A 72089-nucleotide genomic window follows, 5' to 3' on the forward strand; every position below is an offset into this window, starting at 1 on the left:
TTCCTCAGTGTGTGTGAGTGTGTGTGTGTGTATATAAATATATATATATATAAATATATATATATATATATTACCTACTGGCGGTCGCCAGTAGGTAGCTATAGTTAGGATTTTTTTCAATGTTAAATCTCAAAATTCTATTTGGAATAACTTTGGCGCCGGTTCATGAATCTGACTGAAGATTTCCTCAAAATGGCCTTGCGGCGTTCCGGTCCTTCCCTGAAAGTTTGGGGGGGATTCGTCAAGTGGGGGCCGAGATAAAAGGGGGGTCCCAAAACGCGTTTTCCCCACGTTAATTTCCATAGGGCGGTCAATTTTACTTTTAGCCCGAACGGCTGAATGGATTTCAACCAAATTTGGCAAAATTGTAGGGACTGGTAGCCCGATGTGCCTTTGCTATGTCTCAAGATATATGCTTCAGTGGATTTTGAGTAATTTAGGTTAAAAAAATATATATATCTATAGACGTGCCCCGTTACGCGCTCCGGGGTGCGCCCCGGGCGCGACACGCGAGGTGCGCACGGAAATCTGATTGGCTCTTGGGTGTCTGTAAACATTCGAAACAGTCCGGAGCGGCCGCCATCTTGTGTCTCGGTAGTATCGAGACACAAGAGGTGGCCAAAACAAAGGGGGAAAAGACCATAAGGGGGCAGGGTAGATCCCCCCTGACCCCCTAGGTTTGATGTGGGGGCTTAAAAAGGGCCCCGCGGGGCAAAACATTTTTTTTTTTGTTTGGCGCGGGGGGCGTGCCCGGTACGCGCACCGGGGAGCAGACCGGGGAGCGTACCATGAGGAAAAATGAATGATAGCATTTTTAAAAAATGTTGCCTTTTTTTAGAAATTGGAGGTAGTTCTAAAAAGAACTGTTTTTTTTCTTCTTTTTGTTGTTTTATATTTTTTATATTGTTTTTTGAACATTTTGTACTTTTTTTGGATTTTCTGAACAGTTTTAGATTTTTTTTGTATTTTTCATGGGGAAAAACGAAAAAACAGGGAATTGAAAATGGCTCAACTGGAGCAAAAAACTAAAAGAAAAGAAAAAATTAGGGTTGATTGGGGCATTTATGGTTGTCCCCAGCAAGGACGATGAGCTTCACGCTCTGTTCTCCGTAGGAGATGGTCTTCCCACAAAATTTACAGATAATTCTGAAATCTGCAAATCGGGGCTGAATGCACAGCATCGTCTCACTTTCCTCTGGTGCAGACGCAGTGGGTTGTTTCCTTTTTGAGCTGGTTCTTGGTGATCGGGGAGGGTTACTGGCCAGTTCCCTCATTTCTGCAGCAGAATAGTTTATAGGATGTTTGTGCTGCATGTGGCGTATCATTGTGTAGTTCCCAAATGAATATTTTTTATTTGGGTTTCCCCTAGAAAGTTCCATGCCACAAATTTTGCAACTGACCTTGGGTGCATTTACTTTTTTTTCCCCTCTGGGAGAGTAAAAAACTCCCAAATAATGTGTGGTCTTGGCTGGTATGGGGTATTGTGTTCTTCCAGCCATCTTGAAGTCCCCTCCTCCTCCTCCTCCTCTTCCTCTTCTTGAAGACCACCAATGATATCTTGAGGAGGTCTTTTTGGTGGTTGTGGTGGTGGTGGTGGTGCAGATGCACCAGCTGCTGCTACTACTGAAGACATTATTGTGAGCAAAAAAGTAGAGATAGCTACAAACAGGTCTTCCTAAGTCAAAGGACAAAGTCAGAATAAGGAAAAAAGGTGGGGTCTTTCATCCTTTTGAAAAAAAAAATGTATTGAACCAATGAAAAGTGTTAGTTTCAGGTCACATAACCAGGGGCTTCATCATTATGAAACCAAAACTGTTATGAACCAATGAAAATTGTTATTTTCAGGTCACATGACTCGACGCGCTTACGCTACACGCCCCGGGGCGTCCCGGGTCGCGTCGCGTAAGCGCGTCGGATGTTTACGTTGCACGATCGTATTCGCTCGAGTGCTTCCGGGTGCTCTTACGCCGTGCGTATCACGCATACGCGGCTATGCGATACGTCACGATCATGTTTTCGTTCGCGATATTGGCCCTTACGGGACGCTCCCCGGAGCGCGCCCCGGAGCGTGCCCCATGGGCGCTTTACAAAAATACGCTTTTCGGGGCGCTCCCTGGGGCGCGCTCCGGGAGCGCTCCAAAGCAAAAAAAATAAAAAATAAAATTTTAAAATGGGAAAAATTGTAGGGACTGGTAGCCCTATTCTTAAGTGGTTTTTACGAAAATTAACTTTGAAAAAATATATATTGTGCTACATTGGGCTATATATATGTTAGAGCCAAAATGTAGCCCAAATGTAGCCCAATGTAGCCCAATGTAGCCCAAAGATGGCCACCAGAGACAAAAAAAAGAAAATATAGCCCAAATATCAGCCAGATGTAGCCCAACTGTAGCCCAATGACAGAATGTACCAGAGTGTTCTAAACAACTAGAGCGCTAACAGTCTTACTTATAAAGTGAGACTTATAGTTAGGTAATAGCATTAAAAAAAACTAGGAAATTCACTGAAAAAAACATAGGTTTCAGACCAGTAATAGTTAGGAATTAGCATTTAAGAAACCTATGAAATTCACTGAAAAAACCATAGGTTTCAGACCAGTTATAGTTAGGAATTAGCATTTAAAAAACCTATGAAATTCACTAAAAAAACCATAGGTTTCACACCAGTTATAGTTAGGAATTAGCATTTAAAAAACCTATTAAATTCACTAAAAAAACCATAGGTTTCACATCAGTTATAGTTCGCTGGAAATTTTACTGACATAAAACCATTGAAATTCCACGTTATAGTTAGTTGGACTCACTATAACTTGCGCGTGTAATGCACTGCTGATGACGTCACATATTACATCACTCATGACAATTTTCAGCTAACTATAACTGATGTGAAACCTAAGGTTTTTTTTAGTGAATTTAATAGGTTTTTTAAATGCTAATTCCAAACTATAACTGGTGTGAAACCTATGGTTTTTTCAGTGAATTTATATATATATATATAGAAAAGGCCATCAAACAGATTATTAAAATAAATTGGCCTATCATTCTTAATGATCCCACTATAGGCCATTTACTACCCAGAATTCCATCTAATACATATAGCAGGGCAAAGGCCATGCGAGATAGCCTAGTTAAAAACAATCTGGAATCTCAAATGGGTACATCATGGCTTGCACAACGAAAATGATTTTTCGTTGTAAACTGTGCAAAGCATGCCAATATGGCCTCAATAAAACATCATACAAAATTCCTTTCGGGGACCAAGAAAGAACCATCATGAAGTCACTCACATTCAAGGCCGATCATGTCATATATGTGCAGGAGTGTACATGTGGCCTATGCTATGTAGGGAGTACAATACTCCATGGCCACAAACGTATACTTCAGCACATAAGGGCTATTAAAAACAAAGATATAACATACTCTGTGGCGCGTCACTTTATAGAAAACCACAATTCAGATACTACTGACCTAAAATACTATTTGATTGACTCCATAATACCTAGCAAAAGAGGTACGAACAGGGAACGGATGTTAAGTAAATTAGAAACAAGGTACATCCTTGACCTGGATTCAAAACCCCCGGGAGGTCTTAACGCCACTGAAGATTTATATAATTGCTTATAAACATCAGGCAGAAGGGCGAGCAATGTAATGTGGAGAGGCAAAACAGCAGTTTAGGAAACAGGTATTCACATGAATAAATATGATATCGCTTACAGAACATTAGTTGAAAAAGATACCGATAATAGAACCGCTCATTCCCTAGTCTTTAGAAGTTCACAGTCTTTTAGTTTTCACAAGTTTCAATTTTGAGAAAACAATTTAAAAAACAAATTTACAACAAGAAACTACATTAGGCACTGGCATATTATAAGGGTTTACACTTTAAAGCACTTTTCAGGCAGTCACAAGGTTTACATACACTTTGTTTACAAGACAAAACGTGCATTCATTTATACATGATCTTAGAACGTAAACATACATTTTATCTGATTTTATGTATTTATACATGGATGTAAACAAGTCATGATATTTTTAAATGTATAGTGCAAAGATTCTAACACAAATTGTTATGTTTTAAATGAATGAAATTTATGAATTGCAACAAGGTAAAACATTAGCAGAGTCTGTTTACCATGTCTATGACTGTATGTATATAGCAGTGAGCACTTTAAGATACAATTACATAAAAAGTGGTAGCACAGCTGTGTGCGCGTCAAGTGATCAAGCCCCCGCAGGGCTGAAACGTGTTATGGCTGATAGCTGCTAATCGAAATAAAAGAAATTGTGCACTTTTGCACTTAATTCTGCACTTAATTTAGTGTTTGTGCTCCTGTCTCAGCATGGATAATTGCAAGAGACACCGGAGAAAACACTGCATATATATGTATGTATATATATATATTTATATATATAAATATATATATATGTATATATATATATCAATATATATATGTATGTATATATATATATATATATGTATATGTATATATATATATATATATATATTTATAAGTATGTGTGTGTGTATATATATATATATATATATATATATATATATATATATATATATATATGAATCAACAACAATTTCCCTCGCCAATAGGAAATAACGCGGGATACCTCTGGATGCTTGCAAAGATGTTTATTTCGGCAAAAGTGGCAACTGCCTAGCGACGCGTTTCACCAGTTACGGCTTGTTCACGGTAAAGCTGTGAATATGACTAGTGCTATTTACATGCTTGTGCTCAAACAGTGAGGTAGGACAACAAATCATTACATAGCAGCCATATTGGACTAGTCAATTGCGCGGAAACAAAGAGGTCAACTTGAAAAGTATACAAGTTAATATTTTTAAGCAGGTCAAGAGCAATAATTAATTGTTATCGTTTTTAAAATAACTCATAATTTCTGCACGATTGTCACAGACTTTCTCCTGTTATAGTAACACATCAATGTATGTTGCTGAAACGTCTTACGGTCCCGCCCAAGTGGGCATGTAACAGTTTTTGCCGCCATTACAAGCTAGTTAAAATAAAGCTTATACAAATTACGAATGGCTTAGGGCACAGTTTGTAGGCCAAATATGCATTTGTTATCACACTACGAAATATTCATAGTTCAACCAAAAGACGAAACATGCATATCTCATAACAGTGGTTCCGCTTGAATCAGCATCATTGAAGTATAAACAGATTCTAATTTACTGCCTGGTTAGATTTTGCAAAGTCCCGCCCAAGTGGGCAAATTCCACAAAAATGACAATACTGGCACTTAAATGACTTGCTGAATTCTGGATGACTCAGTTAGTTTATACAAGTGACATGTATTTTTCATTCAATTTTTAAGGACGAGATTTCATAGGTTCCCATGGCTTAAGAAATTAAGTTGTCCTACAAAAAACAAAAATGTGCATTTAGTGAAAATTATACTATACTGAAAAGTATAGTGAATCGTAGTAAAGGTTAAAAACCAATCTTGTGTCACTTAAAAACAGTTTACATCATTAAACGAAAACAGATAAGTTACAGATCCTACATCATAGTTATATTTCTATGTTATGTGTACTGCCAATTCCTCATTAGAGTTCATTCCTATCGGGTGTAAAGTCTCGAAGTCAATGATGTACTTTGACTCCATTACTCTTAGTTGGTGTAATCTGTCCCCACCCCTTATTGATAGTTTCACCGCATCCAATACAACAAAAGACAACAAATTGTCATTTTGGCCATGATAGATTTTAAAATGTCTGGCGACAGGATATTGTTCGTTGTAGTTGCGGATTGCCCTCTTGTGTTCAAGCACTCTCATTTTAGCTTAGGGGTGGGGACAGATTACACCAACTAAGAGTTGTGTGGCAAGGGAAATTGTTGTTGATTCAAATTGAGGGTGACCGGCACCCACGCGGGATCGCAACCAATTGTGCGCCAGGAACAACCGGACTTCTGTGGTTGGGATGTGTATATATATATATATATATATATATATATATATATATATATATATATATACATATATTTACGCTCCCTCCTCCTCCTGTAAGGGTGAATGAAGCACTCACAGGGGTCTTAGATTTTCCTCCAGAATTCTTTAATTCATCTCGCCAGCCATAACACGACGCGTTTCGGCTACTACCTTATTCTTATGTTACACTGTTTTGCGCCATTTTTTAAAAGAATGCACACAAAGTCACATGATGCGCAAATGTGTGAAAACAGAAAAGCGGACTGTAACACCTTCTCATGGGCACCATCTTGAAACAAGTCACATACAGTTCTATGCGCTCTTAGATCAAATGCCTAAAATTAACCTCATTTTCTCAACCTTTTTTTTTGTATTGAACTTGAAGGAACAATTATCTGATGATAACGAAAACATCATAGAACTGACTCAGTCACATATTTATACAGCCGTATATCGGCTTAACCAAACATGCATGTCAGAAGGCAATTCCACATATTAAAATCACGCTGTGTATCGGCTTTTTCAGTCCCCGTGTCTTAAATTTCTTAAGTGACCACAAAAATTCTCCAACCTTGCATGGCATGTCAAGAAATTCACATGACAGTAAATGCATTGCTGTACTATTGTCTCCACATCTCACGTTCAAATCAGTCTCCCAAGTGTATTCACAGTTCCTCTCCTATGTTCATCCCCTTGGGGGCCTTTGCCTCTAAATCAATTATGTACCTTGACTCCAATCTGCGAAGTTTACTAATCATATCACCACCCCTTATATTCGGTGGAACTGTATCGATCCCATAATATCTTAGAAGTTCCATATTACTGCCATGTCACTCAGCATAATGCCTCGCCACCGGATAGGTTGGATCATTGTTAGCGATTGCCCTCAAATGCTCGAGTACTCGCATCTTGATGGAATTAATAGTACTCCCTAAGTACTTTAGTCCACAGGGGCACTCCAGGTAGTAAACCACATAAGTGGTACTGCATGTAATGAACGTCTTTATGGTCCGTGGTTGTTTAAGTCCTGTAATTTCATAACTTAACATTCGTTTAATTCATGCGCAGGCCTTGCACTTACTGCAAGGATAAAAACCCCTAAGCTCCCTTAGAGTGTTACCTGTGCGCGGAGCATTATGAAAATGGCTCTGTACTAGACTGTCTCTGAGCGTTCTCGCTTTCCTGTATGTAATCAAAGGAACAGATGGTATATCTGGACGAATTATTTCATTGGATTTCAAAATATTCCAATGCTTTCTCATGATTTTACTTATCTCATTGGCCTCATTGGAAAAAGTTGTAATCATCCTGAATTTGTTGTCACCCTCAATAGTCTTAGTTTTCTTGTTGCTCTCTTTAAGGAAAGTTTCCCTAGAGATGTTTTCTACCCTATTAAGGGTTGTTCCAAGAAATCTCAACTATATCCTCGAGTCACAAACCTCTGTAGACTGGATAAAGCGGCTACCTTAAAGTCAGATTCATGTGTGCTATTCCGCTTTATCTTAAAAATTCCCCATAGGGGATACTTTTTACTAATTTAGGTGGATGGTTACTGGCCGCATGTAGTACCGAATTCCCTGCTTACGAGTTCATAAAAGATCTTAATAACAATGTCGTCAATTTGGAATTTAGCGGTGAGGTCAGCTCTAGCTCAGTGAACTGAAAGTGAGTGTGATTGAGAACAAACCTATTGTGTCTTTGTACCGCAAACCCACAGCTGGGAATTCGGCACTTGTGATCAAGGCTCTAGGGAGCCGAAACGTTATGGCGGCAAAACTGTGGAAAATAAAGTCATTTGCACAAAAACTCCACTGGTCCCTGTCCATATTTGTTGGGAAAGGAGGCGAGAAACAGCCACGGCTCACCTGCGGAATCATAGAAATATATACATATATATATGTATATATATATATATATCTCTATATATATATATATATATATATATATATATAGAGATATATATAGAGATATATATATATATAGATATATATATATATATCTATATCTATATATATATATACCCTTTAATAAATGTTTTGAACCTGCTACTCACTCGAGTTGGATTATTGGAGAGCTTCATTTGCCTGTCTGCTGTGGCGCTGCGAGGTCTGCACCCTGCTGCTGCCTGTCATCCATTGACAGGCGGGGATTTCTTCACATATATATATATATATATATATATATATATATATATATATATATATATATACTAGCAGCCCGTCCCGACGTTGTCCGGGTATGAATTGCTGCCGGCCAGTAGTATATTGTTTTGTAGGATTTCGTTTTGATAGTATTTCTTATCTGTGACAGGCCTGTGAAACGCTCCGATTCACAGTGCACTGCTGATGCACTTAAGAGTGTGTGTTCAGTAGTGAGTGAACTCGAGTTTCCCTACTTTATTTTTCCTTGCAATATTATATAGCGCGAACTCGACAACATGGCATGAGCACAATTTACATTACAGAAGAACACATTCATTTGTGGTAGGCACGGGGAGACAAAGCGATTTGCCTGGAATCACAGGATGTTGAGCTGATGCCGAGGTTCGAAAGTAGCTCCCCAGCTCTGAAGTTCGCAATTCTAGAACTTGTGGCGGGAGGTGTGTCTAAAAGTGTATGTCGGTGTTGGCCATCACTGAGAGAGACCTGTGCATTTTTCAAATGGGTGGTGAAAAAGTATGAGTATGTTGCTGGAGATGTGGGACGCCGTGCCACCAATGTACTTACCGGGGGAGGGTAGACACCCATTATTCCGCAACTTTCTTTCCGCATACCATCACTTCGCATACTTTCATTATGAAAGTACCATGACTCTGCAATGCCATTATAACGCATGGCATTATATTTTATATGCTTTTACCACGCATACATTTACAACAAAATTCGTTGTAAATGCATGGATGGTAAAAGCATGTTTTTTTAAATGTTTGGATAAGGTAAGTATGGGTATAGGGGTATATGTTTTGGGGTACTGAGGTATATGTTTTGGGGTGTTTGGGTATTTTAAGGGTTCAGATATAGTTTTGGGTTATGGGGTACAGGGGTAGTTTTAGGGTTTAGGGATAGGTATGGGTTTTGGGGTACAGGGGTATTTTTAGGGTTGAGGGTCAGGTCCCATGTTCTTTGTAGTCCTTTTTGAATGACCCAGGCTAATTTGAACCCCAATCCACCTGGGTGCCGTCGACATGTTTCAACCTCAATACTGTATTATGTAGAATTACTGGAGTCTTTATCAGGATAAACAAGATTTCGAAAAGCTCTTGCTGTACAGAATCGCGAGTCGGAGAGGAGCAATCTCCACTTCAGAAGCTCGCTTTTCAAACTGTCATTTCAATTATAGTTTCATTGAACTCACACCATGGGATCTAGCTGTTATCAGGACTCCTGAGGTCCCCATGCTACAATCCCTTCAAGCATGCGGGGAGTGGTTCGGGGCTCCTGTGTTAGCAAATTGCACCTCTTCATTTCAATGCACGCTTATGCCGAGCCAGAATATCAGTTGCCATCACTGCACACTCTGATCAATGATATGCCGCACCTCTTAAGATGTCGGGCGAACTTTCCTTAAACTGGTCCAGGGCCTCATTAAAGAATTGTCTCTCATCACTCGGCTGGGCTGCTTCCTAGATGCAAGCTGGCCGGTAATCAGGTATATAAAGTCACCCCAAGCTTATGCTCAAGGAATTTGAATTTACCTTCCTGGGTGAGCTAATTGACAAGGGCAGTGAAGGGGATCCTTCTGGGGACAGACTTGTTGTAAGCTCATGGTTGCAGTGCACCACGGTCTCATTTGTTTTGGTCCTTGGTAATTTCCTTTCAGTTTAATCTTTTTTGCCAATCCTGAGAGATTGGTGGATAAGATGCTGCAAGTACTTCAAAATGTCTATAGAACGAATATAATGCAAATGTAATCTATTCAACAATTAACTTTGCAAATGTAATATGAAAATGAGGGAAGTGGATAGACTAAAACTGCTCATGTTAGATGCTTTGTTCTATTAGAAATGTCGTTCACGATGAACAGAATGTAAATTGAGCAAATTAATTACAAAGTGATTTGCATAACATGAATACATGCAAATGAATATCAATTGTGAAAGTGTTTTGTTTTTAAAATATGACTTTGTGTAGGGGGTTGTATTCTTTGTTAGCTATTGTGGGACTGGATAACGCTGCTATTGGCTGAAAATCAACAAGCTATTTAACTTTGAGTTTCTGTGGGAGTACTGGCGGGAGTTTTATTTCACCTCTTGCCAATGGTTTTCTGAGAGTTGCTGTTCTCCCAATTCAGCCAACTCAGGGCACCTGGTGATATTTCACTGTGCTAACTTCAGTTTATTTATAGCTGAAGAAGGTAGTGCAGGAAAAAGAAACACGTTCATTTGATGGGAATGGGCTGTATGTACCAAAGGAATTTGCTCTTGATATGTGTATGAGTTTCGTGTTCTGTCTAATAGGTTGTTCCATTATTGTGAGCTGCTAGTTATACTGGAGGTTGATGACATGCATGTTGGGAAAGTGCATGGTCGTATTCCTGATGGGAAGTATGCTGTGATGCTCATTGTGTGAAACAAAGTTGGGGAAAAACAGTAATGCTTAACTGCAGCTCCGCTGTGGTGTAATCTATTCACGTGCTACACACCAGGAAGGCCTTGGAAACACTCTATTGGCTGCCGGTAGGGAAAAGAGCCAAATTCAAGGCAATGTGCTACTGCCACCACATATTCGCGCAAAAAAGCCCTAAATACCTGCAACCTTTGCTGACAAAATATGCCCCTGGACGCACTCTAAGATCTACTGACCAGGCACTGGTGAAAATACCCAGAATTTTCAAAGCACGCTCCGGAGCACGCTCCTTCAGGTTCCTGGCAGCAAAAACCTGGAATTCCCTGCCAAGAACCTTAAGAACGGAACCTAACGAAAAAATGTTCCGCAACCAGCTAAAGACCTGGCTATTCTCCAGCGTATAGGATAAACATGAGTACCCACCTCCTTAAAACCTCTTCTCTATCCATGCCTTAGCGCGGGGACACACCGTTGGTGTAACCATGCGCTCTACAAATGAATAAATATAAATATATACCGGGTCAGGAGAGAAGCTACAGTACAGTGAACATCGGTTTAATGCATGTCGGGAAACTGTATGGTCGTCTTTCTTTTGGAATTATTGATTTAGGTGAAATGCGTGTTGTGAAAGTGCATGGTCATGTTCCAGCTGGTATTGTTGATGTAGGTGAAATGTATGTTGGGAAAGGGCATGGTCGTATTCCTGCCGGTATTGTTGTCGTAGGTGAAATGCAGTTGGGGAAGTGCGTGTTCTCATTATAGTCAAGTCATTCAGGTGGACTACATTAGTAGTTTCACGTGACAGGCCCAGCTTTTGATGATCTATTTGCATGTGATTTTTAGATTATGGCCAGGCTGGTTGTTGTTTATTTAATGTCAAAGTATTGGCAAGAGCAGTGCAGATTGTGTAGTCACATGCGTCTCGCTTTGTGTGTGAAAAAGTCATATGGAGGCTACAGGTAGCAGGTGCCACTTTTTGGGTGTATGTAAACCATGGGCAGAATGAAGGTCTCATGCATTTCACCGTATCTGTAAATTGTGGGCATGCTTTAATTTGCATGCATCCCTACATTGCGTTTGTAAGTCATGGACAGACTTTGTAAGTGCATGTGCTATGTCTGGATTTGCATGCTGTGTATGTGGTCTTCTGTCTGTGAGTGTGGTGTGTGATGTAGTGTAGAATGTTGGTGTGCAACGCTTCCCATCATTCAGCTGGAGGACCTTAGGAGAACTAGGACTGAGTTGGTGTAAAAGTGCTCTTTTTAAGGTCTAATACATGTAACTTCCTACAATAATTTAACCAAAACCAACATTTAGATGTAGTGTAACGTACAGCTTCTTGACTGGGATTAGGCTTGAACTCATCAGTGTAATGCAAAATAACGGGCCCCCTTGCGAATGGGATTAGGGGCAACTACATTTCCTATATTTTACAGATATTCATTGACCTTTCATCAAACGGGGGCCCCCTGGAGGTACGAGGGATCCCTGGTAGCTTCATGATCCTGCTTACACTGAAAGTAGATGTCAGAATAGAGTTCTGCTGTTTACATTAAACTTATGTTGGGATTAAGTTTAGGCAGATATATGGCATTATGCTTAGGGCCTGATTGTGAGTTAAATAAGCTAGAATTACTGATTTTCATTACCTGAGAGTAGTGGTTGGTTTTTAGCAATGTTCCTTCCAATACAGTCAAGGCCATGTGCGACAAAGACATGTGACAACTCACTTACCAAGTGTGTGATCTTCCACAATCAGTGGTATTTGTCAGATGTGAAATCAATCACCCTTTAACCTAAGATGACACCTTCGGACTGACCATTTGTCTGACCTTTAGTCCTACAGCTGACATCTATTGATCAGTCAATAGGGGATGGAAAGGGAGGATCAGGAGCAATGTTCCCTCTAATTTTTTTCCTCTGTGTGCGGCAGTGTAGGGTCTCTGTGCGCTGCAGCCATGGCTATGTGCGCCAGGAGCCAGACCAGGCGTGTGTGCAGCGCCAAATATCCCTCCAAACTTTTGCCAAAAAATCTTAAAAGGTGGTGCATTTCCACACATACAGTGCCACGTTAAGGGTCTTAAGGCAGATTTGCAATTTGGATATACCTGCCATGACATGAATTGGTTACACAGGCAAGTACACTTCAGGTTTACAAAAGCACAAGATTCCAACGGTGGTGTCATCATAAGATTTTACTGACGATTCTTAACTGGAGCACTATTCATTGGGTGGGTAAATGTTGAGAGCCTACACAATATTACATATACACAATAGGTTGTGGAATGGAATATTTTTGCTGTTGCCTGAAGCGTTCATCTTTATTTGGCAATTTCAACTATTGACACATACTGCGGGATACAGTGCTTAATTTGTAAAACAATAAGTGTCGGGGATCAAAGCGTAGTTCAGAAGATGTGCATTGTTTTCTGTCTGTGGCCCTGGATGAAATTTTGTCGGGGAAAAATATGTAATCGTCCTCAGGGTGCAGTAATGATAGAATCCGCAAAGGTTGGACTCTGATGCCCCAGAGTTGTCTTTTAGAAGGTCTGGAAGGAGAGCTATCCTACCTGCTTACGTAGGGGAGTATTTAAGATAGATATACTCTTACAGGTGGGTGGTTGGCATTTTAAATACTTATGTTTGTTTAAATCTGCTGAGTGAAGGTACCCATGGATATGGAATGAGGCTATGCCATTTTGAATGCCTAGGGGGGTGTGACTCAACCAAGGGATACTGAACATATTATACCAATTCTGAACCCATCAGGTTTCACATGCATGTCTTCCTTGCAGAACTGATCAAGAAGAATACTGCCCAAAGTTATTACCCATCTGATTAAAGTCTTTTTACTATTTGGTTCCTCTTGCACCCTGTCACAGTCCATAGCTTTTAATAGGTCAAGTAACTTTATACATCTGCAGTAATGCCCCGATACACAGAAAGTAGGTATTGCATAACCATGAACCATCTGTCTTAATATCAGTAAGACCTAAACCGTATTTTCAGTCATGAAGCAAAGCAGTGTAAATGTTGTCCAGTTGAATTCAATGATACACCTCCGCCTTCTCAAACACTTAAACCGCTGGAAGTTTTAGGTGATGCATCCTTGTTAATTGACAAGAATATCTCCACCCTTTTTCAAAAGTAGTCCCCACGGTGAGGACATCTCATTTACTCTTATAAATGTATACCGTATTTTTTCTAGCTTACTGTATTACTCCGCTGTCTGTTTGCATGTCATGAAACTGAGTCTGAATAAGCCGCAAACTATTCAAATCAAGCTTTGAAAGGTGTGCGATGTCTTAAAAAATCTGACCATCTATCATTGCCCGATAGGTCATTTGGATGGTTTCCTCATTGACAGATTGTTTCCACTATCCAAAACGGAGGAGGGTACTTTCTTCCATTGCATGGCTGGGTTGGCGGTAGATCATGAAGTGGTGAAGTTGGGGGTCTGACGGCAGGCCGGGGTAGTGCCTTGAATCTTCACCACATCTTGCCTTTGTAAAGGTTGGGCATAGCCCGACGCCTTTCCCAGCCATGGATCGCATTATTAAAAAACCCAAAAGAAAGTGACCCTAAATTCTGGTAGCCTTTTAGGCTGCCGCAAGAGGCCATGTGGAACGTTTCTGGTCCCCTTCCTTAATTTTTGCTCTTGCCTTCAAATTAAACCTAGCATGGCAAAGCAAGGCTTTAGTTAGCGGCTTAGCCCATAGCGGCAGGTTTAAAGACTGTATCTTATCTGCTGTGAGCTTAACCAGGTGGCGGTAAGAATGCTACTGTGAAGTTCTCCTGTGCATTGGACAGATTGGCATAGCTTAATAAAAAGTTTCGTCTTGATATGTAATGAAAGAAGAAGTTGGAAATAGTGTTTGTAGGTGTCACAAAGTTGTTGCAGAAAATTCCTGATATGAACAGGAAGGGAACGGGCAGAGTTGCATTTGTGGAACAGCTAACTGCTGTAAATGGATGCTCATTCCTTCATTTGAGGAAGGGCTGGAAGACGGAAACAAACACTGAAAGTTTCCGTTCCTATTTGCACCGCCCGGCCGCACTTTAATTAACACAGTCTGATCCCGAGGAGAGACCGAGAGAACAGGGCAGTGGGATTGATAGCGAGGGGTTGGCTGCTAGTTACGTTACACTGGCCAAAACCAAGTGCCGAAAGCACCCATACATTGTTATTAGCTGTTAGAACTCCGCTTTCCATTTTGGTAAGCCATTAATATGCCTGCTTTATAATTTATTATTTCTTTAGCGCCAACACTATCAAGCAGCCCTGCAACAGTTTCGGGGAGCAGAGCTGGCCAGAGGAGCCGAGAGCTTTACTGTGTGAATCACCGCTCAGGTGCAAGGCCATCCCTGCTGCTGTAGTACACTTGTCACAAGCATTTTTAGTTCAATAGCAATTTTTTATTCATTTATCATTACAGGCCCTCGTGTGAAGTTAGTGCCCTTCCATTTCTGGTGCTGTGCAAAAGTTTTAAGATTTCCTTAGAGTGTTTTGTTGCTCAAATTGGTGTAATTTCTGATATTTATGTTTTCCTCATCTTCATTGCTTGATTTTGCACACAAGAAAGTGTCACTCATAGTCACTGTATGTCACTCATAATTACACAGAATTTATGAAAATGTCACATAGCAATCTGAAACCTTGGCGGCTATGTACAGTTTAATAATTAGTGCTTGTGTCAGCGGCGCCACGGAGGGGTACGCACAGTCTTATTTCTGATAAATTATTTTACTCACACACAATCAATTTAGTTTCAAATCTGCAGGCTGGGCTGCTCTGTCTCATCATCCTTCTGAATGAGCCTGGTTCATCTGCAGATCGATTTAATCACAGTAAATCTGCAGGCCCAGCCAAGGGCTGCTCTGTCTTCTAATCCTTATCATGGGCGCCCTGACTAACTGGTTTTATCTTCCTAGACTACGGGTCAGTGTGTGACTGTTTTACCAGCCAGGCTAGCTCTCGCTGCTCTCTCAGCACTGGGGCCCAGACGGGGATAGGGAGGGGGGAGGGGCACGGGGAAGTTTCTATTTGCTCAAATGTCTGTAATTTCTTATATTTAGAAGTTTCCCTAATCTTCATTGCATGATTTTTGCTCGAGAGAAAGTGTCACTCTTAGTCATTGGAATGTCATTCATAATTTCACAGACATTTTTAAAATGTCACACATGGCAATCTGAAACCTTGGCAGCTATACTGTCTGACTATGTATACACATCTTGAAACGGTAATAGTGCTCATTTAGTGCAGTGCAGAAAACTGTGGAAGTAACGCTAGATTGTCTTTGCTGTGAGTTTACCAACTGGTTTTCCTATTTTTTCAATAAGTAAAATTGTGTTTGTTGTTGTGAGCCAAAGCAGGAAACAAAACTATGGCTACGAACGGTTTACCTGTTTGAACTTGAGCTTTCACAATGTAGTCCTCTGTCTGTTTCGGGAGCAGAGAGCAGGGAATCCGTGTGTGTCAGGAAATGGCAGGCTGAATGTGATTGGTTGCAAGTTTCGACTATGCAGATTTTTAATGCAGTGAGTCACCCAGGATCGACTGAGAATGCTTAATTGCGAAGAATGCGTCTGCCTGTGCATCTTTATATTGTCATTTTGTGGTGTTATACAGCCATATGTTTTTGTTGGAGTTGATGATGACAAACCTTTTCTCACTGTATGTTAAAAAGATTTTTACTTTTCTAGTCCTTGTGAGCTGCATAGAACAGATATCATTTCCGTAGTTTTATACTGAAGGAATGAGTTCTAAAATGTTTAATCGCTTACTACGAGGAAGACTTATTCGGCATTACTCTTGTAACAGCGCACGCTCAGCTGCTGGTGTGCGCAGTGATGAACACGAAACCCGCAGATGTGCACTCCAATGCCCAGATGCATCAACGATATTCGCATTCGCAAACAGTGCGAATCGCAATATACGGCCGTTTGCGAATGCAAAGCATGTCATCGGAATGCATCATTATTTGGCAGTGTTTCGCATTTTTAGGATTCGCATTTTCAATTGCGATTCCCAAAAAAGTTCGCTAACATTGCGATTTCTTGTCATTTTGCGAAAAAATGCAATGCATCAAAATTAGCAATTTGCGATTGTGTCAAAAATCGCTATTAGGAAATGCAAAAATAAGAAGAACTCAAACTTGGTGCTAATTTCAGCAAGTGGCAGGAGTGGATCTGTCAATCACCTGTACTGCATATAAGGACCTCTCAGACCATGACCCAGCCTTTCAAGATGGCTGCACTTTACTTTTTGGCACGCAGACAGAGGCTGAGAGCAGCAGCAGGTTGGAGGAGAAGGCTCATCGAGGAGAGGATCTTCAGAGTGCGCATAACGTTATTGGGGCAGACAGAGGCTGAGATATTCAAGAAATATAGGCTGAATGCCACTTTAATATTAGATTTAATCCAGGAATTGGACCCAATCCTGCAGAGGCAAACACGCAGGACACAAGCCATACCTACCCATGTGCAGGTATTGTGTTTGTTGCACCTCCTTGCATCGGGGTCATTTCAGGGGGTAGTGGCCATTGCTGGTGGCGTGTCTCAGAGTTCCCTTTCCCGATTTTTTAATTCCTTTTTAAATGCCATGTTACAACGAATAAGGTTACATATCCAATTCCCATCCACACCCCAGGAGTTAATGAAGACCAAACTGGATTTCTACAATATGGCACAATTTCCTCATGTAATTGGTTGTGTAGATGGTACACATGTTCCCATTTGTCCTCCCTCTGAAAATGAATATATTTATCGGAACAGGAAATGCTTCCATTCCCTTAATATTCAAGCTATCTGCAATGCAAAAACCATAATCACAGACCTAGTTGCCAGTTACCCTGGAAGTGCCCATGACTCCTTCATCTTTAGACATAGTGCCATTCATGCGAGATTGCTCTCCGGTGAATTTGGAGATGGGTACCTACTAGGTAAATGATTCATTCAACTCTACAGACTTTGATTTGAACTGCACACATGTATGCTTACCTTACATTTACATTGCTTTCTATTGCAGGAGATAGTGCTTATGGAGTGAGGTCCTACATATTAACTCCATACCTGAACCCAACTACAAGGAAAGAGCAGCACTACAACCAGGCGCACATTTCAACACGGAATGTCATAGAGCGTACCTTTGGAGTCATGAAATCACGCTTCAGGATTCTACATAAAACTGGAGGAGCATTGCAGTACCAACCAGACATTTGCTGCAAAATTGTCGCTGCATGTGCAATGCTACATAATCTAGCAACGGAAAGGGGAATCGAACTTGATGAGGACGATGTCTTACCTCCGAACATAAATCAGCCTCCACAACCTCAACCAAGAGCACATGGACCAGAGGCAGCAGAGGGCAGGAGGAGAAGGGCAGAGATCACACAGCATTATTGTTGAAAGAGGTAAGAAACACTCCAAACAGTTCATGTTGAGATAAATGTGTGCATTTTAATGGTCAAATAAAATGAATGCCTACATGACTCGTACTCAACTTGAAATTTAAATTAAATTGTCGACCAAAAAAACAGGCAGGGTCCAATGAACAACTAGAATTGAACAAAAATGGCACTCATGCATACCCTGCAAGATGTTTCAAAATGTCATTTTTTGTGGCCACGCACTCCTAATGCCTTCCCAGGACTTTTCACAGTAAGCATTTTGCCATGAGTGGCATCACTCTGCTTTCTTATACTTCTCCGTGTGGCACACAAGGCATGCTGAGATGTGCCACTCTCAGCACTGGTGTCACCCTGTTCCTCATTTTCAATGACATTTCCAGTGGATGCCTTGGACTGTGTTTCGGCTGATGTCTCTAGGGAGGCCCCCACACCTTTTTGTATGTGTTTGAAAGTTTTCATCAAAAGTACCTGTGTGGATAGTGTTTGTTTGCAGAGGGCACGGGTACAATTAGTAAGGGATGTTATTTCCTTGTAATGTGTCTGCATGCTGTTCAAGAGTTTCTCCTGTTTTTTTGCAGAAATCTTTTGATGTTTGTTAAACAAATTGCACATCATTTCCAAAGAGTTAGCAATCCGGTCAAGCTTTGATGTTGTTGATTCATGGCCAGTTTTCATCACATTGATCATCGCATTCATAGTGCTTGCTAAAGTGCCCATTTGTTCGCTTATGTGACCCATTTTGCCTTTGATAATCCGAATGTCTTTTCCTTGCAGACGCTGCACCTTCAAAATTTTGTCCTCCACAAGATTGCCTGTGAAGGTTCCATCAGCATCCACTCCACTTTCACGCGCTGCACTTCGACTCAGTCTGAACTCTTGCTGTCTCCTACGCCTGCTCATCGATATATTTGACACTGCAGGAGTGGTTTGTGGCTGGCTTGGTGTCACATTTACATTCTGCTCTGGTTCTGAATCAGTCTGGAGCAGTTGACGCACTCGCTCTCTCTCACTTGGCACTGAATGAGCATTAGATGTACTGGGAGCATTTTCATTTTCATTATCAGGCCCTTCTGAGTGGTGCATATCCCTTAAGTCATGCTCGATGAGATCTTGTAATTGCTCTATGGATCAACAAAATGGGAAAACATTTGTTACTTTTTGTTTGCAATGACATTACTCTATATCTATATAAAGTTCAAGAATGAATTGACTCAAAATGATGTCGTGTCTTATTTCCAATTTGCATGTGGCTATGTTCATATGTGATGCTAATGTTCATCATTATGTAGTCCAACAAAAGACCTACAACTACCACAATGCACTGCTCCGAAGTCTTTCTAATCATGACTGGGAGAGACTTTGGGACTCAGGAAGATCAGTTTTAAATCAAAATGCAGCACACACATCATTACTTGTTAATTCATGGACTGAAGTCACACTTTTTAACCCACATAGCATTCACTTACCTTCAGTAGGAGTTGGAATCTCCGATGTGTCGATGTTCGTAACTCCGACTACAGTCTCCGGCAAAAGTGTGGCTTCCACCATTTCTTCTAGGGGAGTGTTTGCAGTATCCCTGGGTGTTCCGCCTCCGGTGAGATTTGAAGATTTCATTCTTTTGGCTAGCTTCTCTTTTGCACGGCTGCGCAGGTCATACCACCTTTTCTGGAGATTATTGATATCACGATGTGCCACTCCGACTGCATTTACTTTTGATTGTATTGCAATCCATAGGTTCCTTTTCACAGGTTCAGGAACCTTAAGAGACAGCTTTCCAAACAGCGGCTCATGTCTTGCAGTCACCTCCTCGATGAGTATTTCCAGTTCTTGATCAGAGAACTTGATTTTGCGTTTTCGAGCAGGCCCCTCGGCAACGGAATTCTCGTTTTCCATTTTCAAAGGCAAGTCCCAGACTCCAACAGCAACCGCCGCGAACAGCTCACACTGTGAACGCCCTTACCACACCTTCTAACTGAGGGGCAGCTGCGCCTAATTGCTGTACTGGCTTTTAGGCAGTTGGCAGTAAATGAGATGCATCATGTGTGTGAAATCGCATTATGCGATACCGCAAAAAGCGATTTCGCAGTTAAGGAATCGCATAAAAAATGCGAATTTGTGAAAAATGCGATTTTTACCGAAACGCAAATATTTTGCGAAAAAAATGATGCATAGCCATTTGCGATTCTTTATATGCGATTCCTTATTTTTCGCAGATTAGAAATCGCACTTTCAAACGTTGATGCATCTACCGGTAAGACTCGTCGTCTAACGCAAATAGGTAATGGTAATTCTTCACGCTGCTAGGGAGTGCGCGCTAAATATAGCACACTGCGCGCTAAGGATGACCTCTGTGCGCGCGCGCTCACGCGCGCGGGTTATTGGGAACAGTGATCAGGAGTGAACACTATGGAAAGTTAACATATCTTTTATTAAGTATTGTATTGCAGTTACATTTATTTAGCACTCATCAGTTCCTAACAAGGTGTTGAAGTGCTTTATGTCAATCAGTTCTTTGCTGGGGAGCCAAGGTAAGTCTTTAATCCAGTGAATATTTTTGTAAAGGGTTAAGTCTAATTCTCTCAAGGAGACCATTCCATGTCTCCATATCTACTCTAGTGTTTTTGAGGTGGATTAAAATTAGTATCAGTTAGGTATGCTTATTAGTGAGGTGGTATATGAGTTCATGCAGATGGTTGGTGCAAGTAGTAGATGAGCTGGAGCACATTAGGTGTTGCTAGGATGTATGGTTGGATTTAAAAGAAGGACCAGTATCAGGCTTTGGGATGATGTGTGGGCAATTTGCACAAATACAGTAACAGAGATTGAAGCAAAGGGAAGGCATGCAGAGGATAGACAGGAATGCCAGGGCCATTCAAAGAAAAAGCAGTAGATGTGACAGTAGGAGGTTTTAAGTTGTAAATCAAGGTCCAAATTTTCAGCGAGTGTTTAGGCACAGAGTAGAAGTTTGAGGCACTCTGAGGATACAAACCGGTAAAAAGAAACATCAGGATTTGCATGTGATATGGTTCTGTATTGGGCACCTTGGATAGGCCCTAGAATCAGATAACAGTAAGTCCACTTCTAGGCTATTGCTAGACCACTGTTTCAGCCTGCACAACTGATCAAGTGAGGAATTGGAAGCATAAAGTAATGGCTGGTAGCATATATAAAGATCTATTGATCACTTTAGGTTACACTAGAATGATGCAATATCCCATGATCAAAGCAACATGAGAAAATATACAGGGTACATAATGCAACCATAGAAAGGAGAATCTACAAATGTGGGAGCCATGCCTTCTGATGTTTACTCTTAGAATTAGCCTCATAAATGCTTTGCCTAAGTATGAACGGAAAGCATTTGGGTACCCCTGGTTTGGCATGCCATAGGATGGAGTTGAGAACAGCTTTCCAGACAGTGGAAGTGCATTGCCTGCAATCCTGTGGCAGGAGAGAGGAAACCACAACACTGAAGTGAGGAGGGAGAGCTACTTTAAAAAACGAAATGACACTTCATTTAACAAGGAGATGCAGATTAGTCCACTTGAGCACTGCCGTCCAGAGAATGGCAGGAAGAGATTCGGCTGTAGTTTGCTTTTCAAGGTACGTGTCTATGTCAGGTATATTCTTTGTCTGCCCCTTACTTCTTCAGGAAGGATAAAGACATCCAGGTGCTGAGATCTCATTGTTCCTTGTGCCCATGTTGTTGGTGCTCCAGTGTAGAGACAGCTCCAGTGTTTACTGCAGTGAGGAACACTGCTTTGAACTACAAATGTTTCTCGAGGGCAGCCCCAGTAAGCTATTAGAAGTCCCAATCTAGCACAAGGCTCATGTACCAAATCAAGCAATGCATGGAGAGAAGAAGGCATGTGATTTGGTGAGCAGATTTCATTTCAACTGCTAGGAGTGAAATAATTTGCCCAGGCCCATACAGGTGTAGTACCGGTGCACTGTGAGTGGACAAGCAAAGGTTACCAACCCTCCTGTGAAGAACTTTCTTAAGTTACTCCTGATCAGTCATCTGCAGAACAACACTAGGCAGCTTACACACAACTGACACCCACAATTGAGCTCTTTTGAGCATACTCTTTTAACTTGTGCACGGGGTGAGTATTGTCAGGGCTGCACTACACCACTTGCATGTGGAGAAACAAACGTCAACAGCTTTACAGATTACATTTTAAGAATGAAAAAAGTCAGATGTATTTTTTCAGCATGGAACGTATGCCTGCAAATCAGCCAGTAATTGTTTGAAAAAATACAACCAGCATCTGCTTGTTTTACAATTATGAATAATGTAACAGAGGAGCAGTTTTACAAAGGCATTTAGTCCCAAGAAGTTCATCACCCCTCAGTGCAATAAGGCAAAGTATAATTAGCCTTTATATCGGTAAAGAACAGATACAGATCTATTTGTAGAGAAGCGGCAATACAATTCCCTCTCACAACATGAAAATGGTGTGTCTTTATGCTCTTAGGAGTGAACAGGGTAAAATGATATTCAAATAATGAGAAGATAACTCGTATTTGCAAATTTTAATGCCAGAAACTCTAATGGTCGGCTACATGGGCACTCTCTCTGTCGCTCTATGCGAGTTAAAGGTGCGTGAACCAACATAATGACTGGTAGAACCAAACCAGTGCCAAGCCAAGGGCCTGGTTTGGCTCTTAAAGGCCGTGCAAGAGCCTAAGCCTGAAAATGTTTGCTATGTAAATTGTACAACAAACATCTTTAACATGTGGAAGCTTTGACATGAATACATCACATTATAGCAATGCACTGAGAAGTGTTTATTAAAATTGATAGGGGCTTATTAATACGCCCATTGTGCCATTAGTGCGTCACTTTTTCCGACGCACCAGTGGTGCAGTGTGCCTGGCCATATTTACAAGGCCACGTAAAGCAACCCTGCCTGGCTTTTCATGGCCTTTTAAATAACCTCCCCTTTCGCTCATTGCTCATCGTGAAAGGGGTGTTCCATGGGTATTACAGGGGATGTTTGCATGCAACATCCATGAAACCTGACGCATTCCCAGATTTACAAGGTTTCATGAACTTGGAAATGCATCAGATTCCTACGCTTCCCCAGGCAAGGCTTACTGGAAGCGTGTGCTGCACCTCTCTTGATTGATACCTGCACAAAAACAATCACCTCTACAACTATGGCACAAGGGTGTCTGCATTGGCGCATGGCCGCCCATTGTGCGGCAACACAAGGAAAAAAGAAAGGAATGTACCGTGTCTTGTAGACACAGCACATTCCTGCCCTTTTCTTTTGATGCATGGCAGCACTGCAAGAAAGCTTGCTGCGCTGGTGAGCGTCAACATATTGTAAATGAGGCCCATCGTTTTTAAACACGAACCACTAGTGAACTAATAGGCAAAACAGTTGTGATGTAAGCCCTGTAGGCAACATTATAGTCTATCAAATCACACACAATAGGTTTTTGTATAACTGGCATTCTGAACTCACAAATTTGAAAGTGCTTTCATATGCAACAATGAAGAAAAAGGTGCTTTGGTAAAATAAAGTATGTGCCTAAGATAGCACAAGTCAAGCAGGGAAGCTATGATTCTAGCAGGTTTTACTTTGTACATATCATCTGTAACATGTCCCATGCAGGCCCGTTGTCGTTTTCCCTATGTCAGCATGCGCACTTTGCAGGCGGCCCTCTGCTTTGCGCACATTACTCTACAGACACATTTTGTTTTTTATCACACTGTACTTTCGCACAGAACACACTGTTTTCTTTTCATTCTGTTCTTTTCTGGAATTTAGGCTGAACATGTAGACATGTTTGAAGAACAATACCACTTGTTATTTGGTTTCTTGTCAGGCCCTATACAAAACACGCAGATGCACCTGTTGTTTGTGAACATGTACTTTTGTCCAATAGGTATGCACCGATAGGTAAAACACACACTTGGAGAAGGACTTTTGCAGGGAAAAGATCGTGACAGCACCTGAGATGTACAAAATTCATCTTTGTATACTAAGGTACGGGTCTTTTGTTGACACCTAGAGATCTTCTGATATATAATAATTTTTCTTCCAATGGAAGGGAGGGAGGTTTGGGTACACACTGGCATAGAATGACAGCTTCATTTATGATTTACAGACTACTAGCTTTACTAACCATATTTGTGTTAGGCATTGTCCTACTTGTCATGGCACCTATACTGCATACTAGAGCACAATAGTTAAAGTAAACATTTTAAACTTTCCTCGTGTGTGTGTCAGAACTTATTGTGGGCTAGTACGAGTGTGAGAGCAGATGGGTGTGTCCTGTAACCCCGATTCCTAAGAGGGTCGGGAGTATTGTGATCTGGGGAGTCTAATCACTTGTTCCTCTGTGAGTGAGTAGGAGGGCAAGTGAGTGACTATAGCTAGTCGGTCCCTGGCTTATGGGTACTTTGGTGGTAGGATGACTCAGTCCCTGCCTACTAAGGTTCCATAATCCCAAGCATAGTTCTGTGACTCTACAGAATCCCTGTAACACAGCCACTAAATCTACATCTATTTGTCTTGACTTGTTTATGCTAATGCTTTGATTTTATAATGTTGTGCATTTTTCTGCTGTTTTTATTTAGGACCGGGCATTGGAACATTTTACATGATCACCAGTTAGATTGTCTTTGTAAACCCGTGAAGATAAAGGGATCTATCCGGAATCACAGATTGTTGAGCGCTGCCGAGATTCGAACTTGGTTCATCAGCTCCAAATTCAGCAGCAGCTCTGTCCAGAAGGCCACAGAAGCCACATGAAAGCTTGTTGACAAGGAATCGGGTTTGAAAGGGCTCGTAAAGCTCAAAGTGCATCTACATGAGAATGCACTTCACACCAGCAGGACAGCTAACTCCATTGGTAACAACTGCCTGCCTTCCAGAGGCCCCATCTGAAAAGCTAAGGAAGAGCAGGTGTACTGTTCCTCTAACTGCACGGACCAAGAGAAAGCTTCCTTCAGAATTAAAGATTTAGAAAGTCTACTTCTTGATGCTCGCTCCAGCAGAGGTCCTGCACGCCTGCAGACAGGAGGGTGCGCGTGCACGTATGTGTTACCTTACAGGGACTATAGGCTGTTGGGCTGACATCATTGGTGTGGTATTCCCCCAAAATGTCTGCCTTCACCCCTTCTGTTTGCTGAGTTAATTTGTGTTGGCTTTAGGACTCTGTGCACTTTACCACTGCTAACTAGTGCTGAAGTGCTTGTGCTTGTTCCTTGGAACATGATATGATTGTCCTACACCTTATAGACATATTTAATATACCTGTAAGCCCCTAGTAAATGGTACTACATCTACCCACGGCCTTTAAATTAAATGCTACTAGTGGCTCAGTAGCACTCATTATGCTGTCCATTGAAGTAGCACTTGAACAATCATATCAGGCCTGCCACTGCAGCCTGTAAGTGCAGTTTAAAACTGCCATTTTGACCTCGCAAAATAAACCATTGCCAGACCTAAATGTAGCAACCATCCAATACCATTCCTTTTTAAAACCTTGGCTGCTAGGGGTTTCCCCTCCTGTGCTGAAAAGGCTTGAATACTATAGTTTCATGACAAGGTCAGCTCGTCATAAGCACATCTCAACCATGCCTCATGACGAGCTGACCTTGTCATGAGCATGGAAGGAGTTAATACTTATAAGTCAGCCCAAAGGTAAGCCCTAAAGGCTCTTGGTACAGGTTGCAGTGTATTTGAAATGTAGGACATGTGCATTTACGTTTTACATGTCCAGCCAGTGAAAAAGTCCTGCAGTCATCATCATCATCGTTATCATCGAGAACATTCCTTTATTTCGGCTTTGTGCAAATCATACGAGGCATATTATGTACAGAAAATAGAGATATTTCAATATAACAGGAAATATAAAAGATACAAATATTATAATATAACAATAAGTGTAAAAAGGACAAGTACAATTTAAAAAAGAGAAAATAAGAGAAAACTCTACCAATAAAGGTAAAAGGAAAAATAAATAATGGCCCTAGTAAGAATAAAAGTTCATTCATTAACAATCCGCTTTGTTCTAACATGCCATATGGATAACAAGAATTTTGAAATTGAAAACACAATTGAGCTACAGGTATCAAATCTGCATATTCACATTAGTGAGTGGCGGTCCCTAATTCCCAACAATTTACAGATGGATTTGATCCAACTGACATGTTCAAGAGTCTCCTCAATTGCATATCCCATAGGGCAGGTCTTTGACATAATGGAACAAACACACAGGACCTGCTGCTTAAGGCTTATTCTTACTTAGTGTGGGCGTGAACCAGCTATCTCTTAGTATACACGTAGATTACTCCTCCAATTTCCCATAACGTAGTATCAACCCACTTTCCTCGCCTTTTTCTTCTAAAAATGTGTCTTTTGTCGAATGACAGTCAAAAACCCATCTAATAATCTTTAGAGGGATCACCTTGGTGTATTTACCAAAACAAACACATCCTTGTATGTGTTATATTAATCAAAAAAATGTGAAAGAAGCAAAATGGCAACTCACGTGCGCACCACCAGTGGAGCTTTGCTGATTGGTACTCACCAGCTGTTAAAATCTAGTTTGCAGTGTCAACACTATCGGCGCCATCTTGCTCCCTTTTTGGGCCCATTCGTGCGCGTAAGCGGCAGCCATTTTAAATGCCATGACCTCTCTGACAATAGCCGATAGCCAGCGCGTCTCTCTCTCTCTCTCCTGACCTTGCAGGCATCCCCCGCGCGCTGACAGCCCCCGCTCTCACATGCTTGGGCCATAAACCCCTCTTCAGCACAACCCTGCCTCGGAACCCCATCCTGATCCCAGCTCAACACCTCCCTTTCATGATCCCGGGTCCTTTGATAAAAACCCCTTTCCTCTGTGCCCGATTGTCCTGCTCGTTCCCAGGCCGCCACCTGGCCCTACGGATGCTGTTTATTGCCCCCCCCCCCCATACAGTAGGAAGCTTCTCCCATCAAAGGATCCACAAGTTGATCAAAGTCCCCACCCCATCAGATCCGATCGACCACATACATTCCGTGAATCGGCGGAATGTCCAGCTGCGCGACAATCGTCACCTGTTGTGACCGGGCTGGGGACTCCTACTGTAAATGTTTGTGGGAACGGGCTTGAAGCAGGGATTCCGAGAATGCCTTTCCGTACTTCAAAGTATTTGCAAGAATGTGCCACATGCAATAAACTGTAATAAAGATCATAAACCTGTGTATAAGAGGCCAGGCCTCAGAGATGCGATTAGAGCACCTCGTGAAGATACCCTGTTGTCTGAATTGATGTGTTCTGCTCCGTCGGAATAAAACTTCTGTTTCCTGCCTTCCAGTCTCCAGCGCCTGGCTCTTTGTTTGGTAACTTGAGTGGTATTAGAGGCGGTTAGCGCCGGGCAATTCTGAAAAAGGTCATCGTCCCGTACCTTTTTTCCACAATTGGTGCCCATTGTGGGGCCCATCAGCGACTCGTGGATCCAGTGGGAGAGGTCCTGACGATAGAGTGAACGACTGCAACGATCGGGAGAGCTCCTGTCCGATAGACCCTCGTCTGACAGCCGATCATCCGAACTTCACTGGTTCCGAACAGACCTCTCTCGAGTGATCTACGGTCCTGACTGGGAACCATCAGGAGTGCCGCGACGGTCACAAAGAATAGAGGATGATCGGGCGCTGGATTCGTAAGACAAGAAACTGTCCATGCGGTCCGGGTAAGGTCGTGTAGCACGACAAATTGTGAAATGATTGTTTGATTTGGAAAATACTAGTATTACTCTTTGAATTGTTGGTTCTTTTTGGAGATTCGCTGTCTGCAAACGGAGAAGAACAGGTTCTCTCTTTGCAGGTAGTGAAGGATAGGTAACGCAGACTTTTGTCTCCGTTGTAATCCGTCGTGCCTATCTTTCTCCCCCACTGATTGATTGTTTGACCCGAACATTATTGTTCGCGGATTGTTTTCTGGAGATTCTCTGTCTGCAAACAGGGAAGAACAGGTTCTCTCTTTGCAGGTAGTGAAAGGGTAGGTAACGCAGACTTTTGTCCCCGTTGTAACCCGTCGTGCCTACTTATTCTCCCCATTGATTGTTTGATTGACCGAACATTCACTGTTCGATATTGGTTTTTTTGAGGTATTCACTGCCTGCAAATAACGAAGAATAGAAATATTCTGTCTAGTCTTTGCACGCAGTGATAAGATAGGTAGTGCAGACTTTTGTCCCCGTTGTAATCCGTCATGCCTATTTCTCCCCACTGATTGGTTGCCTGTTTAGCCCGGACCGCTTATTAGAGATGAACCTTCCGGCTCCACTGGAAGGCACCCCTAATAAGGACATGTTTATGAAGCATGGATTGATCACCATAGCCTATAGCAAGCTGTGGCATAAATATACGAAGAAGGATCAGGAAAGTCAGTGGCCACTGATAGGATCCTTCGATGAGGATAAAATAAGCGCGCTAGAAACAGCCCTTGGGAAACACAAGACAACGCCCACTATGCTTGATAGTCTCGGCATGCGGCGCAAAGAAACTGAACAACGTAAAAAGAGAAATGAAAGTAGGATGGGAAAAGAGCTGCGAAAGGCAGCCCACCTAGCTGCTAAGAAATTAGAAGAAGAGATAAAGGATAGAGAAGAAGCCAAACAGAAACAAGAGGTAGGGACATCAAGCCAGTGTCCGGTTAGAACACCCTCTACGCTCTACCCTGAATTACCCTTGAAACAGCGAGTCAACGATGATCTTTTGTTAGGTCCTCCGATCATCTACATGCCCCCTCCATATGCCCCTTCCCAACCTTTAGCACAGCACTCGCTACCCCCGAGCACAGACGAGAGTAGTACCAGAGCTTCGGTCCTCATGGCCTCCACGCCGGCCGAACCCCTTCTACTAGATACAGCACAAGCGACAGTGTTAGATGACCCAGAGGCCCGAAAGACAGATTCCACAAGAACGAACAGGCTAAGCAAAGATGAGCGAGCAGGGATCGACAAGATAGTGAGGACACTGGTAGAAAGAAATGAGAGTGAGGAGCACATCACAGATATGTTCAACTCATATGCAGGGAGCCACAGACGGCACTTTGCCGTCCGATTGTGTTATCATGCCCTGAATGCGTATGAGGACCGATATCGAGACAAAGGTCCCGAAAGCCTAACGACTCTGTATAGAAAGGTCGATATCGGGGATGAGGGCGAGTGTGACGTGACGGACCTCCTTATGCGTACGCTTGAGGTTTTCCGCCACCTCACTGAACAAGAATCGGAAGCTAAACCTACGACACCCGTAGCGACTGAATCACGAACTGAGCAAGCTAGCACCATGATGCCAATAAGAGAGGCTGCCCCCTACTGGGTTCCCCCACGAGGTCTGGGAACACACAATGACGTTAACCACCAAGATGCAAGAGGGAGGGTAGTGTACAACTGGGACTACCAACCATGGAATCGGCAGGATATTCCGACGTTCCGGAAGTCTCTGCCCGATTTACGTAAAAAACCCCACTGCCTTCTACACTGAATTAGGTAAAGCCCTAGGTTCAACGATTATGACCCTGGCTGACATCAACTTATTTTTCGGGTTATGTCTGCCAGCTGATGTGTGGAAGCAAATCCGGAAAGTCGACCACCTTGAGCTGTTTGGACATACCTGGTCACAGCTCGATGGCATTGATAGGCAACGAGAACCTGGACAGAAGCCTTTGAAATCCATTTTAGAACTCCCAGACAAAATTGTACAGAAATTGAAAACCCTGATCCCAGAAAAGAAAGTGGACTGGTCGATAGTAACGGCCTGCCGTCAGAAACCCCAGGAAGACGTATCAGAATACTTCTCCCGATTTGAGACGTGTTCTCCGATTACAGCGGCCAGGACATGACCACTGCAACCGGACACCATCTGTTTGTCCAGAATTATGTAAAAGATTTGTCGCAGGAGGTCTCTCAGAAACTACAGGCCAGCGAGAGTAGTTGGGCAGCCTCCAAACCCGCGGCTATCCTCCAGATGGCCCAATACTACTGAGGTTCTGTGACAATTGTAAGTGGTGTTTTTCGACTCGCCCGAATATGGTCTAGTCTGGTATCTAAAAACCACAAATGACGAGTTTAGTGGGTGTACGCGTTTTCGCTGTACTAGCCTAAACCGTTCGTTTGTTTCGTGGGTTTCTTCGTCTGAACCCACGGGTTCCATTTTAGATATTACATCCATTTTGTTTCTTGCCCTCAAGTAGCCAGTGAACGGACGCTGTCCGCTTCGTGACCCTGGGATTCCCAAACTCTTGCGGAAGACACGTGTTCCTTTGAGGATGTCTTTATGATGAGGGGGATGACACTGTAAGGCAGATGGCCCCGCTCGAGGCTCATCTTGCCATGCCGGTCTATGGTCTTAGTTGTGCATTCATTAGGCACGTCTCCTTTGATCCCCGCAATCGTGTTTCCTGATACCACCCCCTTTACACTCTTTTCGATCTGTTCGCTATCCTTCGTCTTCCTCTGCACCTGTTTCTGACTCTTCTTTGATTTGTTTACACCCAAACGGAATGTACTAATGGTGGGAAGATGTACTTTTACAGTTGGGAACTGCCAAATACTACTGTAATTATGTTCCGGGCCCTGAATACATGAAAGCGACCCCCTATGAAATGTACTGTGGGAATCGGGTTGTAATCTTTTGTTACCCATGTTATCCTATGACGAAAAACTGTATAAAAAGAGTGATCCACAGATACAATTCGAATCAGACTCCGTGAACCTACATGTTATGTACTTCTCGTGACTTCTGTGTTCCCTGCAGTAAATAAACCTCGAATCTTTGACGCCGAAGGAAGTGCCCCGTGTCTCTGTTATTTGTACGCTGGAACAGGTAACCCACAAAGGTTTCAGGTGTTATCCCTGGCACCGCTGGGTCTTAGAATAACCCAGTCCTTCAGTCGGCGCCCAACGTGGGGCTGCATCAGTGGTACCGGTCCAAAGCCCGACGATCGTGAGGAACTTCGTGTGAAATCTCCGAGGGAAGGTGCACCCCGCTTCATCGATCCCGTTTTCGTAACAAGTGGCCCAACGACTTTTCCCGCGAAGATCCCCGCCTCCTGACGGCTGCGACGGACTGCTGCCCTGACTGTAGACCTGTTTTGGCGCCTGGCGTAGACCTTGGTACAGCGCGACGATTGACGGGCCTTCCTGGTGACGCCATTGACCTTTGAGTTAAGTATTTGTGGGTCGCTCCCAAAGTCCTTTGTTGTTGTGGGTGCTTAGTTGTTGCATGGTTCCATTGCATTTGTGGTTCTTGGTATTTTGTTCTTCGTTGTTCTATTTGACGTCTGCAGTCGCCAAAAACCGAGGGTTTTTGCACTTTTGCAGGGACACTGTAATCCTATAACCCTTGACGTTTGTGAAACTCGGTTAGTGTGCACGATGCCTGGCTGTAGTACTTTGTTCAGTTGTTTTAGAGGTTGTGGCTTGGATTCCCGGTTGGAGGACTCGTGTCCGATACCTCCGGTCGGAACTCCAACTTACGAATTATATAGTCGACATGGTTTGGGTCCTATCACATTCAATGATTGCTGGGTTCGCTATACCAAAGAACACGGTGTCCTTAGTTGGCCACCTCATGGTAGTTTTGAGACCCCGATTTTAGATAATCTTGAAGCTAAATTGTTCCAAAGAAAAGCAAGGCCGGCCATGTTTGATTCCTTTCGGTTATGGAGTAAGGAAGCCAAGCAGAAAGAAATCAGGCAGCTTAAACGTAATAAGAGAGAGGGTATCGTTACAACAATGAGAAATGCAGAGCAGTTTCAGCGAGACAAAGAAGAGAAGGAAAAGGAAATTTTTGATAGATCGCAACGCATGACAGTGGATAAATGTTACCCCGTTTTACCGACGGGTACGGATAAGAAGGGAGAGGAAGCAGTAGAGGACCCTTTGTTGTCTTATCTACTGAAGTTGCCACCTCCCTATGCACAGGATACCACAGTCCCCGTGGTTCCTCCGGTTCCTCTTGTTCCTGTTCTTCTACCTGCTCCTGTTCCTACTGCTCCACCGGCTATACCTTCTCAAATTACTGTTCCCGCTACTTCCACCCTAGTGGCTACTCCTGCTGCTCCTCCTGTTTTTGCCTCTTCTATTGTTTCCCCTTTGCTTCTTTCTTCTTCTCCGTCTGTTCGACGTCGTGTTCCTACTGTTGCTGCCAACTTCTACACTCCTCTTGGACCGATTCTTGGGTCTACTGATTCTGATGCTCCCCAACGACGAAGTTATGTTATGTTATGTTAGTGCTATTTGTATTGCGCACGGCTGCTCCAGCGAAGGAGCGTCCCGGCGCACAAGGAGCGTCCCAAGTCCCAAGTCAGCTTCCTGATGGTAGGGAGCGTGACACGTTAATTAGGATGGCGCGTAATTGGATTAGGTACCCCGTTAAAAATCCCCCGCGCATAATTTTAGAGACGTTCTCTCAATTCAATGAGCCAACACAGAGATTTGTGTTTGATGAAATGTGCAAATTTCTACGTGAAGCGATATCCAATGATTAAGTAAACGAAGTACCGATCGATGTAACTGAACTTCCACTTCAGTTTTCAAGTGGTATACTTGTGGGTAGCAATGTTCGACGTGCTGTCGAGTATCTACTGTCTTTTCGTCCCACTATCATACCTCGAGCATTGTTTAAGGATGATACTGAGGAATGGATGGCTACGCCTGGTCAGTTTCCCATGCGTGAAGTTCCACCAGTGTGGATGCCAGGTAACCCTGGTGCTGCCCCGCCGATCTTGCCGCACTTCCAGAGAGTATGGATACACCTTCCATGGAAACGATCGGAAGTTTTGCAGGTTAAGCAGACCTTGCCCGACCCTCGCAAAAATCCTGCAGGGTACTATAAAGAATTGTCTCAGTTAATGGATGCTACGATAATGAATCTTGCTGATCTCGATATGCTGTTCGGAAATGTCGTACCGCAACCGGTATGGGCGAAAATTCGTCAGGAAAACCATATAGCCGAGTTAGGCGGTGACTGGCCTGCTCTTGTGGCGGCTGATGCCCGACAAGTTGGTGGGGCTAAGCCTGAGCAGCTCATTACTGATCTCCCCCAGAGAATTATTACCCTTATGAAGACACTTATGCCAGCTATGAAAGTTAACTGGGACAAATTGTCCGCTTGTAAGCAAAAGAAGGACGAGAGTGTCTCCGGTTTCTTCACGAGATTTGAGGAGGCATTCATCGATCACAGTGGTCAAGATATGGGCACTGAAGGAGGTCAGAGATTGTTTGTGGACAAATTTGTGTCGAATTTGTTGCCGGACCTAAGCAACAAATTAAAGAATTCAGAGAGTGTGTGGGCTGTTTCCACTTCTGCTCAGATATTGGCTACGGCCCAATATTATGAGAATAGAGAGAAAGAGGAAAGTGATCGTGCGGACAAAAAGACGAAAGAGCTCAAAACTAAAGTGTTGTTGCAACAAGCGTATCCTCCGCGCTCGAATCAGAATGATTCCCAGCAGCGGAATAGATCGCAATCGCAGTCATCTAGGTCACAATCGCGAAATGACTCTTCTTCGCAGAGATCTATGCTTGGGTACAATCAGTGCGCCTATTGTAGGGGTGAGGGTCATTTGAAATTTGATTGCCCGGTTCTGCGTGATCGAAATAGTGGAAATTCATCTAGAGGAGGCCGTAGTGGTCCTCAACAGGCTTCGCGAGGTAGAGGTCGTGGTGTTACGCAAAATCTAAATGATCGTTCTAATACTTCCTCTGATTCTAATAATTGTTTTGATCAGCGTGGATCATCATCAGGTAGATCCGAACAATACAATGTGGATGATTATTACGTCGATCAGGGTGCTGACGACGGTAATTACTAGGACAGCCATAGACAAGGAGAGGGAGTAGTATCAGTTCCGGCTGATCAGAGAGGGCCTTACGTCGCAGTTGTCACCTCGGGCGTAGTTGAGCCTTTTCTGTTGGACACTGGTGCAGCGAAAAGTTCCATCATGCATTCGAAACTCCCTGGCGCACCTTTGTCCGGCTTAACAAATGTTTGCGTTGGATTCTCTGGCGCCCCTGTTAGCAATCCGGTTTCACGCCCTTTGCCCCTTACAATTGGGCCTCGTGAGCTGAAAGCTCCTTTGATTTTGACTACTGGTTGTGGTGAAAATCTTTTGGGCCTGGATTTGTTGAAACGTCTGTATGCGACTTTGTATTGTTCTCCTGCGGGAGTAAAGCTTACATTGGGCGAGAGAGTTATCTCTCCTATGTACTTGTCTATTGATAAGCTCCCACCGGAATTGAGTTCTCTTTCTGCATCTTTGTGGGCAACAGGTCCCAATGACGTGGGCCTGCTTGACATCTCCCCTTATGATGTTCAATTGAAATCAAATGTACGGTTACCACATATTCCCCAGTATCGTATCTCCCTTGATAGTGAACGGGCATTGTTAGCGATCATCTATGATTTGATCGAGAAAGATGTTATCGAGGAGACACGGGGAAACGTGTGTAATAGCCCTGTGTTACCCATCTTGAAACGCACTGATCCATCTAAGCCTCCTGTTTATCGTTTTGTCATTGATTTACGGGAGGTGAACAAAATTGTGGTTCCTCAGTTCCCTGTGGTGCCTGACATTACGGCTTTACTGACTCTGATTCCAGCATCTGCGTCCTCGTTCTCAGTGATCGATCTGAAGAATGCTTTCTTTAGCATCCCAATTGCTGAGGAGAGTAGGGACCTTTTCGGTTTCTCTCTAGGTGGCCGCAGCTTTAGGTTTAAACGCGCTCCTCAGGGCTACTGTGAGAGTCCATCGATATATAGCCAAGCCCTGAAAAGCCAACTTGATGCGTTTGTATTGCCGGCTGGTGCAGCCTTGATCCAATATGTCGATGACCTATTGGTGGCTGCGGACACACAGGACATTTGCAAAATTGCTACGGTATCGTTGTTGCAGCATCTTTGTGACTTACATCACAAGGTGTCACCTTCTAAACTACAATATTGTTGTCAAGAAGTAAACTATCTAGGTCACTTATTGTCAAAGGAGGGAAGAAGGTTGACCCCAGAACGAATTGCAGCGATCGCTCGAATGACTGTGCCAACTGTGCGTGCCTTTTTAGGTATCACGTCATACTGCAGGCAATGGATTCCAAATTTTTCATTGCTAGCGAAACCATTGGTGGCTCTTACGTGCAAGGATGTTCCAACTCCTTTGCCATGGACGGAAGAGTGTCAGAAAAGTTTTTCTGAGCTACGTGATGCGTTGTGTTCGGCCCCTGTGTTAGGTACTCCTGACTACAGTAAGCCGTTTACACTATACGTTCACGAAAGGGAAGGTTGTGCGTTGAGTGTCTTGACGCAACAATTCGGTGGTAAGCAGCGTCCATGTGCATATTTTTCCTTGACCTTGGACCCAGTAGCTAGAGCATTGCCGAGTTGTCTAAGAGCGACAGCGGCAGCTGCGGTGTCCATCCGACAATCTGCAGGATTGGTCATGGATAATATGCTTACGGTGATGGTTCCACATGCAGTTGACACTCTCTTGAATCGTACGAAAACTCAACATTTGACGAGCTCAAGGTTGTCTGGTTATGAGTTGACGCTTCTGGCAAGTCACATTCAAATAAAGCGCTGCAATGTCCTAAACTCGGCGACTTTGTTGCCAACCAATATGGAATCAGATGAGGTAGCTCCACACGATTGTTACTTACGAACTGAGGAGGAAACAAAGGGTCGTGTTGACCTAAAAAACACTCCATTGGAAGACCCCGATGGTACCTTGTATGTGGATGGTTCGTGTTTTAAGTTGCCGAATGGTGATGTGACGACTGCGTATGCTGTGGTGACGTTGAGTATGGTTGTGGAGACTGCGAGATTGAATCAGAACTCTGCACAGGCGGTGGAGCTAATTGCCTTAACCAGAGCGTGTGTTTTGTCAAAAGGGAAACGGGTGAATGTGTTTACGGATAGTCAGTATGCGTTCGGTGTTGCGCATAGCTTTGGACGACTGTGGAGAGAAAGAGGTTTTATGACATCGCATGGTACGAAGATTCAGCATGGACAACTTGTAAATGATCTTTTGGACGCACTTACATTGCCCAAGCAGGTGGCGATTATTAAATGTAGCGCACACCGTAAGGTGACGGATGATGTTGGTCGTGGCAATGCGTTCGCTGATGAGATTGCTAAGGAGACTGCAAGAAACCTTACAACTAGGATGTATGTGTCGAGTTCGGTAAGGTGGCCTGCAGAAGCTGGTATGTGTGTGAAGACACTATTGAGAGTGTGAAAGCGATTCAGAATGAGGCCACCGAGACTGAAAAGACAAAGTGGAAAGAGAGTACGGGAAAGCTGGATGCGAATGGCTGTTGGGTTGATTTGTCGGAGAATAAAAGGTGGATGTTGCCGGATGCGTATGTGCTAGCCGTTGTGACTATGGCACACGGTTTGTCACATATTAGTGCGAAAGGTATTTGTAAGTTGTTGTCTCCCGTATGGAAGAATGATGGTATCGCTAAGTGTGCTGAGAGATTGGTCAAGAGTTGCATGATATGTATGATGTACAACCCTGGAAAGGGAACTCCTACACCCCCTGGCCACTTTGCTCCTCCTTCATGTCCCTTTGAGGTGATTCAGTTGGACTTCATACATATGGAGCGATGCAATAACCTAAAATATGTTTTGGTTGTGGTTTGAGCATTCTCCCGATGGATCAAAACCTACCCACTTAAAGACAATACTGCCCTGTCCACAGCGAAAGTCCTACTGAAGGAATACTTTCCTCGGTATGGAATGCCACGGATTGTATGGTCTGATAACGGAAGTGAGTTTGTGGGGAGTGTGATGAAGAGTGTGTGTAAGGGCCTTGGAATTAAACAAAAATTCCACAGCGCCAACCATCCCCAGTCAGCAGGTTTGGTTGAGGGGTACAATGGAACTCTCAAACTACAACTCGCAAAGATTCAGGCTACTGTAGCAGGGTTTCCGTTCTCCCACAGAACTGTGCATAGAGATCTAGAACCTCAGTGAGTTAGGATGATCCAAAAACTCATCTCAGTGTCAGAAATCTCCTTACCTAGCTAGCTACAGTGTCTCATGGATCATTATGGAATGATCCATGTCTTAGACAAACCAGAACATGATCTTTAGAATACCTCAGGAGTCGTGGAACACATGAACACTCTTTCGTTATATAATCATTTCAAACCAAAACTGAGAGTCAAAGAACACAAGTGCAAGTTTGAAATATTTATTATTCAATGCAAAGTTCTCAAACGCAGTATCTTGTATAATACCAAAATGCAGATTATAAAAATCAGAGTCAGCAGCATAGTCACTAATCCATAGTAAGCAAAAGGTGCTAGCATGTTATAATGCAATTTCTATAGAAATCTATATCACCTATATTTCGCGCACCCTATCTAGCATATTATTTTATATCTAAGAAGGTCTCATTCGGGCTTTAGCAGGGCGGCCCCATACCTCTCAATGTCAGTAGGAGCAGATCACATCAACAGCTACCAGCTCTCTTCATGCGCAGCACCAAGTGTCTACGTTCATTCCGTGTAACTCTATCTTAAACCCGCGTAGAGCCCAAAATGTTGGCATCAACATTATTTGTGTTATGTCTAATGTGGTGCGAGGATCAAGCCTCCCAGCAACCTTGTGTTAGGTTAATTTTAGAGTGTGCAGCTCTCAGTGTGCAGACAGTTGTACCAAGTGTACCAGGCAAAGCGGATAGCATAGAAATAACATATTATTCTCAAATAAACCACCTCACCGCTTCTAGGGTGAAGGCGACAACAACAAGTATGTGTCGTGTGCAAAACTGAAGCCGAAGGAAAAAAGGCTGTTTAAACATGTAATGCACTCATGCTAACTTAACGCAATATATGTAACGAAGTATCCATATGACACCCCCCCATTGGTCCGAGCACCGTCAAACATAAGGGAAAAGGCAATACTAAATCAGATACAAAAATTGAAAGCAAAGTTCAATAATCTTGAGCTAAAATAAGCTAAAAATATGTATGAATGAATATGTATGAATGCCTACAGTGGCCTCAAGTCTAAAAATAAAAACAAAACTTTCGAACCAAAAGTTCTTCGCCAGGTCTCATCAATCCAAATGTCTGTAAGAGAAAAAACAAGGCACTTATCCGATATCCAAAGTCATGTGACACAATGACGTTATCCTCAGCGACATCACGTCATTGAATTCTCCATCAGCTGAACACACTCCATCTCTCCAAGTCAGCGAGGGGAAAATCATATTTCACAACAAAGCACTCCTCCCAGGCATGTCATGAATGGAAAGTATATGCAAAGAAAGTTGCAACAGCCTCCAGTATGAAATCACTGCCATCATCCGAAAATAGTTCAGCAATCCAATTCAGCAATGGGAAAGAACATACGTGCTCCTCCAGCATCGGATCCTCCTGTAACGCCAGAGGACAACTCGGTGGGTTCACCAGATCGCTGTGTGTCAGAAAGGCATCCGCCGCTGCAGAGATCTCCCATTGGCCCAAAACTCCATTTATCGCTGCCAAGGCCATAACTCTTTCGCCAGAACAGATCAGCTCATGAGCCACCACGGAACGCATTAGTTGATCAAAATCGACGTCAGGAGCAGTCCTCAAGCATAGGCACAAATCAATGGCCCAATCGAACTCGCAGCTCAGGCAGTGAAACACAGGTTGGACACACGTGAAGTCGGTGAACCGAAATGACAATCTATAGGCCGTGCTTAATGCTGCAAGCGGCAATGTTCCATAGTAATTGAGCATCCGATTACGGCACAGTGTCAGGAGGCGTTGAACGGCGTCTTGCGCAGGATGGGCATCCATGTTTTATGAAGAAAAACACCAACAGAATGCCTGCGGCTACAGCCAGCAACACAGGTAGTCCACCAAACAAACTCGAAAAAATAGTGTGGAAAAACGTGGGAATGATACCAAAAACTTTTTCAAACGTAGTCACGAGGCCACTGCTTACTAACTTGAAAAAATGTGCAAGCCCAGTCGTTGAAGAAGCATTAAAAATCTGGTGTACCAGCTCGCAGAAATGAAACGGCAAATCAGTATTTAAAAGCGCCTGCACCTCCGTGCGGGTGTTAGCTATGTGAAGGACATAAGTTTCCCGGGCCGAACTCAGGGTCACTTGTTTTTGAGACAAAAGGGCTCTTATTCTGCTTAAACCATTGAATTTTGCTTCCAAGGTTGGAATCCGTGGCCAGATGGAGACATCTAAAGACCCATGCGTGGGTGGGTATAGAACATTCTTGCAGCACACCACACGCTCTGATACAGTTACCACATAAGCCACACCAATTAATAAACCACAACATAATTCGTTGTTTAAAAGCAAATAACTACCATTAGCTAATAATGTGAATGTGGGAACCACTGCTGGAACTGGAGTGCCTTTTAAAACACATGCTAAATTTGGGCGGTCCTGATTACAAGAACCGTGTAACTGAATGTGTCTGCATATTAATGAATGGTCAGGTGACTGTGTGCATTCCTCACCATTAAGATTCACTTCTTTCCCATCCTTCAGACATCTGTATGTGTATGGTAATGACCATGCCTCATGTAGGAATGCATTGCCTAGTGGTTCATATCGTCCTATAGCAATATACCGCATACAGTTAGTAAATTTATATAAAGGAAATGGTAATGTAATTAAACCATGAATAAGCCACGTGGCAGTAGTGGTTTCAGCAACAGAAAAAGGCAAGGATTCTAGCTTCTCAATATGTAACATAGAAAATGATGCGTCCCGCATTGAAAGCATGCGCTGTTTTTCAGTAAGATTAAAAGGGGCGAAAAGGGATGAAACGTTCAATGAGGTCCAGGGAACTCGACCAGCCTTAATTGTCTGTAGAGTCCATGCAAACTGCATTACAGAACGCAATTGATTTTGACCATGGTATAACGTGGACACTTCATCATGTACAATATCAACAACAGAAGAAACAATATTATCCAATGTGTAAATTCTGGAAGAAAGCATGTTAATACTGTTATCGACCACTGCAAGCACTTTTTCCAAATTTGCTTGATCAATAGCCCTCAGGCGTTTAGCTGCTTCAACTTGTGAAAATTTCCAAATTTCATTGTAAACAGCATAAATAAAGCGTTTAGACCTACCCCTAGTCGGGCCTTTTATAAAATCATTTAGCTCTATATTCTCATTCAACTGGGACAGATGCAGTTTAACTGCAGGTAAAGTGGAATGTTGTAACCAGTTCTGACACAATTTGCCTACTGAATAAGTTGTAACAGTGTGATCTGTTTCAAACCTGGGATCTGGCCTGATGTGTGTAAAACCTTCAGACAAACCCAAAAAACGACTTTGGCAAGAATCAGAGCTTCTTTGCCACAAAAGCCACCCATCTGGATCAAAACTGGAAATATTAAAGGAGGAATTCTGCAAAAGTGCTTGTATCTCACTGATGGATAATGTAGTGAAATTACTCCAACCTGAATATTCTTCCAAATCAGGGATAGTAGGGGTATTTAATTTTTTTGATGTAGCCAATCCAAAACATGTTGTTTGGGAAATAGTAGAATTTAAAAACAACATGTGATTCGGGATGAGACATGCACGATGCAAAGCCTCAGTGCCTTGTACCTGCCAATCTTTGGTACCCCAAACCGATTTAAGGTCAATAGCATCCTTCCATAACTCATAGCCATCCACAGATAACCTTTCTAGAAAGGACTTTGAATACAGCAATTTTGTATCAGTTAGTCTAACTTTGGGCATGAATTTCTGGTTCACTTTAAAATAAAACGACTCAGGATTTGATTGATTAAAATCTGTAAAGTAAGAGTATTTTCCCAGAAATGTACTTGAGCTCCCCTGTAAAGGAGTAGGGCAATGTTCCCACTGAGTGTAATTCACAGGAACCCTCCTGGAACTTGTCTTGTGCAAGAAACGATTTCCATAATGTTGGTAACAAAACAAATCACCATAATTGACAGAATCTAAATACAAATCCTCATCATCAAAGGCCGCATAATATTTCAGATCAGAGAACAATGCTTCTACAGCCTGAAGATCCCAATCATCAGAACGAATATTTTGCTTAATCACATCTCCCATGTTTACTCTAAGCACATTAGGAACATTAATAACTTCTGTGGGGCCATGTATCTGAAACCTAACCGCATCCCACACAATCCCGTCAAGGACAGGCCAAGCAGTAATCTCTACTGAATGTAAGTCTCTCTTTAGTCTGTGTGCTGAATGTGAGGAGGAAAGAGGGGCCAATGTTCCATTAAGGTACCGAATTCCTGTTCTTTCTTTCACATAATGGCCATCGATCAGGCGGAAAAAATAAAACACAAAACCAATTGACATAAAAAGATAAAATGAAAATAGTATCAGCCAAATGTATGTCCAAGGTGGAATTAAAAAATGTTTTTTAAACAACGTGGCATATTTTGCAATAGTCGATGGTTTCTTTGAAAGTTCCGAATCAGAGTCAAAAGAGAATCTGGACTGGTTAGCCAAACGAGCATGTAAATCGGACATAGACAAATCAGCCGGATCTGCATATGTCACTTCATCAATGTTAGTAACAGGAATAGTATTTAATAAAGGACTGGATATGGCAGGCATCTCGAGGGACACCTCCTGATCTGCACCAGATGTAATAGCCAGCACAGAGTGCCTCACCATGGAAGGACAGGATACAGCCGGTGTCATGCTATGAAGAATCGGCCACCCTGTGTGTCTTGACATTGTCAATAGAAATAAATCTGTTTTCCTTACGACCTGGAAGAGGTGGTAAAATGACTGTTCTTGTGCCCTTCACTCCAAGGACCCGAACTGGTGCACGATATGAGGGACCAAACTCTTTCTTGTTATCGATCTTCTCTCGAACCAGTTCTCCAACTTGGGGTAGCCAGCCAACTACCGGGATCTGCAACGCATCATCCGACGTGGAGGGCAAGTGTTCCTTTGCAAGACTGTCTCTGGTCTTTTGTAGATCCTGTAAAACATTGCAATGTTCATCTACGTCAAAGGCCGCGGCCTGGGCCTGGCAGTCTGCACCATCAAGGTCAGGGACGTACATCTTGATACCAAAGAGCATTTCGTATGGGGTCCGCCCACCCAGAGACCTTCTAGGGAGATTATTAAGCGCACGCTGCACGCCATAGAGGTGGGTCAGCCAGTTTCTACCAGTGCCTATAACACGGGCTGTCAAAGATTGCTTTAAGTCGCGGTTCATTCTTTCTACTACAGAATTGCCCTCAGGCCTGTAGGGACTTGAAAACTTCACCTGTACTCCCAACGAAACCATAGCATCCTTATACGCCTTAGAGGCGAAAGCCGGACCCTGGTCCGAATGGAAAGCACCACAAGCAAAGATTCCCACAAAGACACGCAAATCCTTAATGACAGTTCGCGAATCAGCGCTTCGATGCGGCCATACCCATACAAAGCGTGTGCATGAGTCAACTGCTACTAAGATGTATTTATACGCAGTATCAGAAGAAAAAGGACCGCAGTGATCCAAATAAACACAACCAAGTGGTTTATTAGAGATGTACAACTGTGTCTGAGGCGGACGCGCAGCAGTAGAAGGCTTAATCTGCTGACAAATGTCACACATAAGGACATAATCGCGCGTCTGTTTGTACAGTCCCCGCCACCAGAACCTCTGTTGTAGCTGAGATACAGTGGCTGAGACGCCCGCATGCGCAGACGCCACACCTTCATGAGCCGCTGTAATCAGAGACGCTCTGCGATCCGAGTTGGGAACTAGACGCTCTCCAACTTCAGGAATTTTCACATAAGGAACCTTATCGGGACTTAAGTGGTATGTGTACTTCGAAGGGAACCCCGCAGGATATTTACCTCCCTTCTCCGTAGCAGCAACAGCTGCCAAGATGTCATCATCTATTTTGCTTTTGGACCTCGTGACTGCTGCAACTAAGTATTTTGATACCGCTGACTTCGCTGCTTCATCAGCAAGCGAGTTGCCAACAGCGTGGACCCCCACGCGCTGGTGGCCGAGAGTATGAATCACAAACACGAGCGGCAGTTTCTCTTTAAGTTCTGCCACTCGGACCCAGATCATTTTATGTTTTATTGTGCTACTCTTGGAATCATGAAAATCATTCTGAATCCAAAAGAACAAGTTCTCATTGTAAGACTGGACACAATAGTAAGAATCACTTACGATTAAAGTCGTCACACAAGGATCAGCGTACTCCAATGCGAGCATCAGAGCACGCAGCTCCGCTAATTGTGCGGTGCAGTCCCCAAGCGTCTGCGTGTGCACGACACTGGACTTGAACTCATCGTTCACCATGGCACCGACCACAATGGCGCAAGCGGAAACGTAGGCATGTTTAGAGCCATGCGCAACCTGCGCCGAACCATCTGTGTAAATGATACAATGGAAATCCTCCAACGGCCGCATTGCTAAAGGAGCAGGATGAACAAATTCATACTGTAAATACTCCTGCGACCGTAAAGCGGCGTCAAAAATAAACGTGACATCCTGAGATGTCAAGGATGTAGTCCACTGAATCCATCGAGGGTGCAAAGCTTTAGAATTCGGTACACTGGCTTTCGTGACCGCCTCCAAGGCAGGACACGGGGTAACAACCAACATGCGCTTTCCCTGCGACAGGGCACGTTCTTTAAGAATTGCCATCTGCACAGCCGTTAAAACTTTCTCCACAGTGGAAAAACGCAGTTCAGCCGAAGTGTACAAGTGTGACTTGTAAGCAATAGGTACAGTATCCCCCTCATTAAAAGTAAGGTACGTGAAACCCACCGTCCCAGGGATAATTCTTATCACCAGGTTGGTCTGGTTATCACGGGTCTGTAAGTAGTCAGAAGCGAGCAAATCAGCCTGCAAAGACTGCAGAATGGCTGAATGCTCAGGCAGCCAGCATGATTTGGAAAAAGATGGTTGTACCAAGGCATATAAAGGCTTGATACGCTGGGCACATTCCGGAATGTATGTCCTCCCGAAATTTAAAAACCCCAGTAAAGACTGTAATTTTTTCAGCGTTGTCGGAGAGCGCAACTGCGCGCACTTCTCCAGGAAGTGAGGAGCCAATCCCTTTCCTTCATGGTTAAGTTCATAACCTAGAAACAACACTGTGTACTCCGCAATGTGTGATTTTGCAAAGTTAAACTTGTAACCCATGTCTGCAAAGTTACAAATTATGCTGTTTACTCGACACAGATGCACCCAAAGTTCGTCGTCTGTGAGATAAATGTCATCCACATACGAACATGCAACTGGATCGAAACTCTCCAAAAGAGAGACTATGCGGGCGGAAAACACTCCAGGACTATTTTTATATCCCATTGGGAGTCGTTTAAACATTTTTTGTACGCCGCCGCACGTAAAACTGGTCCATTGGGAACTTAGACCATCTAATCTATGTGCATAAAAACCATTGGAAATGTCAAGCGTGGTTTTGAACCGTTTACGCTCAAGACTATTCACTAGGGCAGAGCCGTGAGTATTCTGTACTGCACAGTTACGGCAATGCGAGTTCAAATGCCGGTAATCCAAAACCAGACGATATGAGCCGTCCGGCTTGTTAACAGTAAAAAGGGGATTATTCATTGGTGACACACACGTTTCAATTACACCTTGATATTCCAATTGTTCAAGGATAGCCGCGACCGAAGCTTTAGCTTCACGCTGTATGGGATACTGGGGTTGTGGCTGCGGCTGTGACCGTAAAGGAATCTCATGGCTAGGGGACAATTTATCCCAGCCACACTGATTTCGGTACACAGCCGGCGCAAGCGCCAGAGCCCACTCTTCTGCAAAATGCAGCGCTTCCACTCTTGGTACAGTGTGCGCGAAACTGGGGAGGATTACCTCCTCCCCTCGCGGAGCTGCGAGAACAAAAGGTGGGGGCCAGTCAGCCTCCGAAAGCAAAATGTCATACGTATCCGAAAGATTCTCCCAAAATACCCCTTTTACAGTTCGCTGCATGTCACCTTCAATTAACAGGACAATTTCAAAAAGTCTTTCAGGGGGAGCAACATGCGTATCTGCTGTTTCAATCACAATAAAAGTCTCAGTCGCTGTCACCTTCAACAGTGGACGGAGGGCCTCTCTCACTATGGTAATCTCCGCCGCGCTGTCCAGCAAGGTCAGAGCCCACGTCAGATTCCGAAGCCGCGTTCTCACTATCTGGGGCATATCGATGCGCCGTTAAGGCTGCGACTTTCTTCTTGGCAAACTGGGGTCTCTTTGGCGTAGAGTCGTCCCGCTGATCCCCTTCACTTCGCGTGCGGGGCTGGCCACGTCCTTGCTGGCCACCCCTGCCCCTGCCGCCCCCTCCAACACCGGTTGACGGAGCCGATGAGTCCTGAAAGGAACGAGGAGAGCGTTGGTCAGAAGCCTGATATCTCTCTGGCGTTTTAATCATCGCGCGATCGCGCAAATCATAAACTCGATCTGACTGCGCAGGCTGCGAAGGTGCAGGACCAGAAACCTGTGTCTGCTATTGTTGTTGCTTACCCTGCTTCTGCTTTTTAGGCCAATTTTGTTTTTTGGACTTGGGTTGTCCACCCGTTTCCGAAGACTGTCCCTGGGGCTGCTTCCTCTCTTTTTCAGAAAAAGCTTTCAAACCCTTAGAAGTGCGGCCAACCATTTTATAAGCCGCCAAAATAATTCTTGCCAGCTGACGGGGTTTCTCGGCCTCGGGAATTAACGCCAGAGCATTGGCCACCTGAAAGTTCACTGCATCCCCCTTGACATTTGCAAGGATAAGACCGCAAACCGTCTCAAACGAGCCGCTCAGGCGCATACCCAATTCAACCGCCGACTCCGGTCCGTGATCATCCTGAACACGTTTAAGGACCTCAGAAAGGTTTGACACAGACGGGGTGCCATAGCACCTCGAGTAAACCGCTGCAAAAGTCTTACCCCATGTTTCACAGTCAGCAAGTTCAGGGGCTAAATCTTTCGGTAAACTAAGCGTAAGAATCCGGTGTTTTTCACCCGGAGTCGTATTAGGAAACACAGCCTCCAGCTGGTCGAATTTCTCGGCAAGCCAGTAAGGAAAATCATCCTTATTCTCTGGCTTTCTGCCCATAACGGAATTCACCAAGACAGGACTGATTTTCAAACCAGCCTGTTCTGCCCGAAGCTGCGCACCTGCGGGGGCTGCGCCATGAATATTACGACCAATGTAATGAACAAGCGCTCTAATCACTCCAACCGCGACCTCATGAAGACGCCGCAGGTCACCCACGTTACAAGTGGCGCGATTAGGATGAGGAGTAAATCCACCCAAAGCGGGCCAATTTGTGCCCGGAATGGACAAAGGACCTAACCTCGGAGCCGTTAAAGAATGGGGTAGGGCGCCACCAAACCAAACTCCGTGCTGCCAAGCGTCGATAGGTACTTCCAGTGCTCTGTACGGAGCATAAGCCGCCGGTACATCCGTGGCAGTGTATGAATGGAAGACACCCGAATTAGCGTCCAAAGCCGGAAATGTTACCCAGGAATAAAACAATTCGTACGGGTACGCATGTTCCGCACTCACCACTAGAACCACAGCCAAGCCTTCCGCAGGTACATTATAACCCCGCAAGTGGTCGCGAACCGCGACGCGGCTATGCTGCGCTATGTCCACGGCCATGTTAGCACAGGAAGTGAAAAGAGACAAAGAACAGTTTGTAGCACAACTGGGTAGTAATTCAAAGAAACCGTTTTCAGAAGAATTCAAGCTTGAAAAGACCTATTTCAAAAATAGGTAGGTTTTTCCGACACCACCGTTTACCGGAAACGGGAATGAAGGTGTTAAGGTTTGAATGATATACTACTCGAGTGTCATGAAATAAGGCCAACCAAACCGTTGGGCGCCATGTAGCAGGGTTTCCGTTCTCCCACAGAACTGTGCATAGAGATCTAGAACCTCAGTGAGTTAGGATGATCCAAAAACTCATCTCAGTGTCAGAAATCTCCTTACCTAGCTAGCTACAGTGTCTCATGGATCATTATGGAATGATCCATGTCTTAGACAAACCAGAACATGATCTTTAGAATACCTCAGGAGTCGTGGAACACATGAACACTCTTTCGTTATATAATCATTTCAAACCAAAACTGAGAGTCAAAGAACACAAGTGCAAGTTTGAAATATTTATTATTCAATGCAAAGTTCTCAAACGCAGTATCTTGTATAATACCAAAATGCAGATTATAAAAATCAGAGTCAGCAGCATAGTCACTAATCCATAGTAAGCAAAAGGTGCTAGCATGTTATAATGCAATTTCTATAGAAATCTATATCACCTATATTTCGCGCACCCTATCTAGCATATTATTTTATATCTAAGAAGGTCTCATTCGGGCTTTAGCAGGGCGGCCCCATACCTCTCAATGTCAGTAGGAGCAGATCACATCAACAGCTACCAGCTCTCTTCATGCGCAGCACCAAGTGTCTACGTTCATTCCGTGTAACTCTATCTTAAACCCGCGTAGAGCCCAAAATGTTGGCATCAACATTATTTGTGTTATGTCTAGTGTGGTGCGAGGATCAAGCCTCCCAGCAACCTTGTGTTAGGTTAATTTTAGAGTGTGCAGCTCTCAGTGTGCAGACAGTTGTACCAAGTGTACCAGGCAAAGCTGATAGCATAGAAATAACATATTATTCTCAAATAAACCACCTCACCGCTTCTAGGGTGAAGGCGACAACAACAAGTATGTGTCGTGTGCAAAACTGAAGCCGAAGGAAAAAAGGCTGTTTAAACATGTAATGCACTCATGCTAACTTAACGCAATATATGTAACGAAGTATCCATATGACACTACGACTGGTCTCTCGTGGCCTGACGCTTTGTCCTTAGCTCTTCTGTCAACTAGGGCGACTGTACACTCTCGAGTAGGGGTCAGCCCATATGAGATTGTGTTCGGCCGTCCTGCCAATGTTTGGGGGGTCCCTAGACCCAGTTTGTTCGCTGATCTTGAGTACCCAATGTTGATCGATTATCTTCATGATCTGACTGCTAAACTGAGGTTACTTCACCAACAGGTTTTTGAAGCATTGCCGACGCAGACGGAGGGTCCAGGCCACCAGCTCCAGCCCGGAGACTGGGTGGTTACGAGGAACTTTGGCCGAAAACGAAATCTTGAGCCGAGGTTCATCGGGCCCTACCAGGTGCTCCTTGCCACGAGAACTGCTGTTCGTTTGGAGGGCCGCAAGCACTGGGTGCATGCCACCCATACCAAGAAGGTACCGATCCCTTTGCCAGTGGACTCGTGGGTGAGAAAGGGCATCGCCTCGTCTAAAACTGAGGTTCTGCCGAACTTTGTTCCATTCAGTGACTCTCAGCCTGTGGGAGATACCTCAGTGCAGCCGGACGATACTGTTGAGCATTTGTCATCAGAGAACTCAAGATCTATTGTCTGGTCGACAGGATTCTGTTTCACCGACAGGATTCTGTTTCACCATCTAACCAACTGTTTGAAGATCAGACTCGTCCTGGGAGGAGCAGATATTTTCTCCGTTCTAACACTAGAGACTAATAAAAAATATTTTTGCTTTATCCCCTGACATTCACGTTACCCCATTATCATTATGAACATTTTTTGAATAATTGCAATCTTCGTAAATTCCGAGTCCTTTTTCTACATATGTGTGTTTTTTTCCACAGCTAGGAGATTTTGTATATATTGTTAAATTAAAAAGTACCTTACATCCGGGTGGACCGTAGGGCCGTGCGGGTACTTCCTTCTGCTTAGTAGGTCCTGACACTAGGTTGGAGACCGTCGATTCCTAGGAACTCCTGGGAATTGACTATTGCTACACAGAACGAAGTGCGTCAAGAACGTTGCGGACGGTTTTTAGAGGATGGCTTTCTCAAAGCTGTCGGAATTGGAAGAGACTCAATCTCAAAGATTCGAACTGCATAGGATTGTACGTACTAAATGCTTCATGTTTCAGGTGTTCCTTCTATTCCTAACTGTTTCTCTGTTATTGGTGGGTGGAGTTTATTATGTGATACAGTCATTATTGCCTTCTGCTTCACCTACCCCTTCTTCTGAACCTAACCTTCCGTACCACAAGCCTTTGGCAAGAGCGATTGCTGATTTAGATAGGGATATCTTCGACGCATCGCTTATCCCAGAGGAATAGTTGCGAACATACCGAGATCTGAGTGAGGCTGAGTATAGCATGTCAGTGGGTGATCGGCAGCTTAAAAGCTCGTCTCCGATCTGGATCGTACCCCATCTCGGAAATTTCTGTCTGAAAGGCCTAGGCCGAAGCCCGCGAGCTCAGCTCGGGAGGAGTGCCTCTACCGAAACTTATGTTTTGCCGACGACCTCTTCCCCTGTTCTTCTGACTGCCAAGGGTACTTACTTTGTTTGTTACGACCTCGCATATACATGGTTGCCTCGTGACTTTTCAGGCACATGTTATATTGCGAATTTGTTGCCGCCGACCTTTACTGTTGGGTCGGATTATCACAAGACTAGAGTTGTGAGAGGCGTGATTAGCGAAGAGGACACTGCCGGTCAAGAAGCAGGAGACTTCTTTAAGGGTTTCTTGCCGTTTTGGGGACCTATGATCAATAGTAGGACCCTGAGACAGTTGGCTCGAGTGGTAGAATCGACCGCTAATATCACTGCGAGCGCCCTTGGCAACATCACAGCAGAGCTACAGGCGGACAGGTTTATGACGTTACAAAATTGTATGGTTTTAGACGTTGTCTTAGCAGATAGAGGTGGAGTATGTAAGGTGATCCATTCGAGTTGCTGCATTTTCATTCCTGACAACGCTCCAACTGTCTATCAAGCCATCTCGAAGTTGCATGAGATCTCCGAGTCCATACGCGTGGACGTAGGGGATTGGACGCTACTCGGATGGTTTTGGGGCCTGATGTCGACGTGGGGTTGGAAAATTCTGATGATCATTGGGGTTGTTGTAGCATTCCTGTTCACGTGTTGTCTTTGTGTGCAGTGTGGTCCTGCCTTATGTGGCCTCTGTGCTACGACGTGTATAAGGCGGCCGCCTGTTACCAAGGAAGCGCTGATGGATAGAATAATGGTGCAACAACATCTGGATGGTCTGATGAATATTGAAATCGATTCTGATTCTGACTAGTGCTTGCCTACATGAGGGCAAAAGGAGCGTCTAAGGTTCCGTGACAATTGTAAGTGGTGTTTTTCGACTCGCCCGAATATGGTCGAGTCTGGTATCTAAAAACCGCAAATGACGAGTTTAGTGGGTGTACGCGTTTTCGCTGTACTAGCCTAAACCGTTTGTTTGTTTCGTGGGTTTCTTCGTCTGAACCCACGGGTTCCATTTTAGATATGACATCCATTTTGTTTCTTACCCTCAAGTAGCCAGTAAACGGACGCTGTCCGCTTCGTGACCCTGGGATTCCCAAACTCTTGCGGAAGACAGGTGTTCCTTTGAGGATGTCTTTATGATGAGGGGGATGACACTGTAAGGCAGATAGCCCCGCTCGAGGCTCATCTTGCCATGCCGGTCTATTGTCTTAGTTGTGCATTCATTAGGCACGTCTCCTTTGATCCCCGCAATCGTGTTTCCTGATACCACCCCCTTTACACTCTTTTCGATCTGTTCGCTATCCTTCGTCTTCCTCTGCACCTGTTTCTGACTCTTCTTTGATTCGTTTACAGCCAAACGGAATGTACTAATGGTGGGACGATGTACTTTTACAGTTGGGAACTGCCAAATGCTACTGTAATTATGTTCTGGGCCCTGAATACATGAAAGCGACCCCCTATGAAATGTACTGTGGGAATCGGGTTGTAATCTTTTGTTACCCATGTTATCCTATGACGAAAAACTGTATAAAAAGAGCGATCCACAGATACAATTCGAATCAGACTCCGTGAACCTACATGTTATGTACTTCTCGTGACTTCTGTGCTCCCTGCAGTAAATAAACCTCGAATCTTTGACGCCGAAGGAAGTGCCCCGTGTCTCTATTATTTGTACGCCGGAACAGGTAACCCATGAAGGTTTCAGGTGTTATCCCTGGCACCGCTGGGTCTTAGAATAACCCAGTCCTTCACTACGAGCACCAGAAAAATGAAAACGATAGAGTGACAGAGAAAAAGAAGAAAGACTTAAAGGAAAGGGTGATGATTGCTCAGTTGCAAGGGGCGACTATAGGATGAGAGCAATACAAAGGGAACTTCCAGACAAATGCCCCTAGGAACGCACCCCCTAAAGACTGTACCCCAACACCCCATGTTGGACGTAGAGACATTAGCGAGGACCAGTGTGCATTCTGCAAGGGATTTGGCCACTGGAAATCCAAGTGTCCGGTCCTGTTGGAGATGACTAGAAATAGGGACCCCAAAGACGTAGCGGGTGGACCGAGAAATAGAGGACAGCAACGGGGGTCCACGAACGACACGAATAACGATAGATCAAACAGACCGAATACATTTGACCGTCCCCGACAAAACCAGTACCAGCAGTCTGACTGCGACGATGCCCGCGATTTCGCATAGGACTGCCTAGGGCAAGGGAGGGATCCAGTCGAGCTCTATGTTGACCAACAAGGTCCTTATGTCACCGCTAAGGTCCTAGGTACGAAGTCGCCATTTCTGGTAGACACTGGCGCGACACGTAGTGCGTTATCTAAACGACTGATTCAAAGGGCACCCTTGTCTGGCTCGCTTGTAACATCGATAGGTTTCGATGGAACGCCCTCCACTAACCCTTTGTCCACACCGATCTCCTTCGACTTAGAGAACAACACCACTGACACAACGTTTTTGCTTTCCTCTAATACTCCTGACGCCCTTATGGGACTTGACTTACTGAAACATTTCCGGGCTACTATTAGATGTTCACAAGACGGAGTTAGAGTTTTTCTGTACGACAACCCAACTCTGCTCAGACATTGCCCTTCCCGACGCATGTTTTCCATCACTGATACTGACTCGTCCCTACTTGATGCTCTGCCTCCGTATCTGTGGGCCAAGACAGATTCGGACGTAGGACGCATGATGATCGACCCAGTGCACATCACTGTTCGACCGGACGCAATACTCCCGAAACTTCCACAATATCGGATATCGCCCGAGGGCGAGAAGGCAATGGTAAAAATTATTCAGTCACTGATAGACGCAGGAGTGGTAGAGGAAGTGGTTAGCAATGTTTGCAACAGCCCTATCTTACCCATCATAAAGAAACAAGGAGAGGGAGATGAGAAAGCGTATCGCTTCATCATCGACCTTCGAGAGATCAACAAAGTAGTTGTACCCCAGTACCCCGTGGTCTCAGACATCACCACTATCCTGACTTTGATTCCTTCTACTGCCACCACTTTCACTGTCATTGACCTCAAGAATGCTTTCTTTTCTATCCCCATCCATCCAGACAGCCGATACCTCTTTGGCTTCACCCTAAAAGCCCGCTCATATAGATTCTGTCGAGCACCCCAAGGCTACACAGAAAGCCCCAGCATCTACAGTCAGGCCCTCAAGAGACAACTGGACGAAGTCCAGTTACCCGATGGAGTGGTGTTGATACAATACGTCGATGATATCCTTTTGGCGGCCAATACCACTCCACTTGCAGTCACAGCCACCATCCAACTCCTGCACTTCCTTGCGGAAAATGGCCACAAGGTCTCCAAAAAGAAGCTGCAATTCTGCCAACCCCAGGTCACTTACTTAGGCCACCTTTTGTCTAAAGACGGAATAAAACTTACTCCCGACCGAATCCAAACCATCCTAGAGACCCCTGTCCCAAAAACTCAGAAACAAGTCCGCTCCCTACTAGGCCTCACCTCATTCTGTCGGCAGTGGTTGCCAAACTTCAGTCTCATTGTGAAACCGCTGCTTTCTCTGCTGGCTAAAGATGTTCCCTTCCCACTCCCTTGGACCCCTGAATGCCAATCCTCCTTCATAGAACTACGAGATGCCCTCTGCTCGGCCCCTGTCCTAGGAACCCCCGATTACACGAAACCCTTCTCCCTCTACACCCACGAAAGGGAGTGATGTGCTTTGTCTGTCTTGACCCAGTCCATTGGCCCAAAGCAACGCCCATGCGCTTACTTCTCGGCCACTCTTGACCCCGTAGCCAGAGCCTTGCCTGCCTGCCTTCGAGCTGTAGCTGCCGCTGCTATCTCTATCCGACAAAGTGAGGGGATCGTGCTCTCGAATTCCCTCACGGTGTTAGTACCCCATGCAGTTGACACCCTCCTGAACCAAACTAAGACACAACACCTGACGAGTGCACGACTGACTGGATACGAACTGACTCTGCTTGCACCCCACATCACCCTGAAAAGATGCACCACACTGAACCCGGCAACCTTGTTGCCCCTACCAGAAAACAATCCCAATGTGTCCCCTGTACATGACTGTGTGACCCTCACAGACGAACAGACTAGGAGTAGGGTTGACCTCAGAGACACATCTTTTCTTGACCCTGATGGAGAGCTATGGGTGGACGGCTCTTGCATCAAACTCCCTGATGGCACCACCTCAGCCGCTTATGCGGTCACCACAGCCCGAACTGTAGTAGAGACAGCCCGCATCACACAAAGATCTGCCCAGGCAGCAGAACTAATTGCCCTGACTCGAGCATGCATCCTAGCAGCAGGAACCACAGCAAACATTTACACCGACAGCCAGTATGCCTTCGGGGTGGTTCACCATTTTGGACTCCTTTGGAAGGAAAGGGGATTCTTGACCTCACACGGCACTCCCATCTTACACGGAGATCTAGTCTCCGCCCTGAGCGAAGCGGTCCTCCTCCCCAAACGACTTGCAGTCATCAAATGCCAGGCACACAAGAAAGTGACAGACATTATTGGACAGGGAAAGGCAGTAGTCGACATCACTGCTCTGACCACAGCAGAGAATAGGACGACGACACGCATGTACGTGACCAGGTCACAAGCAGAGAAATGGACAGACGCCAGGGACACTATTAGGGACATTCAAATGTCTAGCTCGCAACACGAATTGACTGAATGGGCACGGGTGGGACTGAAAGACGATGAAGGCTGCTGGCGAACAAAAGACACGAACAAATGGTTGCTACCTGACTCATACCTGATTCCCATATTGACTATGGCACACTCCCCTGCACACATAGGATCAGCCCCCATGATCGAACTCATCTCCAGAGTTTGGCACAACAACAAAATCACAGACTCCGCCAAACGTCTGGTCCAACAATGCTTGATATGTTTGCAACATAACCCTGGGAAAGGAACTGTAGTACCCCGGGGAGGGTTTGGGGTTCCCAATCACTCATTTGAAGTCCTGCAGATGGACTACATCCAACTAGAAAGATGCCAAGGCCTGAAATACGTACTTGTTGTGGTGTGTGCATTTAGCAAATGGGTGGAAGCCTATCCAACCCGAGACAACACTGCTATGGCCACTGCAAAGGTACTATTAAAGGAATTTTTCCCTCGCTACGGCCTTTGCCGAATTTTATGGAGCGACAATGGCCCCCACTTCGTAGACGAAGTTATCCAGCTCATCTTGAAGGGGCTGGGAGTTAAACAGAAGTTCCACGCAGTCTTCCACCCCCAATCTGCTGGACTTGTTGAGCGACACAATGCCACCCTAAAACTAAAACTAGCTAAAATAGTGGCTACCACAGGACTGAAATGGCCAGACGCTCTCCCACTGGCATTGCTATTGATGCGTTCCACCCCCACCAAACACCACTTGGCACCTTAAGAGGTCGTTTTCGGCCGGCCCATGAGCGTCTGGTCTGCACCAAAACCAACTTCCATTCATGATGTCCCGGACGTCCTAATGTCTGATTACTTGTATAAATTGACTGAAACCCTGTCTGTTATTCACCAACAGGTGCTGCATGCCATCCCTGACGCTTCTAGGGGTCCCGGACACAACCTGCAACCCGGGGACTATGTGTTAATAAAAAACTTCCAGCTTGCCAAGAGTCTGGAACCCCGGTGGACGGGCCCCTGGCAAGTCCTCCTCACCACCCGAACAGCTCTTCGGGTGGAGGGAAAACGCAACTGGGTGCATGCACACCACTGTAAACGGATCTCCTCGACTCTGACGACGACCGAAGGCGTGACCATCCAGGAAGAGCTCCTGAACAAAGACCGACCATCACTGAACTGCTATCCGGACACAGAGACACTCGAACTGGCAAAGATTCCTGACCCCACTGTGCCATCCAGAGAAGGGTATAACCTGTGACGAAAGGAGGGAGTTTCGGCTAAGCAGACCATCGACTAAGTCATAATTCTCAGATCGGTGGCCTAACACTACAAAGGCTGTCAGGAGAGAAAGCCAGATGAGGTTTTTGGTTCTGCCCGCTACCGAGCTCCCTTGAAGGTGATGGAAGCGCCCGATAAGAAGAAGATGGAAGCGCCCTATAAGAAGATGATGGAAGCAACCAGACATCCGAAGATTCACTACAAAAACCCAAAGACTGACAAAATCCACAGTTCAAAGACAATTGCACTCTTTATTGCGATCCTCTTTTGCCTCCTCCTCATGACCACCCTCTGGATTGTGGAAGAAAGCACACCCACTCATGAGACATTCCTGACCACTGCACAGCCTACCACCATGAAGGAACATTATCTGATTTCTCTTTCACCCCAACTCAGAGAAAGGCGAAAGGAGTTTTGGAACAACTCCTTCGTGCAACTGCTGCACCAGCACAATCTTGCTACCGATGCCACCAACTGCTGGATCTGTGGGTTTCTACCCCAAGCCACTGGACATTCAATACCCTTCATCCCTTCCCCCTTCTCAGTTCACGGCTCCTGCCTTGCCTGGCTGATCCTCTTGCAAGAGAGCTATAGGGATAATGCCACCTCCAGCAAAACTATGACGCATTTCTTTCATGAGGTCTGGCGAAACAAAACGAAGACACACTTCTGCCCGCAGACCTCCAACGACTCCATCCACATGGACATCCCTGTCAAAGAACGAATCGAAATGCAGGTGTTTAACAATCCGACCAGACCCACCTTCTCCTACCTCCGGAAACAAACAGCTGCCACCCTGACTGTGGCCCTATCCGTCATCAACGTCACAGGCCTTATGTGCATAAAAGGGCTTGGGACACAGCTGGTGGGCCGCAGTGCCTGCCGCATCACCAGAACTTTGGACTCCACCGATCCACCTTCTTTTGTACGCTCTCCAAATATGTACTTTGTTTGCGGCACAAAAGCCTACACCTGGCTCCCCAAAGGCTGGGGGGGCACCTGTTTCATCTCTTTCATCCTCCCTCCGACCTATGTGGCTCCAGTGAATCACCATAGACAAAAACGAGCCAAGGACATTGAACAAGCCGACTCCACAGGAGCACAGTTCCTCGATGCAATGAAGGGACTTGTTCCACTCTGGGGCCCGATGGCGAACAGCCGTGCCATCCGACATTTGACTCAGGCAGTCGAGACAACAATGAACATCACAGCTGGCATCCTTGCAAACAATACAGCCGAGCTTCAAGCGGTCCGCCTGGTGGCTCTCCAGAACCGCCTTGTTCTAGATGTGGTTCTAGCGGATCGTGGTGGAGCATGCCGCATTATTGGATCCAGCTGCTGTACATATATACCGGACAATTCACCCTCAGTGTACAAAGCCATCGAACATCTCCACAGACTCTCCTCAGAAGTTCACCAGGAGAAAGAAGAATAGTCGCTTGGTGGATGGTTTTGGAGTACTGTTAAGAACTGGGGCTGGAGACTGTTTACTATTATCCTAATTCCTGTGGTTGTAATATGTGGGTTCTGCTTGGGAATTCAATGCCTGCCGCCTCTGTGTTCACTATGTAAGAATTGTATCTGCCCTAAGACTGTGGACTTTGAAAAAGAATGCATGAGAGCACTGTATGATGTCGAGGTTAGGAATCTGATGCAGATTGACATTGAGTAGACAAGCTGGATAGATATGTTGAAAAGGGAGGACTGTTAAAATCGTTTGCAGTGTCAACATTATCAGCGCCATCTTACTCCCTTTTTGGGCCCATTCGTGCGCGTAAGAGGCAGCCATTTTAAATGCCATGACCTCTCTGCCCATCACCGATAGCCAGCGCGTCTCTCTCTCTCTCTCTCCTGACCTCGCAGGCATCCCCCGCGCGCTGACAGCCCCCGCTCTCACATGCTTGGGCCATAAACCCCTCTTCAGCGCAACCCTGCCTCAGAACCCCATCCTGTTCCCAGCTCAACACCTCCCTCCATTCCTTTCATGATCCCGGGTCCTTTGATAAAACCCCCTTTCTTCTGTGCCCGATTGTCCTGCTCGTTCCCATGCCGCCACCTGGCCCTACGGATGCTGTTTATTGCCCCCCCCCATACAGTAGGAAGCTTCTCCCATCAAAGAATCCACGAGTTGATCAAAGTCCCCACCCCATGAGATCCGATCGACCACATACATTCCGTGAATCGGCGGAATGTCCAGCTGCGCGACAATCGCCACCTGTTGTGACCGGGCTGGGGACTCCTACTGTAAATGTTTGTGGGAACGGGCTTGAAGCGGGGATTCCGAGAATGCCTTTCCGTACTTCAAAGTATTTGCAAGAATGTGCCACATGCAATAAACTGTAATAAAGATCATACACCTGTGTATAAGAGGCCAGGCCTCAGAGATGCGATTAGAGCACCTCGTGAAGATATCCTGTTGTCTGAATTGATGTGTTCTGCTCCGTCGGAATACAACTTCTGTTTCCTGCCTTCCAGTCTCCAGCGCCTGCCTCTTTGTTTGGTAACTTGAGTGGTATTAGAGGCGGTTAGCGCCGGGCAACTCTGAAAAAGGTCATCGGCCCGTACCTTTTTTCCACACAGCTATGCTCACTCTTATCATCATCAGCCACCATTTTGCTAAAAATTATAAGAGTGCCCCAAAAAACAGTGATCAAATTGATTAAAAAACAACACACCCTTTGTGTTTTTGCGACTACCACCACAAAATAAGACCAAAAATAGTATAAAATCTGCAGTAAACCACACAGATTCGCCAACTATATTCTCTCCTTGTGTGTTTACTCAGAAATTTAAAATCGGTTCCATACATGCAAAACCAAATCTTCATTGCCAACATGTTTCATCGCCATAAAATCTTCTGGCGATTTCGTCAGGGCTGGGTCAAACGTCGCTAGGACACTGGAGCATTTTTCTCAAAATAACTGTCAAATGACAAAATGACACAATAGCCTGGTTACTACCACCCATCCTATCCTCACTACCCCTTCATCAAGGGAAGAAGAAAATGGAGAAGGGGATGGACATATACATCAATTGGGACACATCATTACCATAAGGATGCCCGGGTCAGTCGTACCAGCTCTCCTTTATGTGAGGGGGATCCTATCGTGAACACCTCCCTTCATGGGCAAATCTTGCATATGGTTTCTAGATGTGGAAAATATTATTAAAAAGACTGTCCCTGTCCTTCATTTTGTGACCACTACTTTCAACTCCTTTCCGCCAACCTCTATCATGACCCCTTTACTCTTTTAACGGGTATCTGTACTCATTGAATGAACATCATAACTCTATTTTCCTCAATTTTTACTTTATCCATACTGGTTTCATTTCATCAAAGCACGCTTTTTGTAGCCTTCTGGGGGATCCCAAAACAACTCTGATTTGAACCTGCCTTCCAGATCATAATCACTTGATTTAAAAAATCTCACAATTCACTTACTTCAGGAGACGCTAACTCCAGTGTGCCAATCGCTCACATTGAGTCCCCTACTTATAGCACAGATCCTTACCTGTGCTCTTTTATGTGGACTAGCATTGTAAACACCCTCATATAGGGCGTATCTCAAAATAGCCCATTGCTCACTGCCTGTCTCCGAAATGAGTGCCTCTTCTCGTCCCTCGCTACCAGTAATCTCAAGACGCCGGCTTTATGATCAGTACTCAGCGTTCGGCGTCCCACGTGACCTACTTCCAATCACGTGATATCCTTTGGAATCTTGTCGGCCATCTTGAAATATCATTGAGCCTATGCTGGAAAGGCTTTTGGTCTATTATACTGCATTCATCTAGTTTGGTCTCCATTATTTACATCTCGATTCCACTCCATTTTCTAAAACTACACTGATATAGAGATGAAATGGTGAAAATAAATTATTTTTTAAAATGAAACAGCGAAAAACATTTTGACAACTATTTGTGGAAGAAATTAAATATAAGTGGTAATATTACTACCACTAATATAGAGTTTCATTCAACTGAGTGCATATTCCAACCTTCGACCTTCTGAATCAATTTATGTGTAGTCATGTATTCTTTCACCAAACTTTATTCGTTTACGAGAAGGTTATTCGCACATTCTAATCCCTCCCATAATACCTAAAGGGTATTTATTCACTTATATACGGACTGTGATAATACACCATTCTGGCCACTCAAGGTGCGGTCATATGTACTTTCAACAAACTTTATTGTACCACTCCATTCTCTGTGTCCCACAGAGTATAACGGTCGTTAGCATCAATGACCTTATGTACCACCCACGATTCTTATAACTAGGGCCATGATGAATGTCTACCTGTCCATATCAAAGGCCTATTTCTCAATAATATTATAAATATAATTTTTAGCAAAATGGTGGCCGATGATGATAAGAGTGAGCATAGCTGGTGAGTACCAATCAGCAAAGCTCCACTGGTGGTGCGCACGTGAGATGCCATTTTGCTTCTTTCACATTTTTTTGATTATTATAACACATTTAAGGATGTTTTTGTTTTGGTAAATACACCAAGGTGATCCCTCTAAAGATTATTAGATGGGTTTTTGACTGTCATTCGACAAAAGACACATTGTTAGAAGAAAAAGGCGAAAAAGGCGAGGAAAGTGGATTGATACTACCTTATGAGAAATTGGAGGAGCAATCTATGTGTATACTAAGAGATAGCTAGTCGACACCCACCCTTGAGACGAGGGCGACCTAGTTCCATATTGATTGGGAGGAAATTTGACATAATGACCCATTTTTTCAAACACTGGAAAAAGCTAATACAGGTAAAATCCCAAACCTAAATTGTGTATTAAATGCACATGCATAAGGATTGAGAACCATATCTTAGTAAGAATCATATTCAAAAGTGCATTTATGGGAGAAAAAGAAAGTCATACTTTGGAGTCCCATCCCCCCAAGAACAAAATTGCAATAGGCCACATTTAATGCTCCTTTAGCACCACATGCCAGCTCTAGGGGGTGGGACCAAAAGTCTCCTAAACCAAGCTTAAAAAAAACATCTCTTTAGATGGCCCCCAAATGATTTTATGAGCACATGGACCCACCAGAAGGCATTGGAGCCAATCTCTATATGCTTTTAATTCTTCTGTTGCCCAAACCCTGAGACAGCACAGTATAGCTCTCAGGGTTGCAATAGCTGAAATAAATCTCATATTTAGATCCATAGGAATGGCCAATGTTGGAGTACTGTGGGGGTAATCCTATAACAATTTGAGGAAAGTATTCTCTACAACTTCAAGCGAGTTTAATTTGCATTGCCCCCAAATTTCTGCCCTATAAAATGCGGCTCCACATTCTTGACTTCTGTGGATTTCAATTGGAGGGGCTATCGGGAAAATAGCAACTACATTCATGAACCTGATAATGGCCCCTGCACCACGCTTTAACTAAAAGGTATTTTTTTGTTGTTGAGTGTTTTATATAGCGCAAACAAGACTCTTACGAGTATCAGAGCGCTTTACCAGTCAAATGTAAGAAGAAAACAAGAAGTAGCAAAACAAAAAAAAAGAATAGGTGAAACAGCTATACATAGCTTACATACAAATCAGCATACTTGTACAAATCAGCTATCTTGAAAGGCACAATGACAGTTAATGAGCACATAGACATAGATAGGTATAATATACAGAAAAATTAGCAAACGGGCAGAGTTCAGGTGAATTGAGCCATGTGGATCGCTTTCACTTCTTTTTTAAGGAGGCAGAGGACGGGTTCGTTCTTGTGTCAGTGGGCAAAGCGTTTCAGATCCTCAGAGCCATACAAGAGAATGAACGAATATAGATTGTTTTCTTGGCAAATTGTTGTGGTTTTAGAAGAAGTGTATTGGCACTCCTGAAGGCTCTGCTGCCAGCAGAGAGCTCCAGTTTCTGAGGTAGGTAGTGCGAAGCATTGTGGTGTAGGGCCTTGTGAGTCAAACACACGATTTTAAGATGAATTCTAGCTTCAAATGGTAGCCAGTTGAGGGCTCAGAGGTCAGGGGATATGTGAGAGTTTCTCTTTGAACCCATGATGAGTATCGCAGCTGAGTTGATTGTGACTCTTAGTGGGGCTGTCGATGACCTTGGGAGGCCACATAAGGCTACCGCCCCATATTCCTCTCTAGGTATTACTAGGGCTTAAACTGCTTGTTTGAAATCAAAGGCTGGCAGAAAGGGTTTCAGTTTTCGCAGGGTCTTCAGGTGGAAGTTGGCTCCTTTTGTTGAAGCGCGGATATGCTTCTGCATCTTTAAAGTTGCTGGCGGATATGCTTCTGCATCTTTAAAGTTGCTGTCAAGCGTTATCCGTGGCGATTTTGCTGAGTTGCCGATGAGAGGTTGTCCTTTGAGAGCTGTTAAGTGCTTCAGCCAATCAAGGATAGTCGAAGTTTTGTTAGGGGGCGATTAGGAGGAATTCCATTTTGAGTGAGTTTAGTTTCAAATGGTTTTCGGCCATGTTTGGGTCTTTGTAGAGTGGAGTTGAGTGATTTGATGTCATCAAGTGAGTGGATCTTGATGTAGATGTGGGTGTTGTCTGCATACATATGGAAGCCGATCGTGGCGCGGCTGAGAAGATCGGTAAGAGGTTCCATAAATAGGTTGAAAAGGGTCAGAGTGAGGGAGGAGCCTTGTGGAACTCCTAGTGTGACTGGCATGGGATTGGACAGGGATTGGTTGACCTTGAATCTTTGGGATCTGTTTTGAAGGAAGGAGGCAAACCAGTTAAATACTGTATCAGACATTCCCATTCTGTGTTTCTGAGTTCAAACAGGTTTTCATGTTTGATGGTGTCAAATGGTGACAATAGGTCGAGAAGGATAAGTAAGTAAGCTTAATTTTGGTCCAGAATTCTTAGAGCGTCGTAAATTACATTGATGGCTGTCATGGCTGATTCGGTACTATGACCTGCTCGGAAGCCTGATTGAAATTGCTTAAGCAGGTTGAATTGATCAATATAACTGTTCAGCTGCATGTTAACACATTTTTCCAAAAGTTTGGCTAGCCTGGGTGTGTTAGAAATCGGACAATAGTTATTTGGGTCTGAGGGGGCAACTGTTGTTTTCTTTAGGATCGGCAACACCTGACCTGTTTTCAGGATGTCTGGAATGATTCCTTGCAGGAGGGACGTGTTTATGATCCTGGTCCATAGAGATAGTAACAGGGGAATGAAGTCTTTTAAGTAATTAGCCGGGAGTGGGTCTGTGAAATGTTTGGAGGGTTTCAGAGAGGCTAGAGTCTTTAGTATGGAGTCTTCACTGTAAGTGTTGAAGTTGGACCAGGTTTTTTTTTTGTTTGAATTTAGGGAGGATGATAGTTTGGGCACCATCCAGGGCCACAAATGAATTCTTATCCATGTCTGTGATGGATAAGAGGTCCTTGAGTAGATCTGATTTTATGGATTCTGTTTTAAAAGCAAAAAAGGAGGCAAGTTCTTCACAATTGGGTAGATTAAGAGGGATGGCGTTCGGGAGACTGGGTATGATCTTGGTTTGGGGTTTGATAAGATCAAAAAGCTTTTTGGGTCGGTTCTTGGCTTGGTCAAGCTGTGTCCTGACGAAGTCGGTTTTAGATTTTTAGATTTTTCTAAAATAGGAGTTTCTGGAGAGTCTTGGAAGCTTAAGGTGGTCAACTGAGGGTGCGGCTCTCCAACGCCGTTCAATTAACCTGAGAGAGAGTCTGTCTTCATTTAGCCTCCCATCATACCATGGTTTTGAGTTTTTTGTGGAAGCTCTTTTCAGTTGAAGCGGGGCTATGTTATCAAGAAGGTTGTTCATGGAGTGAAAGTAGTGATGTTCAATCCATTGACATCGTTTAGGTCTTCTGGGGCACATAGTGGGTTTGAGTTAGTTAATGTTGTAGGTTTAGAGCCAACGTTTTTCAGGTTTCTCTTGCAGATCTTAGATCTCAGGGGTTGTGTTGGGAGACGTTTAACATCTTCCAAGACTTGGAATGTAATAATGTGATGGTCAGACCAGTCGCATGGGATGATCGAGTCAAGCAGTGTGGAGTCCAGATAAGAAATTACTAGGTCGAGAATTGCACCTTTGTCGTGTGTATTTGTGGGAGTCCTCCAGGCTCACTCTCAAATAATCAAACTCAGAACCCTTTTCAAGGGACTCTCCATCCAGCATTATATATCTTCTGCTCCTTTTCTTTTTTTTTCCAGGGACCATAAACTTTGTTTTATTTTCATTAATTTCCAGGCCATAATCCCTACAAAAGAGTGTAAATTTCTCCAAGAGGTTTGACAGTCCTGTGGATGTTTTAGATATCAACAAAGTATTATAAGCAAATTATAAGCATGTGCCTTACTATATTTAATCTTTGGATAAACATTCCCACAATCAAACAGGTAGCAGAGGCCCTCATTAATATACAAGATGAAGAGCGTAATGTCCAATACACAACCTTGGCGTACTCCTCTCATCTGAGGAATTTCATCAGACAGTTCACCCCCATTCCCCACCTTACTTTTGCAAACCTGTCCACATGGAGTTCCCTTATAATCTTTAGAAGCCCTAAAGGTACCCCAAGCCCGGCCAGAATTTCCCTTAGTTTAGGCCTGCAGACAAAGTCGAATGCAGATCTAAGATCTACTAAGGCTACAAATAATCTCCCTTCTTCTAAATCTACAGTCTTCTATAGATAGGAAGTGCATAATTTGGTCTACTATACTTATGTTGTTACAAATTCCCGCTTGTAAGTTAGAGAGAATCTCTGCATGTTGTAGCAAATCCCATGGCCTATTCAATATTATAGTGAAAAATGTTTTTGCATGTTATCAATCAAGTTTATGGGATTAGAACTGCCTTATATTCCTCTGTGCCTCTTTTTATAAATGTGTATAATAATAGCACCTTTCCAAGAGTTTGGGGTCTGTCCTCTTACCAAAATGGTGTTAAATAGGTGCCCCATATCTGACGTTCACTCCTACGGAAATCAATAGGTATAATACCTAAGCCAGGGGCCTTCCCCGATCTATGTGCTAAAATGGCATTAATGGTTTCCTTGAGGGAAAATTCCAAAAGACCTACCTCCTCCACAATAAAAACTTGGACTCAAAAATAGACATATTTTTCCTTTTGGGGGTTTTTACCCTCATACAGGCTTCCACAGTGGGAGACCAATTCATCAGGAGGAATACGAGATTCTGGCCTAGATGTATACGTATGCCCGTGCTGGGTGACCAGATATGCCTGCTATCTCTGGCTCTCACCACCACTAAAAGGTTGTCCTAAACTGCTTCCTCCAACTCTGCTTTAAAAGCTTTCATAGAAGATGCATGCCCTCACCGTATCAAAATAATTAGACCCTCATCCTTTCTCTTTACACCATTGAGGAGGGCAGTTTTAGCACTTTTACAACCATCATTGAACCATTAATTCGACCTTAAAGTTTGGCAGCTTTTCCATGCTTTGCAGTGCTTTAAAAATAGGGCACCAAGTCTATTTTAAAAATTATTGTGGGCCTCCACTATCTGATCTGGACTTTGATCATAATCTTGAAGTACAATAAGTACAATAAGTTCTGCAATCAATAAAGTATATAGTTTAGCTACCAGACCCTCAGATTTTTGGAAGGCCTCCAATTTGACAATATGTTTATTGCCATATACCTCCACCAGATTAGTCACAAGGTGATTTACAGAAGAACCATTTTCTCTATCATTCACCTTGTCCTAAAATGACAAAACAGGCCAGCGATTGCTATCTAGGCGATTACTCTCAATCAAGTCAGCTATGTCATGCCATATTTTCAGGTCCATTAATATATATTCTAAATGGCAATATTTGGACCCTCTTGTGAAGGTAGGTTTACCATCAGAGTCAGATGGAAAACTTCCATTCCCAGATTCCCAGATCTTAGGCTCCTACAGTCATGTTTCATTGTTGTAGGGCCTATCTCTCCCACTGACTAACACTTGGTTACCTTATTACATTAAGTAAGTGCTAACTTTCAGTTGAAAGCACGTAGCGATATGCTGTTTACACTCAAATTAATTGTAATTTAAAATCCTCTGTACTGGTAAAGTCAGATTTTAAGTCACAATTCTGAAAATGCCTCTTTTAGAAAGTTAGAATTTTCTTGTCATGTCAAAAGAAACTTTATTTCGATTGAGTTTACAATCATAAAAAGTACATTTAGAAACAGATATTTACAACAATTTATAAAAAAGTTTTCGTTTGCACATTAAATGACTGAAGGAAACATGACACTATGAATCAGTGCATTAAAAGATCATTAAAATTCGTCTAAACAATATCACTCTGTGCAAGGATGAGATAGCAAGTTATTCACATGAACAAAATAGAGTCTTATGGTGCAGTAGCCAATATTTGGGAATGGAATTTCAAGCAAGTTTTGAGGTAGCAGGCTACGGATTTGGCAGCAAACGGGGTGTCTAGGTACTGAAGTGCCAAAAGAGCAGGTCTGCATCTTCTCAGTCCTAACTGTCGGAGAAGTGGGACCAACCAGCGTTTACCCGGGGTCTCATAAAAGCTGCAGAAAAAGGTTACATGCAAGGTAGACTGGCGAGTGCACCCATCACAGGGACAACTAGCCAATTCACGTGACCAATCAGAGGGCACAGGAAGTGAAACAAGACGATAAAATAAATCAAACCGAAATCTAGTTAAAACATATCTATCGTAATTTGACAGGAAAAAAGACAGATAAGGTTGGATGCCATAAGAGGATTGAATCATCGTTAAATGAACGTTTGACTGTTTGCCAAGTTCTGAACACATACGTAAGTCTCTTAAATGGGCGACACACAGATTCTTCAAAGTTTTTCTTGGTATAGTCATTAATGAGACAGGGTCAGTGAAAAATGCAGGGCAATTCAAATCATTCAAGAATTTGAAAACATATAAAAGCCAGGGAATCTTTTTCCAGTAGGTCAATGTAAGACAATCAGATATTAATGACCTAGTAAGGAGACATTGCTCCTGGGTCCATATACGATGCCAAAGGAGAATCGGTTGGTATCTGACGATGTCTGTTAGATACTCCCAACCGAGCTCCATATGGGTACCGTAAGTAGAAGCGCTTTGGGGAAGGGCTAATATATATTTCAGAAAATCGTTTTCAATTATTTGAAGCTCGCTAGCGGGCGTGTAGCCCCATACACCCGCTCCATAAGTGGCCACGCTCATACATTTAGCTTGGTAAATTTTCAAAATTACAGCAGGGGCAGGCTTGCCCAGCTTCCTTGAAAACGAAGTCAACGCCGATGTTGTGCGTTGAAACTGCAGTTTCTTACTGGAAGTGGCAGGTTTCCAGGACAGATGGTTTTCAATAAGAATCCCTAGATATGGATATGTTTTAGCAGTTTCTAACCTAGTCTTCCCAATGAAAAGAGATTTGCATTTCTGGGCTTTCTTGCCAATATTCATAACAAAAGTCTTGGACTTATTTACTTTAAGTCCAAGAGAGAGCATGTATTGGCAGTACTTGTCCAGTTGGATCTGGAGCTGATTGGGTGTCCTTGCTAAAATAACAGAATCGTCTGCATATAGTAATGCAGGGATTGGCCGGGTGTTTATGCAGGGGAGGTCTTTATTGTCAGCTAGCATCGCTTGCTCCAACCCATTTGTATAGATGTTAAATAAGAATGGAGCAAGGACGCACCCCTGTCTAACGCCTTTTGCAATGTCAAATGATTCCGAAAGCTCTCCATTGATGCCATATCTCACACAAGCTTTTGCATCCGAGTATAGCTCTCGGAGAAGTTTCAGGAGTGCAGGATCTATACCCAGTTTACTCAGGATCTCCCACAACTTGGAATGAATTACACAGTCAAATGCGGAACTCAGGTCCACATAGACTAGATAGAGATTACCGCCTTTGGCCCAGGCATATTTGCCCATGAGCAAAGTCAGGTTTAAGGCCTGTTCAACAGTGCCCAATCCCTCCTGGAAACCAAACTGTAAGTCGGTTATGATCTTATTCTCTGAGGCCCAGTCCCGGAGACGCTCCAGAATTAGTCTACCGGCGACCTTGCCCAGGGAATCCAAGAGGGAAATGGGCCTGTAGCAGGCTGGATTATCGCGGTCTCCCTTTTTAAATATGGGTAGAAGCACAGAAGTGGACCAAGAATCAATAAGGCCAATCTGAGTAGCTGCGGACATGACTTGCGTAACAATTGGGGACCATAGGTCTAAATTGCTCACAAAGATGTCTAGTGGGACACCATCGGGCCGGGGGCTTTACCGGTCTTTGAGGAGGTCAGCGCAGCAGTCACCTCCACTAGGTCGAAGTGGAGGTCAATGGGATAGATATTATTGCTTGTAGAGGCTGCCTCCTCTAATCTAGAAGCCTCAGTTGTTACAGTGGGGTCCCCAAAAATCTGTGAGTAGTGAGCTACCCATTTTTCAGCGGGTACTGCCACATCTAGATGCCGTACAGCAGTCGCCTAAGCTCTTGTCTCAATCAACTGCCTTTCTGCTAGTTTCTTGGGTCACATCACTGTTAATTGCACTGCTGTTGGGGTTTGTGTATTGCTTCTAAACAGTGCAACAAAGGGGACTTAGATGTGGACAGGATGGGCTATCCTGAAGGGATGAATGGGGAGGGTCTGCAACCAACCTCCCTTACACTTTAAAGGACTTTGCCTAAAAAACAAACAAAGGAACCTGACACCAGGACTGTCCTGCCTTTTGTCACCCCAGACAGTTTGTATCCTTGACCAGGAGAAGAGGAAGAACAATTCAGACCCACCTGTGGGGGTAAGACAGGGAGTTTCCCCACACAAAGGCTGGCACTAGGTATACACGATAGACTTCCAGAGACACTAATCAGAACACTCCTGGACCTGTGGAAGATTCTGAAGAAGCACTACTCTGCTGTAGAGGACTGCTTGCTGCTTGAAGTACTACCCTGCTATCTGAAGAAGGAAGATGGCACCTGCTGGTCTTGATCCAGGCTACCCAGATTGGCTTGAAGGATAATTTGGCTGATCTCCTGTGTGAGCTAAAGGGACATGCGATTCAGAGGCATCCCTGCAAATGCCCAGCTGACCAGTTGCAACTGGACCTGCCTGGACCTGCTGGACATGCCTGAGCCCTGCTGTTGACCTCTGTCAAAGCGTGTCCTGAGTCTCAAGAGGTGCCACCCAGGTTCTGGACCCTTGGCTGGCATCAGTGGATGCTCCTCCAAAGGGAAAAGTGGAAATCTTGATGTTTGGGCTCCTAAAATAGATTAATAAAAAAAAATTATTATTATTATTATTGCGTCAAGTGTCAAATATACTGCAGCGCTCTGTAACCCAGATGGTAACTGCTCTATTTTACAATAAGTTATTTCTTTGACTTTTAAGATATACATTCTGCAATAAAAGAAATAACAGACAAGAGAAAACAAAAAAAAATAATAAGTCCCCAACAAAACTCCACCCCAAATGCACTGTCATTGCACCACATATTAGACACCACCCACCCTCCCAACGCATCTGTAGCAAGTCGCTGTACAGTTCGACCCCTGTACTAAAATGGATTTTAAAAGGATCTTAGAAAATGTTTTCAAACACCCACCAGTCCTATCCAAAATCCCAAATAGATATTAAAAAAAGATTTTAAAAATTGGTAAATCTTCTGTCATGTCATTTCATTCGGAGGGGACAGAACACATTTATGGGCCTCAAAGGCAACATGGACATTATATTTGATAAATTGATAAATTTGATGATGAGCATTCTGCAACACAGGGCACACAAATAATATGTGATTAAGATCTTGTATGTGTAGCTGGCACAGCTCGCATCTTCTGTCTTTTTGGGGGATTTTGTCCCAAATGCCAGTAATTAAACACACCTAAAAGGAGCAAATCCAATCTCAGCAAAAGGATCAAGATTCTGATCTCATGTGGCAAATTCCATATCAGTTAAAGCTGAGGTGTATTCCCCAGATTGCTCTCACGAACCACCTGATTACGCAGATTTGACTGGCTTTGGGCAATATCTGTGGTCAAGCTCATTTTGGACACAGAGCCTTTTAGTGGGTTGTTTAGGAGTGGACTTGGACATGAAAGAATCAGTATTAAAATCAGGCCCAAAAATGTCTTTACAACAAAAACACTACGATGGGGGAGGACCTAGGGGAGGTTTATAGACCACAATCTGGATACAATCCCCAGAGAACTTTTAAATAACACTAGATACCAGAGGGTCTCAAAAGAAAGCGCCCAGGAGTATAAAGAAGTAACCCAAATCACCCGCACCGCTAAATCAATGCAACACAGGAGATTCTCAAAGGATGAGGAAATAACCTATCAGTCACCATTCGGATCCGCCCTTCATCATTTGGGATTTTATCCGAACCACCCGTCTGAGAAAATCAGTGCCACACTCAGAGGTCAACCCGGTGGTTAGGGGGTTCCTCAGAGGGTATGAACACTAACAGTGTGGTTTACCACTCGATGATAATGAGTGGACAAATACATGGGACTGGGGTGTGCAGTGCAAAGAAAAGTGGGTGGAAAAAAAGAAACCAAGAATAAAGAGTGTATTAAAATTGGTTTAGAATAGGCACAAGATGATATTTATTCTGTGCGTGCCTTCAGCACCAAGATTAAAATTATGTGCGACCTAAAGCAGTCTGATTATGTAGACTGCCTGAGGTTGGGATGGTCAACATGTTTCTGCAATATACAGACTGCTACGTCCTTGCATTCATCAGGACCAAAAACTGAACAATTTGAGCTACTGCACAACGTGAAAATAATAATAAGTGAAGTGAATAAAAGTGACACAAGGAAATGTAAAACAAGTCGGCCAGGACGCCGGCCCCGGAGTACCGACGGAAAGAGCGGTGCTTCATCTTCCCCTGAGCCGCTGCCAGGTGGGGTGAGGCCGGTCTACCTTATAGATAAAGTGATCGATACTGATTGTAAGGGCACGCGGAATATTCAGGTGACTGTAAGCACTTGTTTTACATTTCCTTGTGTCACTTTCATTCACTTCACTTATTATTATTTTCACGTTGTGCAGTAGCTCAAATTGTTCCGTTTTTGGTCCTGATGAATGCAAGGACGTAGCAGTCCGTATATTGCAGAAACATGTTGACCATCCCAACCTCAGGCAGTCTACATAATCAGACTGCTTTAGGTCGCACATAATTTTAATCTTGGTGCTGAAGGCACGCACAGAATAAATATCATCTTGTGCCTATTCTAAACCAATTTTAATACACTCTTTATTCTTGGTTTCTTTTTTTCCACCCACTTTTCTTTGCACTGCACACCCCAGTCCCATGTATTTGTCCACTCATTATCATCGAGTGGTAAACCACACTGTTAGTGTTCATACCCTCTGAGGAACCCCCTAACCACCGGGTTGACCTCTGAGTGTGGCACTGATTTTCTCAGACGGGTGGTTCGGATAAAATCCCAAATGATGAAGGGCGGATCCGAATGGTGACTGATGGGTTATTTCCTTATCCTTTGAGAATCTCCTGTGTTGCATTGATTTAGCGGTGCGGGTGATTTGGGTTACTTCTTTATACTCCTGGGCGCTTTCTTTTGAGACCCTCTGGTATCTAGTGTTATCCAAAAATGTCTTTAGCCTGCTGAAACGACCTAAGAAACGCACTCCGTTGTTTCAGCAGGGAGAACAATTCAACCTTCAAACTGACTGTAATATTTCCTCCTCTCCACATTGTAGAGAGTTCCCTCTCCTCAATACATCTGCCAGAGAAAATGCATAAGAAGATAGTAAACCAAACTCCAGGCGCATAGAATGGGGGTTTGCAAGAGTATTCAAATTGTACATCTGATAAACAATTCGAACTTCGATCCCCTCAAAAGAGTGCAAGTAACTCATAACCAACACTTCGCAAGCATTGCACAAAGAGGGAGGATTTTGGCCCTCTAGACAGACTAGACATGCCCAAAATGATGTCTTCCACAACTTTTGTAAAATCGATATAGGGCATTTGCCTGAGAGATGGCCCAGCTTGTGCAAAACTTCATGTGATCCATATCTCGCCCATTCTTGGTGAAATCCTACCCGAGATAAAGATACAAGTCCACTATTTCAAGTTTATCAGTAGCCAAATACCAATGAAAATTCCTCTTTAGTCTTAACCCATTCTTACGAAAGATCAAAACTTTGAATTTTGAAATATTGATCTTCAAAAAATGGGCTTCTGCATACTTTGACAATTCTACAAGCTGGTGTTGCAAACTAAACAGAAGTAAAATCCATATTGGCCACATCATTGGCATAGAGTAAAGAAAAAATGGACATTACTCAAATTCTGGGAGGGTCACTCCTCACTTGGCTTAAGGCGCCAGGACGGTTGAAAATATATAACGAAAAACAAAAGGGGGGCAATTAACGGCTTTGCTTTCAACCATTGTGTGTTTGGACCTTAGGGTCCACCCGTCTGAGTCCCTCCCATCAGAATTTGACACTAGGTAACCATGTGTAACTGTATAATAGGACCTAAAAGGTGGTGCGGAACACCCAAAAGGAGAAGCTACTTCCACAGCGTTTGACGATCCACTCTATCAAACGTTTCGGAGAAATCAATGAATGTGGTATATATCAGCATACGTTGAGAAAAAGCGTATTTTTCCACAACCGTTTGCAGGACCACAATATTATCCAGTGTATAATGATTTCTCCTAAACCTGCTTGTTCCGGGGAATTATTCTTATCATCTTGAGACCACTGCTGAAAATGACAGAGTATGCTCTTCGCAAATAATTTGCCCGGAGCTCCCAGCAATGCTATCTGTCTAAAACGTACCGGAGAGGATTTAGGGCCCTTCTTATACAGTGGTACAATGATACTACTCTTCCATGACTGTGGAATTTTCCCAGAAACGTAACAATAGTGGAAAAGTGTGTCAATCAGTAGCCAGATTTCTTACATGCTGAGAGGGGAGGGTGTTATTGGCAGTTCTTGGTAGAAGAGGCTAGTGTCAGGCAGAGGGGGATTTCCATGATTTTCTCGTGCTTGAGGAGGGATCCGATGGGTAAAAAGCTGTATTTGTGCCTGCAGTGCCTGCCCAA

Source organism: Lissotriton vulgaris, chromosome 1_2, assembly GCF_964263255.1.
Source record: "Lissotriton vulgaris chromosome 1_2, aLisVul1.2, whole genome shotgun sequence".
NCBI lineage: Eukaryota > Metazoa > Chordata > Amphibia > Caudata > Salamandridae > Lissotriton > Lissotriton vulgaris.